General features: G+C 48.9%; 2 protein-coding genes across 4 annotated transcripts in view; one reads left to right on the forward strand and one right to left on the reverse strand.

The window, feature by feature from the left end:
• The first annotated feature begins 23,150 nt into the window (after window positions 1–23,150).
• DRD2 (dopamine receptor D2) lies at window positions 23,151–54,215 on the forward strand. Of its 3 annotated transcripts, none has more exons than XM_063178443.1 (8): window positions 23,151–23,659; window positions 42,602–42,930; window positions 46,052–46,161; window positions 46,560–46,696; window positions 47,308–47,498; window positions 48,554–48,640; window positions 49,264–49,603; window positions 50,566–54,215. In XM_063178443.1, the coding sequence occupies exons 2-8, from the start codon at window positions 42,658–42,660 to the stop codon at window positions 50,757–50,759; spliced, it is 1,332 nt and encodes a 443-aa protein (XP_063034513.1). In that variant the 5' UTR covers window positions 23,151–23,659; window positions 42,602–42,657; the 3' UTR covers window positions 50,760–54,215. The 3 variants fall into 3 exon arrangements, with proteins under 3 accessions (XP_063034513.1, XP_063034514.1, XP_063034515.1); XM_063178444.1 differs by having other exon boundaries at window positions 49,414–49,603; XM_063178445.1 differs by lacking the exon at window positions 48,554–48,640 and having other exon boundaries at window positions 49,414–49,603.
• Window positions 54,216–62,032: 7,817 nt separating this feature from the next.
• The window catches only part of ANKK1 (ankyrin repeat and kinase domain containing 1), an 11,586-nt gene continuing 3,194 nt past the window's right edge, over window positions 62,033–70,424 (reverse strand). Inside the window, exons 4-8 of the mRNA XM_063178335.1 lie at window positions 69,568–69,617; window positions 69,329–69,484; window positions 68,393–68,511; window positions 67,466–67,511; window positions 62,033–67,116 (exon numbers count right to left, since the gene is read on the reverse strand). Coding sequence (XP_063034405.1) covers window positions 65,777–67,116; window positions 67,466–67,511; window positions 68,393–68,511; window positions 69,329–69,484; window positions 69,568–69,617 — 1,711 coding nt within the window. The 3' untranslated portion in view covers window positions 62,033–65,776. The remainder of the gene's footprint in view (window positions 67,117–67,465; window positions 67,512–68,392; window positions 68,512–69,328; window positions 69,485–69,567; window positions 69,618–70,424) is intronic.

A 70,424-nucleotide genomic window follows, 5' to 3' on the forward strand; every position in this document is an offset into this window, starting at 1 on the left:
GAGCTCCCTCCCACAGCCTCATTATGGATCCTAATTAAATAATTGCACATTTGCATTCTCTGTAATTACAGCCACTGCTGATGTAAATAAATACGCCGCCTGCAATTACAAAGGTATGAAAAGCTATTGGAAAATATGGATTTGGTTAAAGAGAAAATTACATCAGGGAGCTCCCCCTGGTCCCCTTCACACCCTGACACCTCCTTTGGCACCAGGAGCCCCCTTCCCACCTGGAATTCTCTGTATTTCCCCAGGCTACACCTTTAATGCATCTTGGCAGAGAAATAACTCCCCTTGTGCCAGCATTCACCAGCAGTGCTGCAAGGCACAACATTTGGGAGTAAAGGGCCAAACCAGCCTTTCCTTATTTATTTGCCCCACCTTCCTTATTTATTTCCTCCCATAAATTCACTCTGGGGAGTTCCTCAGCACTTTAAAGCAGCAGTCTCGAAATCTCCCTGAAGGATCACTTAAACCTCAAAAAAAGAAAATCCACATTTCTCTTTCTGTTTCATTTCTGCAGCACTTTGGGAATCACAGCCTTTCCTGGGCACGCAGCTTCCTGCAGCTCCGAATGCTCAGGTTTGCAAAGCAGCCCGTGCCGACTGGAAAAGGGGAGAAAATAAACAAAAGGGATTTAATTTGGGAAGTGCCTGAATGGGAGAACAACGATCCCGAGCCCTGGGGTTGTGTCAGCAGAGTTTTTGTGCGGTGCTGAGAAGGTGCTTGGCTTGACAGAGCTGCCATGTGTGACTCAAAAATACAACAATTTTAGGAGGTCCTGACAACCCAAAATCTTTTATTTTCTTTTCCTTTTCTTTTCTTTTCTTTTCTTTTCTTTTCTTTTCTTTTCTTTTCTTTTCCTTTTCTTTTCCTTTTCTTTTCCTTTCCCCTTTCCTTTCCTTTCCTTTCCTTTCCTTTCCTTTCCTTTCCTTTCCTTTCCTTTCCTTTCCTTTCCTTTCCTTTCCTTTCCTTTCCTTTCCTTTCCTTTCCCCTTTCCTTTCCTTTCCTTTCCTTTCCCTCTCAGCACAGCTGTAAAGCCCACAGGACACCACGCTGACACACGCACAGCGCACGGGCTGCAGTTTCTCGCTCATTAATTCAGTTTTTCCAGCATCTGGAGCCGCGCAGGGCTCAGGGCAGTGACTCAGCCCTGTGAATCCTCGTTTAACGCCGATGGAGCCGCGGGCAGCGCTGCCTGGCCAGCCCAGAGCGGGGAATTTTGGCTGCTGCGAGCCCCCCATGTCACTATGAAACACAAATAACACAATGTGGACACGCAGATCTCCCAAGGTAAAACGAGAAAATTTTAATTTCTGACTCCAACATTTATAGATTTCCAAAAGTGACAGTGGACTGGAGGGTGACAGTGCCGCCTCTCCAATGACACTGGACAAACCAACAGCCCATCAAATTTCTCCTCCTCCATAAAAGGTCACAGGATTTTTTACAAAGTAGGAAATATATATATATGTATTTATAATATATATTATTTTATATATTTATATATTAATTTATTTGTATATAAATATATATAATGAATATGTAATATATTATATATATTATAAAATAATAAATCAGCCTTCTGAAACATGGAGTCAAGATTCTCATCTCTTCCCTCACCCTGAGCACACCAGCACTGTGCAGAGCTCATTTACCCCGTTCACCCTGCACAGAAAGCAGAATTCCAACCCTTCCTGCAGCAGGGCGACGTTTTTAACCCACTGTGCCCCATGCCCTTGGAGAGCCCCTCAGGAACCACTTCTGCAAGGGATTTGTGTCCCAAAAAAAAGAAAAACAAGCCCAGCTCGCATCCCAAAGCAGCCTCCAGAGCTGCCTGCCAGCCTTTCCTCAGAGCAGCTTTATTGCTTCCTCATTTCAGAGGTGATGATCTAATGAGTCATTAAAGACAAACAAGAAACAGGAGAAAGCGTTTGACTTAGCACTTCTCCTTCCCAAAAAATCCTGCAACTGCAGAATTTTAAGCAGAGCGAGCCAGAGCAATTTTAATAATATTAAGCTCAAATTGACAGCGAAAGGGGTGAATACAAAAGAGTAACAAAAACCCAAATATATATAAACCATAAGGCTTTGTGAAAAGAAGATGATTAAGCTTTCAAAGTTATACATTGAAAATTGAGCAGTGCTGGGAGCGAGGGCTTGTTCTTCCCTCCCATGGCAGCACAGAACAAAGGCTGCAATAATCCAGATAAAGGGACCTGGAGCCTTCTGGTTTCCATGTCCAGCTCAGGTGTGTCCTGTGCCATCACAATTGTCACCTTCTTGTGCCAGGGAAACCAAGAATTGGTGCCCAGCAGTGAAGGCAGAGCCCAGCTCTGCGTGCCTTGGCTGCTCTCCCTCAGCCCCAGGAAGAAACTGCAGATTTGCACTGAAAATCAACAAAAGTAAACGAGCAGTTTTACTGTGCAAATTCACCTGAAGGTCCCTGCACACGTTCCCTGTGTAAATGTCATTGTTAATAATTGTAATTGTTAATTGTCGTTGTTAATGATTGTAATTGTTAATTGCTGTTAATCGTGGTTCTTGCAGCCCTGCAAAGCAGAGCCAGGCTGTCCCCGGGGCTGGATTCCCCAGCAGCAGCAGAGGCTGCAGAGCACGGGGGATGCTGAGGGGCAGGGCTGGACCAGCAGCCCCCAAAATCTACCTGGGGATGGAATTTTGCTCCTCAGCTCTGCCCTGAGGCTCACTTTGCCAAGCCGGACAGAGAAAAGCATCTCCACACCCAGAAGAGCCTTTTGGCCCCCGATTTCATTTCCAGAGCATCTCCATACCCAAAAGAGCCTTTTGGGCTCCTGATTGCATCTCCAGAGCATCTCCACACCCAGAAGAGCCTTTTGGCCCCTGGTTTAGGACAAACCCCAGCATTTCCCAGGACAAGCCCAGGAGCTGCTGGCAGCACTCCCTGCCCAGCCCCCGAGCTCTTTGTGGAATGGCTCTATTGATCCCAGCGGGTCATTACTGGTTAATGATGGCGTTCCTGCTAATTGCAGCTCCTGTGCTTCTCTCCAGGTGAGGTTTGATGAATCGTCACCTCCTGTTTGACAGCCTAACAGGTTTGCAGTTATTTTGTTTGTTTGTTTATTAAAGGATGGTGGAGGGAGTAAAAGCGCAGAGTGAGGCTGTGGTGTCCCTGTCCCCTCCTCAAAAGTGTCACCTGTCCCTTTGTGACCGCACTGGGGTGACACTGCCCAGGGTGGCAAAAGAGCAACTGGGATTTGGCAAATGAACGGTAACTAATTGAGGACATGACTCCAGCAGGGCTGATTTTTCACTGTCACACAAACAACAGCAACAGCAACAACAATAACAGGCCAATATTGCCAGATACCAGGGGGATTAAACATCAAATTAATACTTAGCAAGGTTAGGATTAAACAGAAATAACAGCTTTATGATTAGAGCCTGAAACTGCCGCTGATAATGACTGATTATGCTCCTGCAGAGGAAGAATTACAAGTACTTAAGGACAAATAACCCTCCCGAAGTCGCTGGCAGCCTAAAGCTGAGAAGCAGAGCCATAAATCGTGTGTGTAATGGGGCTGGAGCTCTGCGGACAGAGCAGGGAGGTGAGGGAGGATGGCAGTGGTTTCCAGGAGATAAAACACTTGCTTGTCTCCATGTCACCGCCACCAAAGTGCCGGGGAGGAGTTAAACTGAGCAAAAAAGGATGAAAAAAAAAAAAATCTTCTCAAGTCCTCTCTCTGCGTGGGATTTGGAGCCCTTGTGGCAGAGCCCTCGTTTGTGTGAAATGATTTTATGTGGAGCTTGGCAGCGTCTGGCTGCAGTTTCCAGCCCATTAGGTTGGTGCTCCTGGAGCTCCTCTGGGCTCCTTTCCGCGGGCTGGGCTCCCCTGGGCTTGTTCCTGCCAGCCTGGGCACGGCAGCCAGGCAGGGACAGCACATCTGTGCCCTTGGGCAAAGCTGGGGATGGGGAGAGACAATCCTGGGATGCCAGGGCAGTAACTGTGGTGCTAAAGCAATAACTGGGGTGCCAGGGCAGTAATTGTGGTACCATGGCAATAACTGGGATGCCAGGGCAGTGACTGTGGTGCCAAGGCAGTAACTGTGGTGCCAGGGCAATGACTGTGGTGCCAGGGCAATAACTGTGGTGCCAGGGCAATAACTATGGTGCCAGGGAAGTGACTGTGGTTCCAAGGCAGTAACTGTGGTACCAAGGCAATAACCGTGGTGCCAGAGCAATAACCATGGTGCCAGGGCAGTAACCAAGGCAATAACTGGGATGCCAGGGCAGTAACTGTGGTACCAAAACAATAACTGTGGTGCCAGGGCAGTGACTGTGGTGCCAGGGCCAGCAGAGAAGCTCCGTGCCAGGCTGGTGAGGAGGAACAGCTCTTTCTCCGCTCGCTGGTGGCTCCCAGCTCTGGATTTTCCAGCTTTCCTGCAGACACGTTTCCTTTCCCCTGCCTGCCTCTCCCTGCCTGATTTACTGCCCCCACGACAGTCTGGCCATGCAGCTTGGCTCGTCTGGCTCCAGCTGGCTGCTGTCCCTTGGAGAGCCTCCCTCAGCCCTGTCCCTGTCCCCACATCCTGCCCAGCCCCTCCTGAGCCTGATCCTGACCCTTCTGCTGCTCCCTGCTCTGGGGAAGGAGGGCACAGGAGCTGCCATGGATGGGCTCTGTGTGCTCCAAAACTCCCTGAGCCTGGCACAAGCCCAGCCTGAAAAAAAAATATGGGTTATTGTCCATGATTCCGTCAGGGACACAATAATGGGTTAGTCCCATGAATCCGTCTGGGCACTGGGTTTGGGCAGGGACACCATAATGGGTTATTTTTTGTGAATCCATTGGGGACACAAGAATGGGTTATTCTCCATGAATACTTCAGAGCACTGGGTTTGGGCAGGGACACAGTAATGGATTATCCTTGGTGAATCCATCAGGGACTGGGTTTGGGCAATGACACAACCGTGGGTTATTCTTGGTGAGTCCATCAGGGACTGGTTTTGGGCAATGACACAACCGTGGGTTATTCTTGGTGAGTCCATCAGGGACTGGGTTTGGGCAATGACACAATCGTGGGTTATTCTTGGTGAATCCATCAGGGACTGGGTTTGGGCAATGACACAACCGTGGGTTATTTTTGGGTTTGCTTTGCTGGGGCCACCAAAGGCAATGAAAAGGAATTTATAGGAAATATAGACTGGGCTGCAGTCAGCTGGGCTAATGAGGTTACACAAGTGCCTGGGGATGGGCTGGTGCTGCCAGTGCCACGGCATGAGGGGACTGGAATTATCTGAGCCCGCAGGGCCCAGTGTCTCCCCATGCAGATTCGATTTCTTTGATCTTTGTCAGCAGTGAGGATCGATTTTATTAAAAACGATGCAGAGCAAAAGCCCTTTTTCTCATTTACTGCAGCTGCATCCCACCAGGCTGTGTGAAAAAAACTCCCTGCTCCCTGGAAAGTGCCCTGCTGGAACTTTGATTTAGGTATTTTACCAGTTTGGGCTGGATTAGCCAGAAACCCACGCAGGACGGTTTTCTTTCCCCACTCCTGGATTAGCCTGGATAATCTGAATGTTTTCATGCTAAGAAACAAAATGACCAAGACAAACATCCCTCCATAAGCCTGAGAGCTGAGCTCTGCTGTTTAATTACTGTGCAGATGTAAATGGTCTTTTTTCTTTATTTAATGACCCCTGTGTGCCGAGCAGAGCAAGGACAGCGCCCGTGCTTTGAGGAGAGGAGCTGCCAGCAATCCCTCCCCTGCCTGCAGCCAGCATCCCCATGCAGCTGGGTGAAGAGTTCTCCCTCCTGCCTACACAGCCAGGTAAACGTGGGCTGGCAATTAGAGTCCGGATTTCAAACTCTGAGCGAGTTTGCCTTTGATTGCCGTGCGTCAGTCGCAGAGCACATCATGTTTATTCATGATCTGCCTCCCAGCCTCGGAGCTGCTGCTCCCTCCTCACCCTGGGGAGCTCCTGGGACCCCTTTGGGCAGCTGGAGCAGCCAGGCTGGGCTGGCACAGCACAGAGCCCTGCATGGATATTTGCAATTACTTTCCAATACCCATCACCTGTGTTAGACAGTGAGCTTCTACTCTACACCAATCCCAAAGTGCCACCATCACAGCAGAAGATGGAGGCCAAGAAGAAGAAGGACAAAGGCTGGACATGCCCAGATCCCTCCATTCTGCCCCCTGAACCCCCATTCTAAAACCCCAAAAAATCTATTTTTCACCTTGTGATAAATTCACCATCATTCTACCTAATTTGTCTGGTTGGACACACCCAGATCCCTCCATCTTGCCCTCTGAACCCCCATACCAAAAACCCCAAAATCTACTTTTCCAACCCGTGATAACTTCACTATCATTCTGCCTAAACTGTCGTGGCTTGCTGATCTTCATAGAAGGTTGGTAACTTGCTCCATGGGTCATAATCCAACCCAAATGCCCACACAGGGGCATTCTGGGCTCTGTGCCAGGGTCTCTGAGCCCCCCGGCAGGGTCTGGACTGCCCAGCACAGCCAGAGGGATGTCCTGGGTTCCCACACCCATGGAAGGGGTGCAGCTGGAAATATTCATGTGCTTCCACCCCAAACCTCCCTGCGGTTCCATATTTCACACAGCACCTTCTCTGTGCCCCTCCTGCCCGGGCTGTGGGGTGCAGCTCCTGCTCTCCACCCCACTGCCCTTTGTTCTCCCCCAAAAGGGGAACATTTCCAACAGTGCCCAGCCAGAGGTGCTCCAAAGCCCAGCCCAGCACTCCTGGACATTGGGCCTTGGTTATAAACCTGGACATTTGGCCTTGGCTATAAACATGTGGTGGAACAGAAACCTGCACAATTGAACAGCCCTGGGCTCCCTTTCCCAGGCAATTTCCTTTCACAACTGCTGGTGGAAATTACCCAGTTCAGCCACGGGAAATCAGAGCCTGGACTGATCACAGCTTGGTCTTTCATTCATTTTTATACATTTGGCTTCATTTCCTGGCTGGTTTGCCATGTATGTGTTTGCTCCAAGGCCTGGGCACCCCAGTTTTGGCATTTTCCACACCTTGCCTTGCACTGGGAATTTTTGCTGCTGTTTGCACGTGGGGATGAAAATCCAGACACTAAACAGCACCCAACAACAACCAGCACAGAGGCCAGGGTGGAGCACTGGGTGGGATCCATGGATTTCTCCAATATTCCTTTAGAGATGGTGTAAAACAAAAATTGAAACCAGTTTGTGTGAAGGTCTGCGACAAGGCCTGAGTGCCACAGGCTGGGCTGGGCCTCACTCACTGCTCTGGGAATATTGGAAATGGAACTGGGAATAAATGGAAATGGAAATATTTCAAGTGGCTGGGAACCTTCTCCACCTCAAGAGGTGGAACAGCATCCTGCAAGCTTTGCTAAGAGTTTTCAGAGATCCCTCATTTTATACAAATCTGAATTGTCAGAACATTTCTGAGCCATGGGAGTCAATAGCAGCGGGTTTAATTCTGGTCTTGGTGCAGCCACAGAATCTGTCCCTTGGGAGGGATGAAGGAGCACCTGGGGAGAATTTTTCCCCTAATCAAACCTTAGTCCTGATTCTCATTTGTGAAATATTTGGTAGTTTTTTGTGTGAGTCTGATGCAGTCCTTTACACCTGTACATCACCCTCAAGCAATGCCCAGCAGAAAATCCACATTCTGCTCCATTCACCTGCTGTTTTGGAGAGCCAGAGGAACAAAAGATATATTTTATTTATTTATTTTTTTTTTCCTGCAGGCTAGAATCCTAATGTTTATTCTCCCAAGATCCACAGAGCCCATAATAAGGAGATATCACCTCTTTTCCTCAAAAAATGAGGAAGGGATTTCTCACTGGGGAGGTTCCTGAGCTGTCTGGCAGCACCTGGAGAGATTTAGGAAGTTTTATTTTGTTGTGACACAGAGAACCCCGATCCTGGTCTGGGAGGATCCTGAGAGCACAGCCCAAGGTGAAGCAGTGGACTGAGACTCCACCTGGGCAGTGCCAGAAAAGTCCTCTGAAAACCTCCCATGCCTTATTTTAATAACACACAAAAAAGTTATAATTTCTGTCATTTGAATTTCAAATCCAACAGAAAGATCTACCTGATGCTGCTATTTTAAAATGCAATTCTTTCTTCTCTTTTCTTTTCAACTCCTTTGCAGAACCAAACATCATGTTTCATCTCCAAGCACTGAGATTAAAAAAAGCCAAAACAATTAGTGGGGAGCTGATGAAGGTGACAGGGTCATAATTAGTGCTGTTCCTCTCCAGCATGTGTTTATCATGCTAACAGAACAAGTCACTCACAGTGCCAGAGTCATGAGCTGCAGGAGCACACATGCCTTGTGCAGCTCTCACTCTGCAGGGGGAAAAAAGGCCCAAATTTAATGTTTTAAATCCGGTTGGAGAGGTAAATAAACAGGGATGCTTTGGATGCTGCTGGTGGCTGAGTTAAAGTGGCATTGCACAGCTCCCAAATTCTCTCTGTTTGGTGTTTTGGGGGTGGTCCCTGGTGATAATTCTGGGATATTCCAAAAGGAAATGGGTTTGTGGCAGCAGCAGAGACCCTGCAGCATCCTGCACAGAGAATCCACCAGGGTTTGGGTTTGGTGAGCACAGAGAGCAGGAGGAGGCAAATCCCTCATCAGCCCCACACCAAACTGGGGGAAATCCGGGTCATTAAATAAAGAACCCCTTGCAAATCCCTCCTTTCCACCCTCCCCACCCAAACGCTGCGTGCTCCTCGCAGGGTTTTGCAGGGAATTGAAAAATTCAAATTTAATAAATTCAAATCAAACAAATTCAAATGGAATAAATTCAAATCGAATAAATTAATTCAAATTGAATAAATTCAAATGGAATAAAGTCTCCCTAAAACAATTTTGTCTTCCTGAATCCGCAGCTGAAAATGAGCAGCAATCACCCGGGGAGGACGTCCCTGTGAGAGTCCCTTGCTAATTAGTTCTTAAGTGATTAGTTCCCTTCCCATCCTGCCCTAAATCTCTGCATTTCCCCCCCTGGTGTTGGAAAGTCAACAGTTGGAGAAAAAGAAACAGTTGGGAACTCTTATTGAGGACAGGCAAACAAATGTCCAGGAGGAGCAGAGCCAGTGGGAAAAGGGAATTGTGGCAGACGTGGAATGAGCTTTACATGGAATGTAAGGTTTCCCTCTAAAACTGGATTAAAAACTGGATGATTTTGGATGATTTTGGCTCTGAAATGGGATTAAAAACTGGACGATTTTGGATGATTTTGAAGAGATAGTGACACCTCTGCCTCAAGACCCACCAGCCCTGCACTGAGAGGCCAAGGGAAAGCTCTCCCTGCTTCACCCATCCTGCACTTCAGTGCCACATCCCCCTGGCAAACCCCAGAGCCACCCCAAAACTGCATTTCCATGGCTAAATCCCCCCTTTGGCTGGGAGGATTTGTTTGTGTTTCTGCATCTGTTTGGCAGAAATCTGCAGGAGAACGCCCTGAGCCACCAGAAATGGCTTTGAATCAGCCCAGCTCCATCTGCCCCGCTGCAGGATGGCTCCACACCATGGAAATGATAATTAACACAGGTCCATGATAATTAACACAGGTCCATGACTGCCTTAATGAGTAGGTGGCTGTCACTGCTGCCCCTGTGAATGAAAGGTGCTGGTCTGAAAGGAGCCCTGATCCGAGAGGAAAACGATTAATTGAGCTCATTGACACCCGCCTCCCAAACCCACTTTGCATTGGGGATTTCTTGCTGTGATACTTGGGCAAATTTTAGTGCAAGAAAAGAGGGAATAGGGTTCCCAAATCCAGGGAACCCAGCATTTGCATTGCTCAGACTTACGGGGATTTCTTGATGCCATATGTGGATAAATTTTAGCGCAAGAAATGTGGGAATTGGGCATTTTATCTGCCACCAAATTATGGCAGAGCTGGGGCAACCTCAGCTCCTCTTTGCCTGGTGTTTGTATGGGGCTGTTTGGAGCAGGAGCAGAGGATGCTCCAGGTTCTTGGAGCAGGAGCAGGGGATGCTCCAGGTTGTTGGAACAGGAGAAGAGGATGCTCCAGGTTATTGGAGCAGGAGCAAAGGATGCTCCAGGTTGTTGGAGCAGGAGAAGAGGATGCTCCACTCGAGGCAGGACACGGTGCTGGACATTCCAGAGCTGCTCCCAGCCAGGAACAGGCAGATCTTGCTGGATGTGCTGCCCACAGAGCCTCGTTTGCCAGAGCTCTTCTGTTCCTGTCACCTGCCACGCTCTGGAAATGCCATTGGGATGGGATCAATACTGGGATCAATACTGGGATGGATGGGGCTGGGGTGACAGGACAAAGCAGGGATGGGGTTTGGGTAACCAGGCAGCAGAAGAGGTGACAGGCAGGGAAAACACCTGGATGGATCCCACAAAAGCATCTCCTGCTCCCCGAATTCCAGCCCAGCAGCCAGACAAGAGCCCTGCCAAGCCCCACAACTCTGCTCCTAAAGCCAGAGCTTTCCTGTGTGTTGGTTCAATAAACAGCAGCCTGTTATCATATTTATTTGCTGATTGAATCTAAATTACAAGCGAGCTGCGAGCTGCAGAATGGCTCTGTGGAATTAGCAGCTCAATCCTGCTCCCTTTTAATAAGGATTCTGATTGCAGCAGTGATACATCCTGCAGGCTCCACGGGTAAGCCTGAAATGAATTCAAAATAAAAGGGAAAAAGCGAGAGTGGAGATAATCTCCAAGTGTTAATTTGCCTTTTAAGCCCGATTTGCCAGCTCCTGGAACAGCCCTTGGCTGGCAGTGGAGGAGGCAGCGAGCTGGAACGCTTTTGAGGAGATGTTTTATCCCTAAATCAGCTGGGTTTAAAGGTTTAGCTGGGCAAAACTCGGGGAAAAGCCAGGCCTGGGGGCTGCCAGAGCCCTGAATCAGCTGCTGTCCCCTGGGCAGAGCTGCTCATCAGCCATGCAGAGCTGACCTTTCCTGTTTTATTGCTGAGCTGCTCCTCGGGGAGGGCGCAGGCAGCAGGTGAGCTCTGGGCAAACACAGGTGAGGCTCCTCCTGAACTTTGCACAGCTTCCCACGGGAGAGCTGAGCCAGGGATGAGCATCCCGGCCCTGTAACCCCTTCAGGGGTGTCCTGGCGAGAGGAAAATGCTGCAAATCCAACCCCATTTTCCCCCTTTTCCCCGTGGTTCTTGGGGACAGAGATGTCCTCTGAAAAGTCTCCTTCAAACAGAGATCCATGATACGTGGCTTTTCGCTCCTCGAGGATGAAACAGGCAGGAAAAAAAGCACAATTTAGTGGAAATTTGTGGAAAAAAAATTGTGGAGTTTGCTTTGAATTTCCCACCCTCAGATCCCGAGCACAGAATTTTCCCCAGGCTACCCCAGCACAGCAAAATGCCCCGTGGATAAAAAGCCATCCCAACCCCAAGGAGAGGAGCTAACAGGAGGGAAGGAAGTGCCAAGTTCACCTCCCTGCATTGTGACAATCCAAAGATGTCATTTCCATGACAGTTTTCCTCCCTAATTAGAAGCGTAATTAAAAATTACACTTGGGGAAAAAAGAAAAAGAGGAAAAAAGAGCAGTTTGTGCTTTCCCACCCCACACATTTAAGGGAACAATATCCTTTGAGGATTGGTCTGAAAGCAGGATTGAGTCCTTTGGAAACAGAGTGAGCTGAACCCTTGGGAATTCACCTCTCACTGTGCCCACGCCAGTTTGGGATGGAAGGCAGTCGAATAACATTTGCTCAGTGTCAAACCCTGCCCTTGTTTGCCTTTTTCCTCCTTTTCTTGCCCAGAACTCCCCAGGGCACAGGGAAATTTCCTCTCAGAGCACAGCCCTCATTAGACACTCAAAACCTCAACGGTGAGGGTGCAAAGTGCAGGGAATGAGGCAATTTCTGCTGCTCTTTGGCAGTTTGGGAGCACCAGGACGCTGAGCCTGGTGGGGTTGGTGTCAGTGGGAAATGCAGGGAGGTTTTGGGCAGAAACATGTGCAGGGCACCTGAAATGGAGCTGAAATCAAAAATCAGCACTGCAGGTAAATATCTAAAGTGGAGGAATTTGAATTTTCAAACCCAGCCTTCCTTCTCTCCATCCTGCATAAAACCATAATGATGGAAGCCCCCTGATGAGCTGCTTCAGAATCTTTATTGATTTCTGCCTCCTGTGTGATGGTTTTACTGACAAACACCCGAACCAAGGACTGGAAAACTCAGACTTGAGGCAATGAAAGAGCCCATGAGCGCTCACCCTTCCTCGGGAGCAGCCCCGTTTCTGTGATGACAGGCAGAGCTGCAGAACACTCAGCTAATTACACGGTGAGGGTAATTATTGGTATAAAACCGACGTTAGAGGCAGATGAAAAGTGCTGGTGTCGTTTTTAAGGCACTGAGTTACAGGGCTCAGAAATGTCAAGTCAAAATTTCGGTTTGAAACACAATTCCCAGCCTTTTTTTTTTTTTTATTTTTGCATGTGTGGTTTTTGATCTAATGGCAAGCTGGAAGCCTGCACTCAGAGAAATCTCATTTCCAGAGGGAAGCTCTCAGGTTTTATGGATCCTGTTCCTTCTTCACAAGGGCACATCCAAACCACCCCTGCTCTGGGTGTTTTTTTGGAATTATTTGGGAGTTAAGGGAGTTTTTTTTGGAATGATTTTGTTCAAAGGGGAAACCATTCTGTTTGTGCAGCCTGGGCCAGTGCAAGGTGTTCCTGCTTGTGGTAAATTGGAGTAAGATGATTTCTAAGGTCATCCCCAACCAAAATCATGCTGGGATTCCCCATTTTTATGGAATCCTGCCTGTCCCAGCTCCTGTTCAGGCACACAGGTGGGTCAGGGCTGCCTGTGCCCCCAGCAGGCTGACAAAAAGAATTCCCCATATTAGCGTAAATTACACTTAATTAGTAAAAGACAGTAAACTTTTGCTATAGGCAAAGAGACACAAGATGGCTGCAACCACACACACCAGGGCCATCTGCTGAGAGCCAGCCCCGCTCTAAAGACTCCATGCCTTGATTATGCAAATCAGGGCGATTATTCCGTCCTCAAGACTGCGGCAAGATAATTAGCCAGCAATAAATCACCCCAACTCCAGCGGCTGCAAATGAATTTTCGGCTTTATGGCCATCATTGCAATTGGATGGCGGTGGTGAAGTGAGCAGGAGAGAGGACATCAGGCCCCAGAGATCCCTCCTGCTGCTGGGGAGGGGAGCTGGAACGGTTTGGCTTTGCTCAGCCTGCCAGGAGGCTGCAGAGGGTTCACTGGCAGGAAAAAAAAAAAAATTGTAATATATAAAAGATATTATATATAATATTTACAAATAAAAATAAAATAGAAAAGTATATATAATATAAAAAAGATATATTATAATAAATAAATAAATAAATAAATAAATAAATAAATAAATAAATACATTTTCTATTTATTTTCAGCTTCTCTACAAATACAATTTTCACCTGCCCACTAGGCTGGGTTCTGCTGGGTCAGGCTCTACAAATATATATAATATATATTAAAATATCTATAATATATAAAAAATATATATAATATATATAAAATATGTGAAATATATATTTTTAATATATATATTTTAATATATATTTTTTTAATATATATGTTTTTTGGCTTCTCTATAAATACCATTTTCACCTGCCCACCACGCTGGGTTCTGCTGGGTCAGGCTCTCACAAGGTCTGAAGTGAGGAGTGAATAGCAGGGGTTCAGCAAGTCCTGAGCCTGATTTTGTTCAAATTATCAGCATTTGAGAGAAAAAGCTCAACCTGTCACCTAGACCTGGTTTGTGGTGACTCTTACCTGGCTGGAGCTCTCCAAGTTCCTGAGCATGAGAAAATAAACTCAGGTAAAATCTTAAAATCAAGCAGAGCACAGCTCCTACAATGAGCTCTACAAACAGAGGGAAAATCTCCACGGCACGTTTTACCATCAAAGTTAAGAATTGTCATTTTTGGCTGAGTTTTCTTTGGAAAAAGCCACATTCCAAGGGAGAAGGAGCCCAGCCTGGAATTCCCTCCACTCCTCTTTCCTTGTGTCACTGGTGCTCCAACAAACCAGACAGCATTTCCTCCGAGGTTAATTCAATTTATGTTCCAACAGAACCAATTATATGGATTTACGACAGACATTTTAGGTGATAAAGGATGAGATCAATTACAAACACGTTTACAAAGGAGGGAGATGCCTGATGGTTTGGGAAATTTAGAGATATTGAAAGTATTTGACGTCTATATTAACTCAAAGCCCTAAATGGGCTGGGCTTGTTTACATTGCTGCAGTCTTATTACAGGGTGAATTTTACCAGCTGTCTTGCTGAGCAGTCATTTAGCCTTAAACTATAGTTAAAACTGTCATGGTTTTAAGCAAATTATCTTGCGTAAAGTAATTATTTCCCCAAGTGCAAAGAGGATCCAGGTAGCTCGTGAATCTCATTGCTGAGCAGGAGCTGGGGAAGCGCCCTGGGTGTGAGAGCCTGGCTTGGGGAAGGGTTTGGTGCTCCAGAAAGGGCTGAGCCAGCTGGGCTCGGGTGCAGAGCAGGCAGGGAGGGAACAGCTCCTGCTGAAGCAGCTGCTCCCTGAAGCTTGGCCAGCGAGAGAGAATTGAGGGATGTGGGACTCAGGCAGCTCTGCAAAATGCAGCTTATTATAAAATGCAGTTTATTACAAAATGCAGTTTATTGCAAAATGCAGTTTATTAAACCAAAAGGTTACAGCAGTCCAGGGTGACAGAGCTGTGCCTACAGCTCCAGCTGCAGGCAGGCCTGGAGACCCTTGGTCCTTGGTTTAGGTTACATTAAATATATATATATATATATACACACACACACACACACACATATACACATATATATACATATATATGTGTGTGTGTGTGTGTATATATGTATATATATATATATGTATATGTATATATACATACACACATGCACACACACACATATATATATATATAGAGGTTTCATTGGGAATTCACCTCTCACTGTGCCCACTCCAGTTTGGGAAGGAGAAACATTAGGTTACATTATATATATACACATATATATATATATATTATATATATAAAATATATATTATATATAATATATATAATATATATAATATATATTATTATTTTTATATATTATATATTATTTATTATTATTTTACATATATTATTTATTATTCTACATAATTATAATATATAAATATAATATATATAATATATATTCTATATTAGGTTAAATTATATATATATACACACATATATGTATGCATTATATGCATTATATACTATACTTTTCGTTACACTGCATTATATACTTTGCTGAGCATTTTAATACAGTAGAACCAGTCTATACCTTAACTTTTATCTATAGCCTGGGATGAGCTGGGATGTGCTGGGATGTGCTGGGATGAGCTGAGATACACTGGGATGGGCTGGGATGGGCTGGGATGGGCTGGGATGTGCTGGGATGTGCTGGGATACACTGGGATGAGCTGGGATGTGCTGGGATGTGCTGGGATGAGCTGGGATACACTGGATGAGCTGGGATGTGCTGGATGTGCTGAGTTATTTTCTGTGATTTTTCCCAGCTCTGTCTGGCAGCCTCTCTCTCCCAGCAGCCTGTGACCCGTGGGTGGCTGTCCCTGGGGTTTTCTCTCCTCCCCATCTCTCCTGCCTCATGAGCAGCCACCTTTTATTATTATATATATATTGTGTATATGTAATAATATACAGAGCCACTTTTCCCCGGCTCTGAGCCTCCCCAGCTCCCGAATTCCCCCCAGCTCCCACTCCCAGCAGCTGTTTGGAGTTTCCCTCCCACTCTGGGGATGTGTGTGTGTGTGGCACCAGCAAGGGCCCATCTGTTCCCCTCCTCTCTGCTCTCTTCCCATCTCACAGTGAAAAAGGAGAATTCCAGCCCAGGGTGGTCCCTGGGGTTTGGGGTTTGTGCTGCCCAAAATTCCAGCAATTAAATCCCCATCAGCACAGCAGGGCACAGTGTCCTGGCCTGTCCATCCCCTGTCCAGAGTGGCCATACAGCAGCTCAGAATGATGTCACTTAGGGGTTTTGAATGCTGTTAAAATGCCTTATTTCCCCCAGCAAGCCAGGCAGGTTATTTAATGCAGATCCTCCTGAAATCCCAGCACGACAGAGGCGAAATTCCCGGAGGGTTCTGGATCCCAGAAAGGGCAGGAGTCAGCTCTGGGCTGGGCGTTTGGCTGTGAGATGTGACAAGAGTGGCTTTGATCATCCATCAAAGCGTTGTCACCTCCCCCTGGGCCCCGGGGAGGAAAAACTGCAGCTGGGGCATTGATCAGCACCAGAGATCTGTCAGCAGCAGCCTCAGGAACAAACAGAAAATGAAATGTACCTGCACGAGGTGACATTGCCACCTCCCCTGGGAGCGGGACAAACCCTGCAGTGCTGTGGGGGCTCTGTCCCGCTGAAATTTCCCTTTCCCTCCGAGCCTGAAGCACCCTGAAGTCAGTGGGGGGCTGCTGCATCACCGAGCAATCACAATTAACTCTAATTACACGTCTTCACTGGCTGCCGAGCTCTGTGAGAATAACGAGGAGGCAAAAAAAGAAAAACACCTCGGAAAAGGCAGAGGAGAGGCTCTTGCAATGCAGGTGAGTTCTGCCAAGCTGATTGCCAACACTCAGCGCTCCCAAGGGCCTTTGTTAGCAGAGAGAAGGCACCAGACAAAGAGATGGAGAGAACAGGAAAACTCATCCCCTTCTACCTTTTAAAGTTAGGACCCAAAACTTGGGACAATCAGGCATTTTGGGGCTATCAGAGCCTGACATTTCTGTGCTTCCCTGGTGAGACACAGCTCTGACAGCACCTGAGCCACCCCACGGGTGCTGGAACAGCGAGGAGCTGAATTTTCTTGGGTTGAATCAGAATTAATAACCTGGGCCCAGCCAGGTGCTTTGAAATCCTCCTCCTCTTGTGCTTATCTGCCCTGCAAAATATTGAATGTGGGCAGAAACAAAGGGCCTGCCACGGAATCCCTTTCAGCAGCACATCCTTTATCCCTGTGCACAAGGAGGAAATGAAGGGAGGATTTCAGGTTCCAAAAAGCTGCTCTGGGAGGCGGGTGTGTGCTGTGCCACCCTGGCGTGCCCACCCTGACCCTTCAGCACGGATAAACCATCACTGACTCTGCTCTGAGCCTGGCTTTGCCCTCCAGAGGGCTCAGCCATGGCTTGGGAGCACCAGCACAGCAAGTCTTGGTTTATTTGAATGTGCACTGATGGCATTTCCCCAGTCAGATCCTGTGGGGGTTGCACAGGCCAGTTCAGAGCATAAAAACAACCCTGAGAAATGGCAATTGATTGAAGAATATCAAATACGTGTCAACCCCACGCCCATGACAATCCAACGCTCTGCCCTAACTTTGGGCTAAGACAGAGAAAAAGCCAAAGTGTGCCCAATGCTCCCCACAAAATCAGTGGCGTGGGCAGGTCAGATCCATTTTCCAGCCCTCTCTGTCAGATTAGAATTTCTGGTGATTGCTTTTGGGAAAAAAAATTTAAATATTTCGAGCCCACTATTGACATTATTGATTGATGGCAGTAAGAGCATCTCCTGGCCCATCCTGAGGAATGTGCGAGGACAGGAGAATTCATTTCCTTCCCTCAGATCTCAATAGCCAGCCTGGCTCCTGCAGAGATCTCACACCCAGCACTATTGATTTCCTGCACTCGAAATGAACTGGGTCAGGCAGTGCCAGGGCTGGGTGGACACACTGGGCTGGAGCTCAAACACACTGGGAATGACTGGGAATATACTGGGAATGCACTGGGAATGCACTGGGAATGCACTGGGAATACACTGGGAATGCACTGGGAATGTACTGGGAATGTACTGGGAATGTACTGGGAATGCACTGGGAATGCACTGGGAATGACTGGGAATATACTGGGAATATACTGGGAATGCACTGGGAATGCACTGGGAATGTACTGGGAATGTACTGGGAATATACTGGGAATACACTGGGAATGCACTGGGAATGCACTGGGAATGTACTGGGAATGTACTGGGAATATACTGGGAATACACTGGGAATGCACTGGGAATGTACTGGGAATGCACTGGGAATGACTGGGAATGTATTGGGAGTGCACTGGGAATGTACTGGGAATGACCGGGAATGACTGGGAATGTACTGGGAATGTACTGGGAGTGCACTGGGAATGCACTGGGAACACACTGGGAATGCACTGGGAGTGTACTGAGAGTGTACTGGGAAAGCACTGGGAATGCACTGGGAATGTACTGGGAATGCACTGGGAATGTACTGGAAATATACTGGGAATGCACTGGGAATGTACTGGGAATGTACTGGGAATATACTGGGAATGCACTGGGAATGTACTGGAAATATACTGGGAATGCACTGGGAATGTACTGGGAATGCACTGGGAATGTACTGGGAATATACTGGGAATGCACTGGGAATGACTGGGAACGCACTGGGAATGTACTGGGAATGCACTGGGAATGTACTGGGAATGTACTGGGAATGTACTGGGAATATACTGGGAATGTACTGGGAATATACTGGGAATACACTGGGAATGTACTGGGAACACACTGGGAATGTACTGGGAATGCACTGGGAATGTACTGGGAATATACTGGGAATGCACTGGGAATGTACTGGGAACACACTGGGAATGTACTGGGAATGACTGGGAATGCACTGGGAATGTATTGGGAATGTATTGGGAGTGTACTGGGAATGTACTGGGAATGACTGGGAATGTACTGGGAACACACCGGGAATGCACTGGGAATGCACTTGGAATATACTGGGAATGACTGGGAATGCGCTGGGAATATACTGGGAATATGCTGGGAATGACTGGGAATGTACTGGGAATGTACTGGGAATATACTGGGAGTATACTGGGAATGCACTGGGAATGTACTGGGAATGTACTGGGAATATACTGGGAGTGTACTGGGAACGCACTGGGAATATACTGGGAACACACTGGGAATGCCTTCATTAACAGCACAGCTCGTTTGGTGGGACACTTCCTCGAACACATCTGTGCCCAGAGCCTGCATTCCCCAGGGCTGCATTTCCCATCTGCCATGAGCAGCCGGCCTGTGCCAGCCCTGGGCGCTTCCCTTGGCATCGCAGAGGGCAGAGAACCATCCCACAGGGAGAATCATGCCCCAGTTCTGCCCCAAATTCCCCGAGCCCGTTCTGCTGAGCCAGGCAAAGGCTCTGAGTGCGCACAGGGGGCTGGGAGTGCTGCTTGTTTTGGCAGAGGAGACGAGAAAACCGCAGAGCATTCGAGTTCAGAAGGCTCATTATGACTAATCTGCCTTCCTGAGCTGCAGGTCTTTTATTCCAGAGTCAGATATAGGCCTGCCCTGCGAGGGAACATCTGCAAGGGATGCTAATTTGGAGATCTGTGGGAAAGGGGGCACAGGCTGCAGCCAGATGAGTCTGCAGCGGGGCTGGGAGGGAGCTCAGGATGGGGAGAGGAGCTCTGCCAGCTCCCAGAGGGGTCTGCACCAAAATCCTGCACCAAAATCCAGCTCCAGAATCCTGCACCAGAATCCAGCATCCTGCTCCAGCATCCAGCTCCAGAATCCAGCATCCAGCCTGGCTCTGGGGCTGCTGGAGAGGCAGGCTGGGCTCTAAGTGGGGAAATGGGACCTGCATTTCCTCCCCTGAGCAGGATTTAGCAGTTCAGATGTTACATTTGCTGCTGGAGAGGCAGGCTGGGCTCTAAGTGGGGAAATGGGACCTGCATTTCCTCCCCTGAGCAGGATTTAGCTGTTCAGATGTTACATTTGCTGCTGGAGAGGCAGGCTGGGCTCTGTCTGGGGAAATGGGACCTGCATTTCCACCCCTGAGCGGGATTTACCATTTCAGGTGTTGAATTTGGGTGCCACAGAGAAAGGCTGAGCAGCCTGGGCTGGCGGTGGCATTTTCCTCACTCTCCTCCTCAGCTGCACAGCACTGAGCCCTGATTTTGGGAGCACGAGGAACTGGTGCTCTGGAGCACCTCCCATGAGATAACATCACCCTGCAGGGAAACAGGGGGAGTTCTGCACCATTCTGGGCTAGTTTTTGTGGTTTTCTGGGTTTTTTCACTTTCTGTGATAGCTGAGCAGCATTCAGGGGTGTGTGTGATGCTCTTGTACCAGTGAATCAGTGTTAAAGGGTTTGGGTGAGTCTGGTTTCTGCAGGAGGAGGAACTGAGTGCAAACTGAACTGGTTTGCTCTGGAAATCTTCCCCGTTTTTGTATTTGTCGAATGTTGGTGCCAGAAAGAGACAGGCCTGACACAGAAAGCAGCAAAGTTGAGATAAACCTGCAGGGAAATCCATTCTGCAGTCCAGGACTGGCCCTTACAAACCTCTGCCTTACTCCAGAGGTGCCAGAAGCGTTTCCTCCTCAGCATTTGTGGCCAACTGCTCCTCTCAGCAGAGAAGTCAGATCACCATCAGGACCTCAGAGCTCTCTCCAAAGCTTTCCACAGCAGCAGCCTGTGACAGAGCAGCAGAAGAATGAATTATCTCATGGTCAGGGGCTGAAATCCCCCTGGCATTCCCCTTTTTCTGTGGCCTGGAGCAGCGCAGAGGCACCTGATACCCTCCCAGTCCCTGTGCTGCTCCGAGCCTGCTGCTGCAGGAGACAAAAATGAACAAATGGTCAGAAAATACAGAACATTCGGGATATTCACCAATGTTTGCCCCAGGAGCAGCACTCCACAAACCAGAAAAGCCCCGAAAAGAAAAGATTTTGCTCCTTATGAGAAGGATGGGCTCGTGGGTTTGGAGTTTCATTTTGTTTGGGCTTTGGTTTGCTTGTTATTGAGCTTGAGTTTCCGCCGTGATTCATCTGACTCCAGGGCATTTATTGAAATCCTTGGTACGGAATGCAATGGGAAATGAATCTCACTTTAAACTTCCTAAGGACATCTCCATCACCTGATTAAAGCCTCCTGCAGCTTTTTCCAGCCCTTCCCATTCCAGACTCAGAGACAAGGAGCATTTCTGGCAGGGGCAGGTGTGATTTGTGGCACATCTCCCATCAGACCAGCCATTATTTTAATCCATCCTTTTCCAGGGGAAAAAATAAATTATTCTTTTCTTTAGTAGGGCTGAAAAAAAACCCCACACAGAGATGAGTTTTACAAGCAGTTAAATGCTGTAAATCAACAGGCTGAGGCAGATGGCAAAGAGTCAGTGAGATTCAGAGCTCGTCCATTAAACACCTCGCCCAATTCTCAGTTATTAAATTGCTCTTTCCTGACTCAGATTGGAGTTGATTTCCTTATGGATGGCTGGATGGAAAATATTCTTGTGATCCAACTGGAAGCCCAAGGAGTCAAGGAGAGGACAGGTCCTTCTTGGCTTCAGAGAAAGCATAAACATCTCAAAGAAATCTTGTCCATCCATTAAATAAATATCTTTATTTGGAGGCAAGCAAAGCGTGTGAGAGCTTTTGCTGTCCTGCTCCCCAGAAGAAATAATTGTTCTGTGCTGAGCTCATCTGGCTGCCTTGGCATTGCAATACTCACATAAATCCGATAAAAAGGAAATTATTGCAGCAACACTTGGAAAGTTCAGGAGAATTCAGTCTGACTTTAGCACTGAAGATGACTCAGGAAGTCAAGAGTGAGCACATAGCAACTCAGGAGTGCAACATCCCAGGAGATTTAGGGTCCCACCACTCAGAGAGGTGAAAGCAGCATTTGAGATCCACTCATTTGGAGAAAACCCCACAGAAACAGAATTTCCTTAAAGCCTCACCACGGAGATGGGTTTCACTCTGTTCTCTCTGTCTAGGGCCGTTTGGGGATATGAAAAATACATTCAGAAAAGGTTTTGAGCCATTACAGGAGAAATAAAGAGGAGATTTCTCAGGAAACCCTTCAGATGAGGGACTGCCAATGCTCTGGAATGAGCTGGTGTCATTATTAAACTATGAGAAGATATGAAAATATTGCAAGTGCGGCCACCCTTTCAGGAAACGGTTTCTCTTGGTGTTTGAATGGCAGAGAGATCCCTTTGCCAGCACAGGGGGTGTTCAGACAAGGAGCACAGCTGAGAATTCCAGCGGGGTTTTAGGGGTGGGAAGGCTGCGGTGCCCCGGTCCTGTTCCCTTACAGCGGGGCTGTACGAGCTGCCCACAGCGGCAATAACAGCTCCAGGCGGGTTTTACACAGAAACCCCTGCTTTCCGTGCTGGGGGGCCACTCTGAGCTTTCCCTGCTGTGCCGGGTGGACACTCTGAGGTTTCCTTGTCCTTCTAGGGGCCCGTTCCATGCTTTCCTTTCCGTGCTGGGGGGCCCATTCCGTGCTTTCCCTGCCGTGCCGCAGCTGTGCACACGAGGGGACAGCGCAAACCTTGGTGCTCAGAAGGTGCCAGAGCTCCAGGAGCACCAGAGCATCCCGGGCCGAGCATCCCTGAGCGAGCAGAGAGTCCCTGGCAGAGCGTCCCCAGCCGAGCATCTCTGAGGGAACATCCCCGGCTGAGAATCCCTGACCAAACATCCCGGATCGAGCATCCCCGGCCGAACATCCCTGGCAGAGCATCCCTGACTGAACATTCCTAACCCAGCATCCGTGACCGAGCATCCCTGGGCGAGCATCCCTGCCCGAGCATCCCTGGCAGAGCATCCCTGACTGAACATTCCTAACCCAGCATCCCTGCCCGAGCATCCCTGGGCCAGCATCCCTGGGCGAGCATCCCTGGCCTTCCCTGCCATCCCTGCCCGAGCATCCCTGACCAAACAGAGCATCCCTGCCCGAGCATCCCTGGGCCAGCATCCCTGACCGAGCATCCCTGGCCTTCCCTGCCATCCCTGCCCGAGCACTCCCGGCGCTCACCCGGGAGCTCAGCGCGGGGCAGGGCAGCGCTCAGGGAAGGGCCGCTCCCCCGAGGGGTTCCTGGGGGTGGGACCCCACCTCGCTCCTCTCTCCGGGGCTGCGCTGGGGGCGGCCGAGCCCCTCCAGCCCCCCCGGTCCCGGCCCCGCGCTCCGCCCGGCGCTGTCCCGGTGCCGGGGCCGCATCCCCGCGGCTGGAGCCGCCCATCCCCATCGGCCGGGCTGAGTCCGTGGGATTCGGGGGAGGAAACTTCGCCCCCTCCCCTCCCTCCCCTCCCTCCCCTCCCTCCCCGCGGCAGCGGCAGCGGCAGCGGCGGGCGAGGCAGAGCGGGAGCGCTGCGGGAATTCGCATCCCGCGGCCGGAGAAGGGAGCCCGAGTGGAAACAGGTTGTTGGCATCTGCCCGCGGGAGGAAGGGGCGCCTCTGCCCGGCCGCTAGCCGAGCCTGGGCTCCGGGAGATGGAGCCGGAGCTGCTGCCTCGCCAGCCGGCCGTGTGCTGAAGGGGATGGACAGCGAATTGCTGCGGGGGAGCCCGGCCCCGGGGAGCTGAGGCTGTTCCCGAGGGGCTCAGGAGCTTCCCAGAGAGCTGAGACGCTTCCCAGAGAGCTGAGACGCTTCCCGAGCTCCCCAAGTTCCAGCAGAGCCCAGCTCCCAGGGGTCGGGCAGGTGATTGCCTTTCTTTCTGCTCCTCTGCTTTTTTTTTGCGTGAATGCTGGACAGCGAGAAGTCTGCCTGAAAGCCTGGGAGAGCTTGGGAAAAGCCACGGTGGAGAGTTGTGGTGGTTTGGATTTATTTGGCACAAAGTACTCGCGCCTCTGCTCGAGGGATTCGTATGGCTTGAAGGTAAGGGATTGGTGTTGTGCTTTTCTTCCAGAAACAGGGATGTGGTGAATATCCTGGTGAGGGAACACAGACAGCAGTGGCTGCTGTGATCACCACTGCCTAGAGATGTAAATAAAGACAGGAGAAAAGGGAAAATATTTGTCATTACACCAAAAGGATCCATTAAGCCGTTCCTTTCCGCGAGACAAGAGGCGAGAGCGGCTTTTCAAACTGAAATTCAGGCTGTCTCATTTCTCCATCTAAACCTCTCACTGAAAAGCAACAAACAATTGTTATTGTATGCTAAAGAGGCATTTGGAGTTGCTGAGAAGCTCGGCTCGTTTTTAGAAGTTTGATGTTTAACGCTGCTCTCAGGCAGACACAATGGAGAGAGTGACAGGGAGAAGGGGAGGAGGAGGATGTGTGCAGAGGATAGAATGTGGGTACACTCCAGCTCCCCAAGGAACAAGAGTGTTCAGTCTAATTATTTGAGGGAAAACACTCTTTTCTCCTCTTACCACACTCATTCTTTTACATCTGGTGAGGCAAAGCTGGCATCCTGTCAGACTTCGTGCTCAGCACCAGTCCTGATGCAGAGCAATCCTCCCCAGTGGAGAACAGGGGATCTGTCACCCTTTCCTGAGAACCCCTGGAAGGAAATCTCTCAGAAATTCTTCTCTGAATGCTGCAGGCAGATTTTGTGTTTACAATCACCTTTGTCTCGACCTTCATTCATTTTTCCATTCCCCCCAGTTCCAAGTTCCATCCAGCCTTTTGAAAGCAGTGCAAAGTGCGGCTTTGGGGCAGGGAACCAAAGCCCAGGCTGGCGCTGGGTCCCGCTCAGCCCAGGGGTATTTTTGGTCCAAGCTGTTGTCTGTGGGTTGTTTCTACCCCGGATCACACTTCCCCACTCTGCACTTCTCAAGTCTCTCTCCCATGCCGGCTTTGCCACATGCCAGGCGTGGAGCTGCACAGCTCCCAGCATGTGTGCGGAGCATGAATCACTGCTGCTCGAGTTGTTGGAGCTCCGAGTTGGAAAGGAAAACAGCCTGGTTTGTTTTATAAATACCCAGGTTACAGCAGGGCTGGTCAGATAGGTTACACATGCTGAGCAGCGTGGGCTGGCTCTCCTACGTGCTCAGGCTTTCCTGGCATTATTGCTCTTTACACACACAGTGGTATTAAAAACTCAAAGCCCTGGTTTTTATCTCTTTTGAAGTGATTGCTTGTAGTAATCTAGGAAAAAACTCTTGGCAATATTTCTGACTCCATCAAGTAAAGACTGCTGTAGTTCTTGTTATCCCCCCTTAACTTCTATTCCATGCTGCAGAAATTCTGTTACGTTCAGGGCTCCCTTCCTTACTTCTGAACAGAGTTTGTAAAAGAGTTTTCTACTGATTTATGAACCCCTGTGTAAAATCTGCTGCGCTTTCCACATTTCCACCTAACTTCCATGTGCACACACGCACACTGTGTATGGAAATGAGCTTCCCTGCCACACTAGAGCAGAAAATGTGCAAGCTTCAGGCTTTAGAGAGCAGCCTGTGACCCCACAAAAGCAGGGGAGCAGTCAGTGTGGGTGTGTTTGAGAGCTCCTTCCCTGTGAGATTGTGCCCCTGTGTCACTGCCACCCTGCAGGAAAGGCTTGGCCAGGGTCTGGGTGGGATCAGCGGCCCCACAGTGTCCCCCGTGCCCATCCTGACACTGCTCCCCACCCCAAATCACCCTGAGCTGAGGGGGATCCCCCCCTGAGCCTGCCTGGCCGTGGGGATTGGGTGATTTGTGCCCACAGAGGGGTCAGCAGAGGCACAGGTGTCCCCTCTGTGCCCCTGTGCCAGGCACGAGGGCACGGGGTGCCCTTGGTGTGCTCAGGAGCCACACACCTGCCTGGCAGGGACACAGCTGTGCCCTCCTGGCACCTCAGGGATGGGGCTGGCATTGTCCCCCGGATGTCCCCTGCCCACGGATGTACCTGGCTGCTCAGGCACGGCCACACTTCACATTCACAGGGGGATGAATAAACCCACTGAGCCGCCTGGGGAAAGGTAATCAGGGAATCACCTGAATAAAACCCTCTGCTGGGCATCCTCCTGCTTTTGGAGCTCCTTTCCTTTATCCCCAATTTCTCTGTTGCCTCGGCTGTGCCAGGGTCTGCAGCCACTCAGAGGCTGATAAATGCACACAAAAGTACAAATATTGGATCCTGCTCGCTGCCCCAGGCTGCAGGGACCAGGCAGGATTCGCAGCAGAGACCTCCTGGCACCTCATGGATGTGCCTGGCATTGTCCCCTGCCCTGCCCAGGCTGTTCCAGGCTGTAGGCACCAGGCAGGGTTCCCAGCAGGGACAAACGTGCTGGGAGGTGCAGCTGCAGCAGCAGGAAAAGCTCACAGAGCAGCTCGGAGCAGGCAGGGCTGTGCCAGAGCTGTTCCCCCTCTGTGGCACAGGCCTGGCACAGAAAGGGCCATTCCCTGCGTGTTCTCCTCCTCAAACCAAACCCATCCTTTGCTCCAAAGCAGCAAATCCCCACCCTCCCTGCTCTGGGTGCTTCAGCTCTGGAGCTGCAGGTGAAGCTGGTGGAACCAGGGATATCCTGAACTGGAGGGACCCACAAGGTTCATTCTGTGACAATCACCAGACACAAATTCCCTAAAACAGCAGCCAAAAAAACCCCTTTGAAAAAACATTTCTCTTCAAGGTTTTGTAGCTCTCCAGTTATGAAGAGGATGGGTTTGGCTCACACCCCTCACAATCCTTTCAGGATAACTCGATTTCAATTTCACCCTCTGCGCACAAATTCCCTGTGAGCGCGGAGGAAATCTGGCTCTGAGCTTTGGATTTCCCTCGTGCCCAGAGCTGACATTCCCTGCCAGGAGGTGCAGGACAGAGAACCCCGAGCTGGGAACCCTGGCACTGAGGCAGAACGTTCCCGAGTGCTGGGGACCCTGGGGAATCGCAGTTCCAGGGGAAAGGAGTCCACAGATTGTTAATGAATGCACAGCAAACAGTTGGGTGATGGGGGAGTGTTTGCAGAAACATCACAAACATTTCTCCATTCTCACACTCCTGCCCAGGCAAAGGCAGAATTGGATAAATAAAAAGATCCCAGACTGGTGGAACTTCGGCCTCCCTGGGGTATTTTTCTAAGAGAAAATTCAGTGGGCTGAAGGTTAAAATGTATTGAGGTTTGGAATACAGGTTTGGAAAGCTTTGTCTGGGATCAAACTTTGCTGTTTTTCACAAATAAAAACTTCCAGCAGCTCCTGAGGAGCAGGGCCCCAGAGCAGTGAGAGCCAGGCTGCTGCCAGCGAGATCCTTTGGGGAAGGGGGAGGCAATTGTTTAAGTCCTGTCAGATGCATCATCCCCTGTGCTGTTACAAAACCAACCTATATTCAATCTGGAGTGATTGCTAATAACCATTAACTCCTCTCCCAATTGTTCTGCTTCAATCATGTTTTCTCTCGCTGTCCTTCACCTGGGTATTTTTAGCCTTGTAAATTTTTTTTAATTTTTTTTTTGGAGATGTGACTGTGTGTTCAGTTGCTGCTTCTCTGTACATCCCTCCCAATTATCCCGGTGGGTATTTTTCTCTCAACCCCCCAGAATGGGTTTATTTCTGGTTTACTCTTCCCTGTTGGTTTCCATGTGGTTATGTGGGAGGCTGCACTTTCTTTATCAAAGCAGAGAGCCATGATTAGTCCATTCAGAAAATGTAAATGCAGCTTTATGTGTTCTGGAGCGCTGGGGAGAGGGAGAGGCTGCAAGGAGCAATAAAAGCTGCGATGACAGAGCCCTGCAGGGAGCTCAGGCATGGCCACACTTCACACTTCACAGGGGCATAAATAAACCCACTGAGCTGCCTGGGGAAAGGCAATCACGGAGTCACCTGAATAAAAACCCCGAATAAATCCCAAATCTCTCTGTAGCCTCAGCTGTTCCGGTGTGCCAGGGTCTGCAGGCGTTCAGGGGCTGATAAATGCACACAAAAATACAAATATTGGATCCTGCTTGCTGCTCCAGGCAAGGTTCACATCAGGGACACAGCTCTGCCCTCCTGGCACCTCCTGGATGGGGCTGGCATTGTCCCCCGGATGTCCCCTGCCCATGGATGTACCTGGCTGCTCAGGCATGGCCACACTTCACATTTCACACTTCACAGGGGGATAAATAAACCCACTGGGGAAAGGTAATCACGGAGTCACCTGAATAAAACCCTCTGCTGGGCATCCTCCTGCTTTTGGAGTGCCTTTCCTTTATCCCAAATCTCTCTGTGGCCTCGTCTGTGCCATGGTCTGCAGGCGCTCAGGGGCTGATAAATGCACACAAAAATACAAATATTGGATCCAGCTCGCTGCCCCGAGTGCTGGGGCTGGGGATGGATCAGCACAATCAGCGCCATTGAGAGCGCTCTGTGCAATGTGCAGCTCCAGAGAGAGAAATGAACCCTTGAGCAGCAGCTCAGGTTGTTCAATCAGCTCCCCTGAATGCTGCAGCTGACACACTCCAGCAGAGAACTCTGAGCTATTACCTAAAATCCGGCACCTTGCAAATTACTTGTCTAAACCCCCTCCTATTTTGACATCTCAGGCAATGCGGAGCTCCAGCAAATTAAGATTCTCTGCAACGAGCACTCTCTGACCCCCAGCCCCTTTGTATCTGCTTGTTTCAAGCTTCTGCATGGTTGTATGACAGCTGAGGAAAATGTGATTATCTCTGGGATTGCTGGAGTCTGGAATTAGGTGTCCAGCACTTGATCTGTTTCCTCCTTTCAGTCCCAGCCCTGTCTCCATCCCTGGAGCCCGCCCCAGAGAGGGGCCAGGACACCTCCAGCCTCCCTGAGACGTCCCCACACAGATCTGGGAGGTGAATCTCAGTCACCCGGCTTTGAAAAGCCACAATTATAAAGAACTTGCTAATTTAAAAAGCCCTTAAAAATAGAAACACCCCCCCACATTCACATCCATATTGTTGAACAGGAAGAATCACTCATGTCCCAGTACATGAATCATTCATCATCCCCATGAGGTTATGGAAGCTCTAAAAATGTGTTTGTGAGTACTAAAATGGGGATTATAATAAATACTACAGGAATACATCAGCCCACCATGTCCAGGCATGTGCAAAGCTCCTTATTTGCACTTTGATGGTAAAACTGTAAGAATTAGGGGGAGTCTAACAAGGGAGTCAAAAAGTCAAGCCCAGAATTTCCATGTGAGTGGAGTCCCACACATTGGTTTGTTTTTATTTGTAAAGCAGGCTGTGATCCATGCCCGGGGCCTGTGCTGTAAAACAGGAGCTAATTAAAGCAGGACAGTTATTATTATAAAGCACTGCCATTATTACTATTATTGTTGTTATTATTATTATTTTGAAATGGCACATCAGGTACCAGTGAGATCCAGGCTGCTGCTTATCTTTCCTCTCTAGAACACCAGACTGGAAGAGGAGCCTTTCCCTCAAATTCAGCAATGGGATGCAGAGCAGGATTTGATATTTCCAAGGATAGCACTGAGGGAACAGGTCAGGGATTTATTGGGTTTATTTATTTCTTCACTGAAGTCAAGAGCTGAGGTGAATTCCAGTTCATTTGGTCACAGAGCTCCCACCCACAGGGATTTCCACCCAGGAATTACTGCAGGGCTCCCTCCTGTCCTTATAGGACCCAAAATAATGATGTAGACACTCAAATTTCTAAGGTAAAAAAGAGAGTGTTTAATTTCTGATTCCAAGATTTATAGATTTCCAAAAGTGACAGTGGATTGGAGGGTGACAGTGCCACCTCTCCAATGACACTGCACAAACCAGCAGCCCATCAAATTTCTCTTCTTCCAGAAAGGAATGCAAAATAATCAGTTATTTACAGTAAGAATGTAAACATCAGAAGGCTTAGAAAAAGTTACCATGCCCTGGTGTGGTGTGTTTGAGGGTCCCCAGGACAGGATGAGAATGTTGACTCCATGTTTCAGAAGGCTGATTTGTTATTTTATGGTATATATTATATTTTAAAAAATGCTATACTAAAACTATACTAAAGAAAGAGAAAGGAGACATCAGAAAGCTGGAAAGGAATGAAAAATAAAATCTTGTGACTGACCAGAGAGTCTGACACGGCTGGACCATGATTGGCCATTAATTAAAAACAAATCACATAGAACCATTCAAAGATGCACCTGTTGGTGAGCAACCTCCAGACCACACTCCAAGCAATCAGATAATTATTGTTTACATTGCTGAGACATATTGTTTATGTTTCTGAGGCCTCTCAGCTTCTCAGGAGAAAAAACCTGGTGAAAGGATTTTCATAAAATATCATGGTGACACCCTGGTCCCCAGCCACCCTCTCTGGAGCCCAGCCTGCATTTCTGTGAGATGTTCCACTAACGAAAGCAGAAATCCATGTGCAGGAACCCAATTCTGTGGGAGGATGTTTGTCTACATGTGATGTCTGGTGCTCTGCACTTGCCTTTGTCATCCTTTCCGAGCGTTATTTTTATTTATCTCAAGATTTATAATTTTTTTTCCTCTCTCGGCGTGAAGAAAGAATCAATTAGGAAACCACAAGCCTAACAGAAAATGACAAGGATGGATGATAACAATAACAATAGCACTAACATAATACCATCAATAATAAATAAAACAAACCAATAATAATAATAATGATGATGATGATGATGATGATGACGATGTTGTCCAATTTCTTTGGGTCTACACTTTGCAATTTAATTTTTACCATTGAATTTCTGATTCAGGAGGCCTCACAATCACAACCATCAGAATTTAGCTTAAGAGGCATTGTTTGTAGAGAGAATAACACATGTTAGAAAAAATTAATGAAAAAAAATAACAGGCAGAGCAACTACTAAAGAGGGAGTTCAATAACTTGCACGTGTCCATCATGCTTGTAGTGTTCCCATAAAATTTTTATATTCAATGGGTCAGGTGGGACAAGACAGTGACCATTATGAGTGGGAATGATTGCTGGTGCCATGGAAAAAACAGTCACAGGCGCCTGAGCACGTAAAAGAGAATATTTATTTTAGTATGACCAAGAGCAGTGTCTGCAGGAGGCTTTCCTTGGTTTCACACTTAGCAAGTTGGGCACCTGCCTTCAGATCTGATTTTAGTCCCTGCAGCCTGTGATTTTTATTGCTGATGAATTAAACAGTTGTGGGTTTAGTCCTGCCTGAATTTGCACAATAACTCGCACCCAGCACCTTAATTAAAAACATTACAGCTCCTTGTAATTCTTCATCTGAAAGGAAATCTGCTCCCTGCCAAGCAGGGGAAAATATTCATGGCTTTGTGGAGCCCTGCTAATGACTTTGTGGATTAAAGGGAAATGGAAATCATGTGCAATTCACTGTCCCAGGCACTGGATTTAGGAACTGGGTTCGTAATGGATGGAGTGTGCACTTCCCAGCAGGCTGGAAACTTTGCTGACTGTGTAAAAGTCAAATAAAATTGAGGAGAGCAGCAGCTGAGCATGTGCAGTGATCCCAGGGACACAGAAATTCCTGCAATCAGCCAAAAAACGCAGCACTGAAAGTTCACATTTTTCCCCTTCCTGGGGATTTGTCAGTGATGCTCCCAATGAGTTTTGTGGAATATGGGAAGAAAATATTTGTCTTTTCAAAGTGGTTTTTTGGGTATGATCAGCCCAAAACCATGAAGGGATGCTCTGTAAGGGGGTTGGAGACATCTGGAAAGTCCAATCTGTTCTTGGTTGGCTCCACTGCAGCACCTCCAGGTGTTTGCCTGAATTTTAGTGAGGTTTTAATGGGAGAAGTTCAGTTTGGTGGCTCCTGCTGGTGGAAACAAAAGAAAACCTTAAAACACTTTTGTAACAGGCAAAAGGCAAAATAGCCACGATTTAAACTGGAAAATAGCCATGATTTCACCTTAAAATAGCCACAATTTCACCTTAAACTAGCCATGATTTCACCTTGAAAATAGTAATGATTTCATCTGAAAATAGCCACGATTTTACCTTGAAAATAGTCACAATTTCACCTGGAAAACAGGTGGTACCACACCTGATGGAAGCAAAATCCTTCCACTACCAGAATTCACTAAATATGAGAGAATTTGAAATGTTGTGTGGGACCCCTCTGCTCTTGGGAAGCTTGATTGATCAGTAAAACAATTCCAAAGGCCAGGAAGGGAAAAATATTCCCCAAAAAGCACAGAAACACCTCAGGGTGCCCGGCTGAGCATCTTTCTTAGGGAAAATGAACACCCTGCCCGGGAGCGATGATTTTCCCAAAAATGTGAGTTTTGTGGCAAAACAGGGAGCGGCAGAGAAGAGAGTTGGTGGCTCCGTGGGTGGGACAAGCCCGAGCAGAGGGGGGACACGATGATGCAGCAGCACCAGGGCGGCGACACGGAGCAGGGAGGGATGAAAAATTGCAGCTATCAGAGGGAATGAACATTTCTGCGCGCCTGGGGAAGGTCAGAGCAAGGAGGGCAGGCAAACACTGGTGCTGGAGAGGCCCCAGGGCAGAGCAGGAGCTCCCCAGGAGAACAGAACAGAACAGAACAGAACAGATGCTGCTTCCCAGAGCTGCTGATCCAGCACAATTCCTGCATGGCTCAGTGCCCGCAGCCGCTGGGAAAGGACAGATCCAGGAGGAGAGGTGGATTCTCCTTGTGAGAAACGCCAGTCAGGTGGTTTAAAATGTTAAAGGTTTAATGGTAATAAAATGGTTATAAAAATAGCAATATAACTAGAGTAATAAAATATAGTAATATAGTATAAAATAGTAATATAATTAGAGTAATAATAATTTGGACAATTAGGATTAGGAAAATACAAGACAATAAAAGCAAAGAGTTACAGACAGTCTGGGTACCTTTTCTGGGCAAAATAAGCTCAAAAAAGGACTAACGATAACAGAGGATTAACCCTTAAAAGCAACAGCCTGTTGCATATTCATACAGCTCATCCATGATGCATAAATTCCATTCAAACCCAGGATTCTGGCTGGGCAGTTTCAGCTTCTGCCTCTGAATCCTGACTTCAAGACTGAGTGAGGCAGGAAGAAGTTAATTTCTTCTGATAATGGAGCAATAAATTCTCTTTCTCTGAAAGATTCAGGTGTCCTGTGGCTGCTATCTCAGTGAGAGTGCCTCATTCCTCTCTTTAAAAAAGTATCTTACATAGCACAGTTTCTATTCTAACATTATAACCTAAAACTATATATAAACTAAAACTTATAACCTAATAATATCTAATAACCTTATAACCTTAACTTTTAACCTAACATTATAACCTACAACTATATTTAACACACTACTTAAGAAAATTAGCACAGCATCACTTTCTAACACAACATATATAATATTCATTTTAATATTATATAGTATATATATATATATATATATACATATAATATTCATTTAATATTTGCAAAAAGCCAATCAAAAAATACACATTTTTCACATCCTCCTCTCCTTTTGCCTGCAAAGACGGCAGAGGTGGGTGCTCAGGATTTGAATAGCTGAGCTGATGTAGCCCAGGGATGAAATGATTAAGGATCATTAGGATTTGAAATTTGAGGAGAACTGGATGGGGGAATTGTCAGAGCCTTCCCTCTGAGATGGGAGCTGGCTCTGCTCCTTGGCCACGAGGGACAGCAATAATTAATTGTGTTTTCTCGGGGTTTTAAATGCAGGGAATGGCACTTGGAGCAAGGGCTGTGCTGATTGACACATCCCCATCAAAGCTGCTCCACGGGACTGGGGGCAAATCTTAGTCAGGGATGGTTTGGGGCAAACTCCCAGAAATCTGAGGAGAACAGGGAGGAGGGGAAGGGGAACCAAAGAGCTCTGGAACTCGCTGCTTTTGGCAAACATTTCTGCAAACAAGCTCAGGGGGAGGAGTGGCAATGCAAAGAGCAGATGTTCAACGAGTGCTCCCTGACATAAGTGGAGGGCAAATATTTGATGGCTTCAATCTGAATTATTATTATTTACTTTTAATAAAGTGTGGCTGAAGGACTTGAGAGCTCACAGTATCCCTGTGCCAGGTGCTGCACGAACAGGGGAAGCCTGGGAAGCAAAAAGGGTTTGTTCAGGCAAGGAATTAACACAACCTATTTCTGCAATTAAATTGTTTTACACTTCAAATGCCAAGTACCAAAGTGTGAACATCAGACAGACAAAAACAAATAAAGAAAATAAACCCCTTAAATATTTGCAAGGTTTTATCCAGTATTTTGTTCAAATTTCAGCCACTTCTGTACATAACTAAGGGGGGTGGGAAGTGAAGAGATTCAACTTTTCCAATTGCTCAAAATTAATACAATTGGCTGTGATTAAGAGTTATTTGCAGACATTGGTGGATGATCTCAAACACAGCACAGATTCTAAAGGAACACAGATCCCCAGCATTCATGAAGCTGGGAATTTATTAGATTAGTCAGAGGCTCAGATCTCGTCAGAGAGATTTTAGGCATTAGGATACAGATAAAGGAATTATGAGCAGAAAAAAGAGCTTTTGTGGAGAACAGGATGTTGGGTCTATAGCAATGCAATGTTTAATAAGAACCAGTATCTTCAGGCTGAAGAGCTGCCTCTGACAGGGACCATCCCTGTGTGAGAGCACAGGGGAGGAATCAATCCTTCCCTTTATCCACTGAAAATCGAGATGTGCTCAGCGTTTCTGGTTGTGTGTCCAAAGCTGAAAGCACAGAGTGAGAAATGGTTCTTAAAAAGCCTTTTCTGCCCATCCTCTCCACCCAGCTGAGAAGGGCTCAAGTGGGCTGTGTCTGGAGCAGCTCCAGCTTGAAAAATTCATCTGCCAAATGTTGCAGAGATCAAAGCTTGCCCTGCACCCACAGATTCTGAAGGAACAGCAGGAACCCAGGGCTCTGCTCAGCCTGGCGGGCAGGACCAAAGCTCTCCTGAATTCCAGGTGGGCAGGGGCAGTGCTGGGCTTTTCTGGGAGCAGATTCTTGCTGGAGGGAGCTATTTATACCCCAAAGTGGTCCTAAAAGGATTATTCATGACAAAAACCCCAAACCAATCCACTACGACCTCTCCTTGTTGAAGTTTAACATGTTGGGGTGAGAAAATGTTAGAATTGGAGGATTTCTGATAAAACCATATTTGGCTGCAAGTCTTCAATGAAGGCAAAGCTTTAATCTTTAATTTTAAATATTCCTCTGAAAACGGAACCTGTTTTTTATTAGCAGAAGGACAGGTTGAGGGAAGTTACAGGAGCATTCCTCCCCCTCTAGGGAAGATATGCCTGAATTCTTCCCTTCTGTGAGGGCTTGCTAAGAAACCCGGGAGGATGAGATTTTCAGAGGGCCTGGAAGCAGCAGGCAGCGAGTCCCCAGAGAAATTCAGCCTCAGGACATCCTTCTGCAGGGCTCCAGCCTGATGTGTGCCTGGATTCAGCTGGGAGGGCAGAGCACAGTCCTGGGGAAGGTTCTGCTCCATCACAGGCATGAAGGACAAATGCTCTGGGATGAAACTTCTTCCCTTTCCTTCCTGCAACAGAAATTCAGGCAAAAATTCCATGAGGAAAGAGGGATGCTTGAAAGAGCAGCACCACAAATGGAGAACTGGAAAATCTGCCTTGAAACCAGGGCTCAGCCTGGAAATTCTGGAGCCACCAGGAGCTGGGATTGTCCTGCCACCCTCTCCAGAGGCAGGAAACCCTCGCTGTGCTCCAGAGGAGGCTCCTGAGGGTCTCTGCTGCCTGGGAGGGGGTGAATCACAGCCCGGAGCCAGTGCAGGGAGCTCTGAGCAATGTGATTGTGATTATCAGCGCTGGGAACAGAGAACACCGCGGTGGCATCAGCGAGAACAGCTCGGGTGGGTGACTCAGAGGCCGCGGTGGCAGCGGGGTGGTGTCACCCACAGGGCCCTCTCAGAGCCCTGGTGTCACCCACAGAGCCCTCTCAGAGCCCTGGTGTCACCCACAGGGCCCTCTCAGAGCCCTGGTGTCACCCACAGAACCCTCTCAGAGCCCTGGTGTCACCCACAGAGCCCTCTCAGAGCCCTGGTGTCACCCCAGGGCCCTCTCAGAGCTTTGGTGTCACCTACAGAGCCCTCTCAAAGCCCTGGTGTCACCCCAGGGCCCTCTCAGAGCTCTGCTGAGCACCAGGAAAGGCTGGGACCAGGTGCTCAGGGAGGCTGTGAGCACCTTCCAGCAGGAGCACCCAGTTAGGGATTATTATGTGTAGTACTTTCTAGCAAAAGCACCCAATTAAGTATTATCTGTGGTATTTTCGGGGTCCCTCGTGGCAGGAAGGAAATGATGAATCTGACTCCATTTATTTAGAATGATGAATCTTCCTCCATTTAGAAGGCTCATTTATTATGATATGATATGATATGATATGATATATGATATTGTATTGTATTACATTACAGTGTATATTATATTATATTATATTATATTATATTATATTATATTATATTATATTATATTATATTATATTATATTATATTATATTATATTATATCACATTATATCACATTATATCACATTATATCACATTATATCACATTATATCACATTATATCACATTATATCAGATCATATCATATCAATCATATCATATATCATATCGTATTAAAGAATGCTATACTAAATTGTACTAAAGAATAGAGAAAGGATACAGAAGAAGGCTAAAAGACAATAATGAAAAACTCCTGAGTCAATTGTTTTGATTTAATCACCATCATTGGTCATTAAATCAGAACAATTCACCTGTTGGATAAATAATCTCCAAACCACATTCCAAAGCAGCAAAACACAGGAGAAGCAAATGAGATAATTATTGTTTACCTTTTTCTCAGCTTCCCAGGAGTAGAATCCTGGGCAAAGAGAGTTTTTCAGAAAATGTGATGGTGACAATTACACAGAACTAGGAATGTTTGTGAATCAGAAGTGAGCAATAGCTGCAATTAATACACCCTTGATATCTTGGATAGCAGAGGATCAGGGGAACGGGGAGCCAGGAGAGAGGCAGAGGAGGAAGATTTTCCAGAGGATTTTGGAAGGAGCTGATGGCAGAACTGTTGGCTTGATCGATATGAAGGCTGCAGTGCTGAAATTAGAATTCAGCCCCCTGAAAGCCCAGCCTGGGCAGGAGTTTTGTAGGAACAGATCTCCAAGGGTTCATAAGACCTGGCTCAAGGAGATCCCTGTATAAGATTTTGTCTCTAATTCTGCCCCTGTGTGTGCAGAGGTGCCCAGACCCCTGCTCGTGCATTGTGCTGGTTCCTGCAGAGCAGAGAGGGCAGGGCAGGGTGGGAAGCAGAGCTGTGCCTCCCCCAGCCGTGCTCAGGAGCACTCAGGTGTAATTACTGCCGGGCCTCAGTCACGGCTGTCACCTCCCCTGTCACCTCCCTGCTGCATTTGCATCAGCCACAGAGAGCCCGGGGGAGCTGTGGTTATTTAAAGCCACCAGGACTGTGCTGGGCGACTTCTGTGCAGCTGCTCCTGAGGAGCCCAGGGCAGGGCATTTTCAGCAGCATCAGCAGAGCTCTCAGGTCAAGGCAGGATTTACAATGTTTTCCTCATTCCTGACCTCTCCTCCTCAGAGCCTGCAGACCTGTCCCCTGAGCAGAAATGAGTAGGAAAAGGTTCTCACTCAGTGCCAGCTGCTCCACACCTTCTCTGCTCTCCAGGGAACCACGACCAGGAGTCCACAGCAATTCTGGGCTGGCATGCAAAATAAAAAACAGAGAAACTGCTCTGGAAGAGGCTTTTTTCCCCCCTCCACAAACAGAGAAACAAAGCAGCTCCTGAAACACATTTCACCCTTCCCTTTTCTTCCACTTTCTCCGTGCCCCAAAGAAATGCTGCTTTTTCCTTTGACTGGAATATTTTTGTGGCATTCTCAGCGAACACCTTGAGGACAGAAAGGAATGTCAGTTTGACAGTTTCCCATGGCCCATTGATTCCAGAATTCCAGAGCAAAGTGACAACACCCAGGGAGGCAGCGTTCTGTGCAAATCCCACTCAGACATTGATTTCTGCGCCAAGCCTTTGGAGAGGCTCTGCCAGGGAGGGATGGGCACCTCTGGGCAGCAGCAATGAGCAGGAAATTTCAGTCTGGCAGCACCTGCAGGCCAAAGGCCTTGGGGACAGCAGGTGGGAGCTGATCTGAGTGGGACATGGCCCTCAGGGATGCTCTCAGTGCTGGCTTTGCCTGCTTTTTCCCTCTTGGGTGCACAATTGTGCCCAAAATTGGGTCTGGAGTCCAGAGGAAAGCTGGGCGCTGAAATCTCACCCTGAACTCCTGATTTCATCTTAAATGGGTCATGTCTGAGGCAAAACCTTGGGGGCTCCATGCAGGAGCAAAGGCTGGCTGCAGTTTTGGTGGGGAAGCCCCAAACTTTAACCAGGATCAGGCCTGGCAGGGTTTTATTCCTCGAAGGGTTTGCAAGCAGGGTGAAAACCAGAAGGAGAGTTGCAGTTTCTGAGAGGAAGAAGGTTCCAGAAGCTGCCAGAGAGATGAAGGGGTTTGCTGGGCCGTGAACATCCCACATTCACTCTCTTGTGCTCTTCCTCCAACCCTGATTAGAGATCCATCACGAGGAGCCACGGGGAGATATTGGCACAGCAAATGAGCATTTTTCAGTTTGATCTCTGGAAAAGCGGGGGGAGCTGCCAGCAGAGGAGGGCACAGCCTGGCTCTGCACTGCAGCCCTTCTCCTTGTCCCTGTGAGTTCTGCAGATTCCCCCCTGCTCCAACACAAACACACAGGACTCTGGATTTCTTAAGCAGAAAAGCTGAATCATTATCATATATCTTATATTTTTATGGGGATATCAGAAGGCACTGTGTTAAATCAAATTGACTAATGATTTTTTTTGCTACTTAATTTATTGGTTAGAAAATGTCTGTTTGTGTACATGTCAAGACTTTCTCTTTACTTAGGTGTTTACATTTTTATTTTGCAGATTCTTATGTGACAGAATTTTGTTTTTAGAGGTGTGAATTGTTTCCTTACTAGAATAGACTGTCGTGTTAACTGATTTTTATTTTCATTATTCTTTTACACAGTAACTTACCAGCTAGCTGCTAGGTCAGCCAGAGTAGCAGGGCTTAAACTGTATTTTAAAAATAACGGTATGACTGTAATTCAAAACTGTGTTTAAAAAATTATAAATAATAATTATAAATAATATAATAAAATAATTATTATAATTATATATTAAAAAAGTCTTTTAGAAGGCTTTTTTTGGTAAGGTGTTAGTGAGATGTCCCACCCTCCAGCTGCTGGGGAACTGCTTGCAGGGAGGTTTTTCTGGAGCAGGAGGGTGATGAGGAGGATGAGGATGATGAGGATGAGCAGCAGGGTGCTGCTGCACTGCTGCTATCAAACAAACACGAGGCTGCAACCTTGCATTCCCTGTCCTGCCCTTGACCCTGCAGCTAATCCATGGCTGGATCAGCTCAGCCACCCTGGAAATCTCTGGGGTGGGAATTACAGTGGCTTTGCTGCCCTTAATTCTCGGGGGAATTTGTTCCTTTTTGGGCTCTTTCTCCCCCAAACCAAGGCTCTGGTTTATCTCTGTACAGGAACTTCACCCAGGCCAGAGCCAGGTGCTGTTTGTGCCTTTTCCCCAGGAAAATGCAGCTTTTGGGCAGAGCAGGAAAAAGCCTCCCTCTCCCACCCAGCTCTTTAAGTGCTTCTTTCTTTATTTCTTCTTTCTTTCCTCTTTCTGAGGAACTGTCAGCACTGAAATCAAAATTGCTCCTCAAAGCAGGACTGAGACTCACAAACCTCCCTAATGGCCACCAAGAATGCTGCCAGCTCTGGGCTGGGGAAAAGAGGGTTCTTTTTAGCACTAAAAACTCCACTGGAAGTTCTTTTTAGTTCTAAAAACTCAAACTTTCCAAAGCTGGGAATTAACAGAGTTGTCCATCTGACTGTAGTTTGTACCACGAGGATGTGTGCTGAATACAGCCTTTAATCGTGTCATCACACAATTTTAATTTAAACAGTTTTAATTTCTAGGTTTTAATTTCTAGGTTTTGGTGTTTAAGTTTCCCTACTTCATGCAAAATATTTGGAACTTTTCTTCTTTTTCATTTTCCAAAATTAAAACTTCTTTTATTTTAACAGAAACACCAAATCTTTTCCTTTGTACAATATTCAAACATTAACTTTCCCCATGATGCATAGAAAGGCAAAAATTATTACTGTGAAAATAGTTCTATTTAAAGAAAAAAAAAAACCCTCTGGAGAAAGATAGAGAAGGAAATGAAAGGAAATGTTGATTGCTTTACCCAGGGATTTTTACACACTCCCTGAGCACCATTGAGGGAACTCCTGATGAATGGACATGAGATGAGCTATAAATGCCTCCTCCAATCCAGCAGGGAGCTGGAGCAGCCTGGGAAGGGCTGGGATCGCTGAGCCCATCTCCATCTGTGGCCTTTCCTTTCCAAAGCCAATTCCCTTCCTGCGCTCAGAGCAAAACCAGCCCCGGCCCAAGGGGCTGCTCCTGCCCCTCTCCAACCCCTTCACACCTCAAACACACTTCTCCATGCCCCTGCTTTTTTTAAAAGCATTTCTTTTTTGGTCCCACCCTGCATTTTCTGCATGGTTCTGCCTCCTCGAGATAGTTTTGCATTATGAAAGGGCAACGGGAGAGGAGAAAAAACTGTTGCCGTATTTAGCATTGATTTTTCCCCTTCACTCTGAGTCACAGAAGCTAACATTTAATTAATTTCTGACACTTTGACAGCTCCTAAGAAGACATTTGTAGAGCTATCAAGTGCTGCTGATAGCACTGTCAGACAGACACTTTTTGAATTATCAGCTATTAAGGACCCATATGCAACAAATTTCCAAGGATTATTATCCAAATTGTTCTCTGAATGAGAAAAGCACACAAAAGCTCAGTGAAACATAAAGAAACCATTGTTCCCAGGTGAATTTGATATTTGCAAATGTTTTGCTATTTTGATCACTTACGTGGTTTAATAAATCAAAGTCACTTTGTCTTTTTAATAAGGAAATTAAGTGGCCTTGGTTTGGGGTGTCTGAGAGCAGGGCCAGACCTCCCAGTGTGGTCTTGGTGGAGATAAAGCTTGGGAAACGTGGAATATTTGATCAAACATGGAATATTTGATCCTTCCCTCAAATGGAATATTTGTCCTTCCATTAAACATGGAATATTTGGTCCTTTTCTCAAACATGGAATTTTTGATCCTTCCATTAAAGATGGAATATTTGACCTTTCCCTCAAACATGGAATATTTGACCCTTCCATCAAATGGTATATTTGTCCTTTCCCTCAAAGATGGAATATTTGATCCTTCCACCAAACATGGAATATTTGATCCTTCCATTAAACATGAATATTTAATCCTTTCATTAAACATGGAATATTTGATCCTCCCACCAAACATGGAATATTTGACCCTTCCATCAAATGGAATATTTGATCCTTTCATTAAACATTGAATATTTGATCCTCCCACCAAACATGGAATATTTGACCCTTCCATCAAATGGAATATTTGATCCTTCAATTAAACATGGAATATTTGGTCCTTCCCTCAAATTGAATATTTGACCTTTCTCTCAAACATGGAATATTTGATTCTTCCATTAAACATGGGATATTTGGTCCTTCCATCAAACATGGAATTTTTGATCCTTCCATTAAAAGAGGAATATTTGGTCCTTTGGAATTTAGGGGTTTTCCTTCCTCATTGTTTCTTTCATCTCTCAATGTCCAATTTCATTTCTCAGCAAACACTAAAGTTTATTTGTAAAAGCAAATATCTTTCCATTCATCAATCAGTGGAATTCTTCCCATTGTTTCTTTTCTCTCCCAGTGGTGGTTTTATCCACCAGCAGCCCCACAGCTGGTTTGGAAACACAAATCTGCTGTTTCTCTCACCAGGAAAGCAAAGTTCCCAGTTCCAGGAGATGCTGAGGGCTGTGGGGTGGCAGCAGTGCTGTCCCCACCGTGTCCCCCCTCACTGTCACCTCTCTGGGGCAATGGCAGAGGCAGCACAGCCCAGCCCTGCCTTCAAAAGCTGCTGCTGTCAACTTCCATCATTGTCACTATTCCGGGTTTAAAATTTATTTATTTCACTGCTGGAGGAAAAAAAATATATAAGGAAAAATGAAAAAAAATGAAAGGAATACAGCCCAAAGCCCCACGAAGCACATGGAAAATAAACAAAGTGGGTCAAGGCACTTGTGCCCTGAACTGTGCACACCTCACAGGGAGCAGGGGATGGCAGGGACAGAACATCAGAACAGCCCAGGCACCCTGAGCCAGCTGGAACACAGAGGAACTGCCACAGAAACCTGGGCTGAGCTGGAAATAAAACCAACTGCTGCAATCCCTGCCTGGGTCAGGAAATAAAAACCAACTGCTGCAATCCCTGCCTGGGTCAGGAAATAAAAACCAACTGCTGCAATCCCCGCCTGGGTCAGGAAATAAAAACCAACTGCTGCAATCCCCACCTGGGTCAGGAAATAAAAACCAACTGCTGCAATCCCTGCCTGGGTCAGCAGCTCTGCATCCATCCCATTTCCAGCCAAACATTTCACCAGGGCAGGGAGAACAGGCTCCAGGGAATTCACAGAATCACTGGGTTGGGAGAGACCTCAAAGATCATCAAATCCAACCCAGCCCCAGCACCTCAGCTAAGCCCTGGCACCCAGTGCCACATCCAGGCTTTGTAAACACACCCAGGGATGGTGACTGCACCACTTCCCCAGTCCCCAGGAATTCCCAAATTTCTCCCAAATTCACAGAATTCAGAGAATCACTGGGTTGGAAGAGACCTTCAAGACCATTGAGTCCAACCCATCCCCAACATCTCAGCTAAACCCTGGCACCCAGTGCCGCATCCAGACTTTGTTAAACACATCGGGGTTGGTGACTGCACCACCTCCTCGGGCAGACCATGAGCAAGGCAGCAGAAACCTGATTTATTTTTTCCATTTTCATTTCCCATGCTGACCCAAGGGCCTGTGCAACACCTGTGTGGCAGGGTGGAGCTGGCAGCTGGCACGGGGGCCCCCATGGATCCCCTCAACCTCTCGTGGTACGACGGGGACAGGAACTGGAGCAGGGCCCTGAACGCCTCGGAGGCGGCGCACAGGCCGCACTACAACTACTACGCCGTGCTGCTGGCCCTCCTCATCTTCATCATCGTCTTTGGCAACGTCCTGGTGTGCATGGCAGTGTCCAGGGAGAGGGCCCTGCAGACCACCACCAACTACCTGATCGTCAGCCTGGCCGTGGCTGACCTGCTGGTGGCCACGCTCTGCATGCCCTGGGTGGTCTACATGGAGGTAAGGGCTCGGAGCTGGCCTGAGGGAGGGTGGGGAGGGTGTAGCAGCCTGGAAATTGGCCTCCTGAATTCCCCACAAGCGATTTTCATGCCCTAAATACAGGGGTTTTGTTCCCTGAAGTGCAGGTTTTTTCGTTCCCAAAATTGCATTTTTCCCATTCCTGAAATTGTAGCTTTCTCATTCCCGAAACTGCATTTTTTCCCATTCCTGAAACTGTAGCTTTCTCATCCCCCAAAACTGCCTTTTTTATCCAGGAGAAGGATGGGAGAGCAGGTAGCTTGAAACCCCACTGCTGCTCAGAGCACTAAATCACAACCCAATTGCACCAGAAATTTGGGGTCAAGCGGGAAAGGACCCCAATTTTGTGTTCAAAACTCCACCATGGGTATCACGCTGAAATCACAGGGAATTTGTGGAGGTGGAAGGGACCCACAAGGATCATTGAATCCAGCAATCAGAAAAAAAATAAAAATGAAAAGCAATCAAGGCCCTGTTTCTGAAGGGCTGCAGGAAGGCAATTGTGGAAGTGGAAGCAGGATGGGAAACCACAGTTTTATGTCACAATATAGGGGGAAAAAAATCACTTTTCACGGCACAAACCATGCTGAGTTTCCAGGCACTCACCCATGGGAGGGATGATAACACAGGGAGGAGAGCAGGGGAAGGAACCATCATCAGTGAGCCCAGTGAGTCCTGATGCAAAGCAAAACAAAGGCAGTGATGTGGCACGGGCTGTGGGAGAGCACAGTGCTAATTATCCCCGAGTTAATGATTGTTTTCGTGGCATTGGATAACTCAGAGCCGCTGCTGAAGCTCATTAAATGGCCACGGGCTGGGGGAGGCAGGCTCTGCCTCTGGGGCTCCATCTCCTTCTGTTCTGCTCCTTCTATTCCACCAGTCTGAAGCAGAGGTTGAGGCTGGGAGAAGATCCTACTCCCTCAGCTCCAGCCAGAAGAACCTCTCAGACCCTTTTAAATTTTAAGGCAGAAGAATAAACCACAATGATGCAAAATTCTCTCCCTTTTCTGGGCTCACGTGCAGGGTTGGTCAGGAGCCACAGCTACCTTCATCTTCCATTTGGGACAGTTTCCTCCAGGTTTTGTGTCACAAGCTTGGCCTAAAAATCAAACTCAAAATTAACACTTGAGAAAACCCCAGCCTTGGTGCAAACAGATCTTTTACCCCCAAACTTTGGAGGTTTCTCCAGCACAAATGAAAACACCAAGAGAAAGAACTGTGCAGTTCCCAGCTTCCCCCAAACCATGCCCTCAGGAAATCGATTCCACAGAGGTTTGGATCTGGCTGGAAACCTTTGCCTTTGGGCAAATTCTCCTCAAAGTTCCTGATGTAACTGTCTCTTAAGTGCTTTTTTAATCACTGAGTATTCATCTGTCACTCAGGCTTCAATGCAGTCATTCTCCCTTCTTTATGCTGCCTATGGTTATGTATATCAGAGCAGAAATAACTGAAGAATAGATATCTTATTCATTCTATTTTCAAATGCAGTAGGGCTCTATTTTTGTTAGAGGGAAATATACTTTTTTTTCATCACATGTCAAACACAGCAGTCCGAATAATTGCTATTAAACTTAATTGGCAAAGTTCAGCTTCGACAGCAAGAGAAGTGAGGAGAAAAAAGGCTACTGGTGCCTGGAAGTGTTATCATTAGTTCTTTGTCTTTAGCACTTTGTGTGTAGTGTTAAAGGCTTTTCACTCTGAATTAAACTCATTTTCTTCACCAAAAATAAAAGAGATAAAGGTTAGGAATGCCTACCCCGATTTTTTAAACTAAGAAATGAAGGGAAGCTCTTGCTTGTCTGACCTTTGCTGGGTGTAATTGGAAAAGCTGTCTGGGAAAAAGCTGTGAGTAAAATCAGAGGTGCTTGGGAATAAAAATTAATGTGTTTCCCTCCTCATTCTGCCTTGAAATCCTTCAGGGAGCTGTTTAAGCTCCTTTATCTTCCCTGGTGAGCCCAGGTTTGTGCTGGGGCTGCCCAAACCCACAGAGAGCGGCAGGGTGGAACCACAGCAGCTGCAGGGATTGCTCTCCAGCCCCAGGGATTGCTCTCCAGCCCCAGGGATTGCTCTCCAGCCCCAGGAATTGCTCACTAACCCCAAGGAATTGCTCTCCAGCCCCAGGGATTGCTCACTAACCCCAGGGATTGCTCACTAACCCCAGGGATTGCTCTCCAGCCCCAGGGATTGCTCTCCAGCCCCAGGGATTGCTCTCCAGCCCCAGGGATTGCTCTCCAGCCCCAGAGATTGCTCACTAACCCCAGGGATTGCTCTCCAGCCCCAGGGATTGCTCTCCAGCCCCAGGGATTGCTCTCCAGCCCCAGGAATTGCTCACTAAACCCAGGGATTGCTCTCCAGCCCCAGGGATTGCTCTCCAGCCCCAGGGATTGCTCTCCAGTCCCAGAGATTGCTCTCCAGTCCCAGAGATTGCTCTCCAGCCCCAGGGATTGCTCTCCAGCCCCAGGGATTGCTCTCCAGTCCCAGAGATTGCTCTCCAGTCCCAGAGATTGCTCACTAACCCCAGGGATTGCTCTCCAGCCCCAGGGATTGCTCTCCAGCCCCAGAGATTGCTCACTAACCCCAGGGATTGCTCTCCAGCCCCAGGGATTGCTCTCCAGCCCCAGAAATTGCTCACTAACCACAGGGATTGCTCTCCAGCCCCAGGGATTGCTCTCCAGTCCCAGAGATTGCTCTCCAGCCCCAGGAATTGCTCACTAACCACAGGGATTGCTCTCCAGCCCCAGGGATTGCTCACTAACCCCAGGGATTGCTCTCCAGCCCCAGAGATTGCTCTCCAGCCCCAGGGATTGCTCTCCAGCCCCAGGGATTGCTCACTAACCCCAGGGATTGCTCTCCAGCCCCAGGGATTGCTCACTAACCCCAGGGATTGCTCTCCAGCCCCAGGGATTGCTCACTAACCCCAGGGATTGCTCTCCAGCCCCAGGGATTGCTCTCCAGCCCCAGGGATTGCTCTCCAGCCCCAGAGATTGCTCTCCAGCCCCAGGGATTTCTCTCCAGCCCCAGGGATTGCTCTCCAGCCCCAGGAATTGCTCTCCAGCCCCAGGGTTTGCCCAAGGATTGCTCACCACCCATCCTCTCTCCGCAGGTGGTTGGGGAGTGGCGGTTCAGCCGCATCCACTGCGATATCTTTGTCACCCTGGATGTCATGATGTGCACTGCCAGCATCCTCAACCTCTGTGCCATCAGCATTGACAGGTGAGGGCTCTGTGCCAAACCCAGGCTGTGCCAAACCCAGGGTGGCCAGTCCCAGCACTTCTGTGGGACTCAGAGGCTGGAAAACAGTGGGAGTTTTTTGAAGAGCATCTTAGAGGATCCCAATGAGCTGTGAGCAGGGGGTTCTGTCAGGAGGCACAGAAACTCTGCTCCTGGGGGTGCACATGGAATTGCTCTGTGCTCCATGGCTCTGGCCCTGCTCTTTGTACTCTGGGATGGTGCAGCAGGCGTTGGTGGGACGGTGGGAGGAGAACACCAGGAGCTGACCCAGCCTCACCCTCCTGGCGTGGCTGCAGCCCCCTGGCACACGTGCCCCGTGCTTGGTGGGCAGTGGCAGCCCCGGCAGGGTGACAGCAGCCTGGGGGATGTGTCCCCTGCAGGTACACGGCCGTGGCCATGCCCATGCTCTACAACACCCGCTACAGCTCCAAGCGCAGGGTCACCGTCATGATCGCCGTGGTCTGGGTGCTCTCCTTTGCCATCTCCTGCCCGCTCCTCTTCGGCCTCAACAACACAGGTGAGGGCTCTGGCACCTGCAGCTGCCTCCTGCTGCTCTCCTAGACAGGCAGGAATAAAGGTGGGATCAGGTCTGAGGTGTACTGAAGTGTTCTCTCCCTCTGCCACCCCTCACTATTTGCACGCTGATTCTGGGTCTGTTTCATCTCCAGCTGTTCCAGAGCAGGGTTTCAGTCTCACCAGAACTGAGGTGATATAGAAGTTCACACAACACCAATCTGTGTTGACCTTAACATTTGTCCACTAGAAATTCAAAATCCTCCTTCTATTAAAACACACAGAAAGGAAAGCCATGGGACAGAACCTTCCCTGAGGCAGCAGAGAAAAGGTCTGGCAGTCCAGGCAGCAGTTTCCTGGGAATATTGGTCGGATCCAGCATGGGATCTGCAGTGCTGAGTGGGGGGAAAAGGGGAAGACCACGAGGTCACAGGACACAAATCATGCGAACAGTGCAAATTGCTAAAACACCCAGTGCAAACAACTAAACAACTATTTAGTGCAATACCACACTTAGCTGCAAGGCAAGGAGCAGCCAGGACTTTCGGGGCGATGTGACCCCCTCCAGCACGAGGGCCGCCAGGGACACCAACCCTGAGAGGTTTTCTCTTGCAGATGAGAAGGAGTGCATCATTGGCAACCCCGCCTTCGTGGTGTACTCCTCCATCGTGTCCTTCTACGTGCCCTTCATGGTGACGCTGCTGGTGTACGTGCAGATCTACATCGTGCTGCGGCGGCGCAGGAAGCGCGTCAGCACCAAGCGCAGCAGCCACGTGCTGGACTCGGACACGCAGGCCCCCCTGAAGGTAGCCAGCCTCCACAGCCTCCCCCTGCCCTGCTCCCCCTGCCCCACGCCGCCCTGCCGGGGCAGAGCTCCCACAGCTGGGTGCTGGGGTCACTCTGGGCTCCCAGCTGCACTCCCCGGGCTCCCGGCTCGCTGGCTGCGGCTCCTCGGGCTGCCCTGGATTTCGGGGATGATCCAGCAGCAGATCTGCACCAGGAGCTGCTGCGGTGACCCCCAGCATTGCCGTGGGCTGGGCTGGGGTAGCCAAGAACAGAGGCTGCACTGCTGTGTGAGTCAGTCCTGCAGGATCACAGACGCGAGGAATGGTTTGGGTCAGGAGGGACACTAAAGCCCATGGGCAGGGACACCTTCCACCATCCCAGGTTGCTCCAAACCCCATCCAACCTGGCCTTGGGCACTGCCAGGGATCCAGGGGCAGCCACAGCTGCTCTGGGCACCCTGTGCCAGGGTCTGCCCACCCTCACAGGGAGGAATTTCTCCCTGATACCCAATCTAAACCCATCTCCCTTCAGTTTAAGGCCATTTCCTCGTGCCCCACCACTCCAAGCCCCTCTCCAGCTCTCCTGAACCCTCTTTAGGGGGTGTCAGGTGTCCCCAGAGCTCGGTGGCAGCGCCTGGGCTGCACAGCTCCTCTCTGGGAGGCACAGCTCTGCAGCACCAGCCTGTCCCTGCAGGAGCTGTGTGTGAGGGAGCCCAGCTGGGCGGGCTGGCTGTGAAGCCACTTGTCAAAGCAGGGCTCTGGCAGCACACACAGCACAGCCCGGGGGATGCTCCAGCTCCACACCCTGCTGCCTGCAGGGGAGGCAGCCAGACAGGGACACACAGACACAGCAGAGCTCCGTGGCCTCCTTGCTCTGGTGCACAGCACAGGGGTGGCAGCCTCCATCCCTGCTCCTCCTCGGCATTCTCCATCCACCTCTCCATCCTGCTCGGCTCCTGAGCCGCGCTGCTGAACTCCTGACTCATCCCTTTGTGTTCCCACGTGCCTCCCTTACCAGCTTCCCTTCCCAACCCCTCTCTGCCTATGTAACCTCTGAGCTGGTGCTTGCCCCTTAGGACAAATGCACTCATCCAGAAGACGTCAAGCTCTGCACAGTTATTGTGAAGTCCAATGGGAGCTTCCAAGTTAATAAGCGCAAAGTGGTGAGTGTTAAAGAGAAGTGGGAGCTTTCCAGAGCTTTCAGCCTTCCCCTTCTCCCTCAGGACACGAGGTTCATTTATGTAGGGTGGGAGAAAACTAAACCTAAGAGCAAAGGTTACCATTCAATCTCAAAATTTAAATAGTCTTCCCATTCCTTGGAGTGAAGCAGGGGGTTTAAGCTCACAGAGCTCACAAAGCCAGATTAAGCTCACCGAAAGATCAGCTCTAAAAGCCACGGCATTTGAACATTTTTATGCTTTTGATTTCCTTCTCCTCTCTGTTATTTAAATCTTGGACTGCATTGGCTTTGTTGGGTTTTGGTTGCCGATTCCATTTTTATTTATTTTCACTCTGAAAACCTGAACAAAATCTGTAAAGAGTGGAGACAGCGTCTCCCCCATTTCTGAGCCTCTTTGTGCCAAAAAGGAGAATCCTCCAGTGCAGCTCTGTCCATCCCATCTGCCCAGAACACCCCAACACAGCACAGCCCTTCCTCCAGGCAGGGAGGGAGAAGAGGGACTGACTGTTCTCCAGCATCATCCAGCTTCACTCTGTAAGGAATGCTCGTTGCTCCTCTCTGTGTATTTACCTGTCATTATGTTGTGGACATTTGATTCTTGTCCAGGAGGCAGAGAGTCACATAGAAGAGATGGAAATGGAGATGGTGTCCAGTACCAGTCCCCCTGAGAAAACGGCCCTCAAACCCACAGCACCAAGTAACCACCAGTTGATTGTGCCAGTTGCTTCTAATCGGGGCAACAACTCTACCCTGCAGGCACCCCTGAGCAGCCCTGGGAAGGTGGAGAAGAATGGCCATGCCAAAGAATCCCACCACACAGCCAAGGTCTTCGAGATCCACTCCCTGCCCAACGGCAAGACGAGGAACTTGCTCAAGGCCGTCATCAGGAGGAAAATGTCCCAGCAGAAGGAGAAGAAAGCCACGCAGATGCTGGCCATCGTGCTCGGTGAGAGCGTGCCCTGCCTGCCCTGGGCTCCCTGCAGAAACCCCTGTCCTGTGCAGGCTGATTTTCCAACCCCCCAAAGAACTCATTTCCCTTCACACATCAGGAGAAGATGGCAGGAAAGTGTGCTGGTGTTCATAGGGTGTGAGGATGAGGGAAGAGATGAGAATAATGACTCCATGTTTCAGAAGGCTTGATTTATTATTTTATTATTTTATTATTATATTTATTATTATATTTATTTATTGTTTTATTGATTTATTATTATTAATTATTTTATTATATATATTATATTAAAAATATACTAAAAGAATAGAAGAAAGGATTTCGTCAGAAGGCTGGCTAAGAATACAAAAAGAAGGAATGATAACAAAGGTTTGTGACTAACCAGAGAGTCCAAGCCAGCTGACTGTAACTGGCCATTAATTAGAAACAACCACATGAGACCAATCCCAGATGCACCTGTTGCGTCCCACAGCAGCAGATAACCATTGTTTACATTTTGTTCCTGAGGCCTCCCAGCTTCTCAGGAGAAAAAAACCCTAAGGAAAGGATTTTCCATAAAAGATGTCTGTGGCAGGCAAAGGGCTGCCCACGGGTGCACAGTGCACTAAGCTGGCACAGGGCTGCACCAAGGGTGCCCAAAGCTGCCCCACTCGGGGCCAGCTGAGCTCCCAAAACCAGGGAAGACTCCTGGGCTTTCTGAAATAAAAGGCAGCAGAGCTCAGCAGAGCTGGCACCTTGAAGGGCAGAGTTTCTGCTGTGTCTGAGCTCATTCCATGAGCAGAGGAGTTCCTTAGTGCCAGGGCAGAACGCAGAGCAGGACACTGAGCACACAAACACAAATCCCATTCCTCTGTGAAATAAATTCCCCTTCCACCAAAGAGAACCTCGCTGTTCCCCCAGCCCGAGAACCCGCCCAGCTTTCAGCCATCAAACTCCTCCTCTCTCCTTTTCCCCCCCAGGTGTTTTCATCATCTGCTGGCTCCCCTTCTTCATCACTCACATCCTGAACATGCACTGCGACTGCAACATCCCGCCGGCCATGTACAGCGCCTTCACGTGGCTCGGCTACGTCAACAGCGCTGTCAACCCCATTATCTACACCACCTTCAACATCGAGTTTCGCAAGGCTTTCATGAAGATCCTCCACTGCTAAAGCCACAAACAGCGCCCGCTTTTTTTTAGGAACGGAGGGGGAAGAGGGAGCGATGCCATCCGTGCCGGGGAGGGGGCTGGAGCTCTGGAGCTGGGCACCGCGCGGTGCCCGGGCACCTGGTGGGGTTGGAACGAGGTGGGAGGGTGTCTCACCTCCCTGGGTGACCTCTGGACCGGCCCCCAGGGCGCTTTTCAGAGCCAGCCTCGCGCTGTGCTGGAAGTGGAGGCGCAGGAACCGAGGAGCTCTCGCTCGGTTCTCGCCCGTGGCCACCGCCCGGCCTGGAGGGCACTGTGGACACGGGGTGGCCACGGGGCAGCAGGAGGTAGCGCTGGGTACAACTCTCACCAAAGACAAGGCCATGCTTCCCCCTGGCAGCAGGAGCCAGCCAGGGCCTCTGCGAGCTCCGTGCAATAGCTTTGCCTTCACCTCGAGCTGACCCACCCGGTGTTTAACTGCTGAAGCCTTCAGAAATCCCATAAAAACCAACCCAAGAACTTTCAGAGGTCCCCAGACGGGTCGAGAAGGTTCTGCCACCCCCAGACCCTGCAGCAGTGGGAGCCTATGAGCCACGGGTGGAAGGGAGAAGGGGGCATCAGTCTCACATCAAACCATCGGTGTAAATAGGAATGAATAGGATGGATTGTGGAGCCCCAAGCCAAAAAAAAAAAAAAATGGAGAGAGAGAAACTCAAGGAGTGGAACCTTGTCTTGCATGGTGTACATCCAACAGGACCCCCTCAGCTCCCATCAGCGGTTTCTGCCCACCAGCATCTCATCTCCAGGCTCTGCCCAGGTGACAGCAGGGCAGGGTGGCAGCGTGGTGAATGTACAGACACGAGGACACTGTGCCGGGGGGCACCCTGAGCACCCAGCCAGGCCAGGGCTGCTGCTTCTCACCTGAATCAGGGGCCCAAGGAGCGCCTCGGGTCTGATTTGCCTCTGTCTCTCCCCAGAGAGTGCAGAATAACATTGTGCCTAATTTAAATCAACAGTCAAGGAGATAAAACTGTGCATTTTGGAAAAAGCCAGAATAAAAACCCAAGAAAGCCCCTGCCTGGACCAGCTCCTGTGTCCAAGCTGGACTCTGGGAAGGTCTGGATGTTTCCAGCATCCCTTACTCTCTGCTATCTATTTTTCCATGGATTCTAGGAATGGAAACCCCACAAGAGCATCATTCCACCACGCTGAATCTGGCACTGCCAAAGCCACGCTCTACATGCTGTTTGTACTCAGTTCACATGATATTTTGCAATATCTCTGTAAATAAAACGCAGCAAGGTGAATAAAACAACGTGGAAATAGGTCTGGCTAGAAATCCCAGCAGGATGTGGAGCAGCAGAGGGTTGCAATAGCCATAACCAGGGGCAGACTCCCAGGGTGCAATTTCCTGCTGTTTTCTAAAGGAGTAAAATCACAATTGGGAAAGCAATAGAATCCCTTTTTTTCTCTATGCAGTTTGTGGAATATTCACTCAGTTCCTGCTTCAGATGAGGTGAAGCTCTGCCAAGGTTTCCTGTAATTCCCTGGATTTCCTGTGTTGCTAGCAGAGCACTCTCCTGTGCTGGCAGGATGAGTTCCAGCCCTGCTTCAGGAGGAGATTACACCAAGCAGCTCTAGCACATAATCCCAGCTGTTTTCTGAAATGGAAGCAGCAGTCCCACCTTAATCCCCAGGTTTCTGTTCCAAACCTGCCGTTCCTGGAATGGGCTGCAATCCAGGGCTTTGATTTTTCAGCCCACAGCCTTGTGTAACGTTTGAACCCGGCTCTTCAGAGCTAAAAACTGCAAAACTGGGAACTCCAACTCGAGGGATCTCAGGCACCCATGAGCTGCTCTTTCTTCCAAAAAGAGGTATAAACCAAACAAATTCAGTTTTAACCAAACAAATTCACTCAGTGATGAGAATCAACTCAGACTTGTACCCCAATATCCACAGCATGATGCAAAGGCAGGAGGTTTTGGGGCAGAAAAATAGCAACAAGTCTATTTTTAAATGTATTTACAAGCAGAAAGATCTGTTTGACTTAGGGAATTAACAGCTGAGGAGCTGAACAAAAATAGCAAATATGACATATATAGACCAAAAAAAGCTTTAAAGCATTTGGAAGTTGCCATAGGTGATGTTTGCCCTGTACTGAAGGCTGGTGTGAGCTCTCAGGATAAAAGGAATAATAACAGGATAAATGGAATAATAATATCCCTCAGGATGATGTGGATAATATCTTCACTTTGTGCCATAATTTTACTTTGTGTCCAGTTTTAAAATCCTCATCTCCAGTGCTGTGAACCTCGCTCCCATTTTTTTTTTTTTCTGAATCTAGAAGCAGAACCTTAGAGCTCAGCCCACCTGAAAAACTCGTCCAAAATGCCATGGGGGGAAGAAGGCTGCAGGAGAAGGCAGGGTCCTTCACGTGGAGCAAACCCCAGGTGTGATTCCCAGAGCTGCAGTATTGGCTGTGAGGAACCACCTGCAGCCTCCATCCCCAGGACACTTGAAACTGCTCCTTGCCACCGCTCCAGGCTGAACTGAGGGAGTGTGAAGGTCCCCAGTGCCCTTGGGAGGGTGGCAGTGCCAGGCCTGCCCAGCTCTGCAGCAGCTTTTCCTTCCCTAGAAAACTCCTGCACTTCCAGACAGCAAACAAAGCACTTTGACACCCAGGACTGAGCCTTCCCCGCTTGGAGACAGCACCAGAGTCATCCTCAGCTCTGGTGCCCAAGGAGTGAAGCAGTGCCAGGAGCAGGGCAGGGTGTGCTGGCACCGGGAGAGCACTGGGAGCTCCTCAGAGCCCAGCCCAAGGGATTTGGGAGCCTCTCCCCAGCTCTGAGCCTGCCAAACCCAGACCTCACTGTTCCTTTCACCCTGGAAAAATCAACCCCTGCTTCCCCAAGGACCCCTGCTGCTGATGGGGAGGGCACTGAGCCGGTTTGTAAAACCACCTTAACCAGAAGATTTCGATTCTTTGTTCCTCCAGACCTTCAGAGCCTTGCTCTAGCCCCTCTTTTGGGATTCATGATTTATAATTGAAGCTTTTGTTCTGCTTATTGAGTCTTCCTGGTCCTGCTTTCCCTCCCTGTGGTTCCCAGCTTGCTGAAGCCCTGGCTGGGGATCTCTGCGCCCCCAAACAGGTTTGAATTAAAAGCCAGTGAATTCTGCCTGCACTGTATTTGCTGCTTGCCTGCTTGCTCCCACTCCACAGAACTCTTTATCTTCCTGGCTGAAGAGTAAATGAACTCCAGTAGGTCCAACCAGCTTATCCAATCCTGCTGAAATAACAATAATAATTAAAAAAAAAAGGAAAACAGGAAAAATAAAGCCACTACCTCTTGTGGTGAACATCTCCAGTGCAAACACGGCTCCCCTGGGAGTCAGGAATGTATAAAATGCCCATCACAGGTAAATGTGACACCAACAATGTCTTCATGCAGCACTGTCATTAAAGAGAGACTTGCACAAGTCACCCTGATGTCGACCTGGTTGTTTTGTTCTGCTTTCCTCTGGGCTCAGGGAGCCCTGGTTCTGCTGCACAGCTCAAACACACAGAGCAAGAGCTGCCCTCACATGAGATTTGCCTTTTTTTCTGACTGGCTTTTCCTTTTCCCTCCCTTACCCCAGCGTTTCCTCGAGAATTCTGCTGTTTGTCTTGCCTGCAGCCACGAGAGTCAGACACGAGAGAGGAAAGCTGCAAAGGGCTCAGCCAGAAGGGAAATGGTCTGAAATGTCTCTGCTCTCCCAGGCAGGAGTGGGCTGGGGAGGGTGGGAGGAGGAAGGGGGGGAAGGCAGAGGTGCCCAGCTGGATTCATGCTGGAGGACTTCATTATTTTATTTTGGAATATTTTAATTTGTGTTTCTCAAGCTGCACAGTCAGGTTTGGTGTTTGTGCAGGTGGACCCTCAGCCAGGCTTAATCAGCACTTTTAAAATAAAGTGCATTTTCTTTATATCAAAGAAGAAGAAAAAATAATGCAAAGAAATTCCTTCCCACTGCTGGGAAAGAAAGCTGTCTGTCCATCTCCAAGAACTAACAAGCTGAAATTTCAGTTTAATGGCGTTTCAGATCCAAAGGTCTGAGCCAACACAGCATAATCCCTGCCCCGAAGCCCTCAGTTTCTGCAGAAACCAGAATCTCCAGAACTGCTGAGTTCAGATGAGGCTGAATTCCCCCGTTGGATGATTCACCTCAGTGTCACCGTGACAGAGGGAAAATGAGGAGCTCCAAGCCCCCTCCCCTCCCAAAGTGAGCAGAATAAATGATATTTTCAGATCAAACAGGACACACCAGGCTGTTTGCAGCCAGTCTGGCCCGAGCCTGGCAGGATCAAAGGCAGCTGCTCTGAGCTTCACCCTCACAGCCAAATTTCATTTCTGAGCCTGTGGACAAAAGCCACTCAGAGCACCCAAAAGAGATAAAAGGGATGCTCTGCCCATCTCCTGGGGCAGCTGAGTGAGTCCTGCTGCTCCAGGTGAGCCCTGACACATCCCTGACTGGGCTTTGTTCTGCACGAAAAAAAAAAAGAGCAAAACCAGTTACTCTTGTTAAATTAACTCCCTGTCTTTAATCAAAGCTTCTTTTAATAATTCCAACTGCTCCCCCAAGCCTTTCTGACGATACCAGCCCGTCTGCTTCATAAAGAGCTTTTGACTCACAAGTAACAACTTTCCTCACCAAAGAAAGAGTGATCACAGTGGACTGAACATAATCACGGCATCATGAATAATTAACAGGCCTAGAAATGCCTTTAAAGAGACTTCAGAAGCAAAGCAAAAAACCCTTTTAAAGGAGAGGAAAGCGCTGTGCCTCCCCAAGCTGCCATGCTGGGCTGGGGAAGGAGGAGAGGCTGATGAGAGGGAGTGAGTGAGCACATTTAGCCCGAGCAGCTCTGCCTCCCTGCTGCCATCCTGCCTGGCACGCAATCAGCTCAATGATGAGCGTGCCAGGGGCAGGGCACCCCCAGCCCGGCTGCAGCATCGCTGCCAGGCTCGGGGCAGGGAGGGGACAGCCCAGGATTGTCCTTGCACATGGTGAAAAGCGGTTTTTGTGGTTTTACCCGAGCCACTTTCTGCCAGGGCAGTTGGTGAAAAGCAATTTGGGGAAAAGCACATGGTGAAAAGCATTTTTTGTGTTTTACCCAAGCCCCTGCCTGCCAGGGGAGCTGGTGGCACACGGCAGGGGCACGAGGAGTGGCACAGCAGCAGAACAGGCACAGAGTGCAGGGGAAGCTGGGGAGAAGGGGCTCTGCAGGGAGATGGGGCTCAGCTGCACTGGGCAGGCTCAGCTCAGAACAGAGGGGGAAATCAGCCCCAGATAAAACAGATAAATCTGGGGAAATCAGCCCCAGATAAATCAGATAGATCTGAGGGAATTCAGCCCCAGATAAATCAGATAAATCTGAGGGAATTCAGCCCCAGATAAATCAGATAAATCAGATAAATCGGAGGGAAATCAGCCCCAGATAAATCAGATAGATCTGAGGAAATCAGCCCCAGATAAATCAGATAAATCGGAGGGAAATCAGCCCCAGATAAATCAGATAAATCTGTGGAAATCAGCCCCAGATAAATCAGATAAATCTGGGGGAAATCAGCCCCGGATAAATCAGATAAATCTGGGGAAATCAGCCCCAGATAAATCAGATAAATCTGAGGGAATTCAGCCCCAGATAAATCAGATAAATCAGATAAATCGGAGGGAAATCAGCCCCCAGAGCTCCTGGCTGGCAGGGGACACACTCCTCTCTGGCTGCTGCCTTTGGAGGCAGAGGAAGGCAGACTCTGCAGGAACAGGAGCCTTCATCCCCTCCTCTCCATCACCCCACACCCCATCCCAGAGAGTGCCACCCCCAGCTCCTCACCTGCAGCCTGGGAGCCTTGGGATGGGGAATTTGTCAGGATATGAAGGGGAATTTGTCAGGATATGAAGGGGAGTTTTTAAGGATATAAAAGGCGAGCAGTTCCTGAGCACAGCCTGCCCCATCAGCCTCTGCCCCTGACCCCAGGACAGAGCAGCAGGCACCACCCGGATCCTCCTTGCCTTGCTGATCTTGTGGGGCTTTAATGCTGGGAAAAGACAGACCAGCGGAATTCAGGGGTCCTCGTGGCTGTTCCTGCTTCCTGGGCTGTATCCAGCTGTTCATAAATCCTTCTGAGCTGTGTGCAGGGCTGCAAACCTCACCTGGCATAAAACCAGGTCATAACCTCAGCCCTTGTCACTGCATCAAATGTTTGCTGACAGCCATCGTTAATATTTACTGCGCAGTGCAGCCTCAGAGCTGATTGTTTTTATTCAGGCCGTGTGAAAAAAAGCAGGAAAAGCCCGAACTGACATCAGCCAGAAATGTAATCTCGTCTCCAAGTGCTAACAGCAAGACAGAGAATCTCTGAGCAGCTCCTGAGTTCAGAGAGCTCTGTCAAATCACCAGCTGGAAAATGTACAAAGCTTCAGAGGGAAACCCAGGAGCTGCAAATCTGATTGAACAAGACAGGTTATGAGCTGGGAGCTCGTCTGTGTGAAGAAATGGGCAGTCAGTGCCAGTCTAAACAAATATGTACAGCTCCTCCGAGCACCTCCCTCCCCCTGGGACAGCTCCTGGCGAGCACTGAAGTGACTTTGAGCTGGCACCGTTCTCTGAGTTTGCTGGGAAAAACCCAGCAGAGATGGGAAAGCAGCTGCTGTGGGTCCTGCAGAGGATGTGACACAGGGGGTGTGCTCACAGCAGGGCCAGCTCTGGGGTGACACCGGGTGTGTGATGAGGTCTGGGGTGACACCAGGGGTGTGATGAGGTCTGAGGTAACACCGGGTGTGTGATGAGCTCTGGGGTGACACCGGGTGTGTGACCAGTCTGGGGTGACACCGGGTGTGTGATGAGCTCTGGGGTGACAAGAAGTGTGTGATGAGGTCTGGGGTGACACCAGGTGTGTGATGAGGTCTGGGGTGACACCATGTGTGTGACCAGTCTGGGGTGACACTGGGTGTGTGATGAGGTCTAGGGTGACACCAGGTGTGTGATGAGCTCTGGGGTGACAAGAGGTGTGTGATGAGCTCTGGGGTGACACCGGGTGTGTGACCAGTCTGGGGTGACACCGGGTGTGTGACCAGTCTGGGGTAACACCGGGTGTGTGACGAGTCTGGGGTGACACCAGGTGTGTGATGAGCTCTGGGGTGACACCATGTGCTCTGCGGAGGGGTGAGCCCACCCTGGGTGGAATCCACAGCGTGAGATGATGCCATGGCACACAGCAATGACAATTCTGTGACATTAAAGAGCTGAGCTCCTGCCTCTGCCTCCCTCTGGGCCGTGGGCTGAGCTCCCTGCCAGGGAACCGCTGGGGGAATGATGGAAATGGGAGGGTTTGACCCAGAACTGAGCTGGGGATGGGGCCCAGAACCTGCTGAGGGGGCTGGGAGCAGAACATGGGGGTGAGAGATGAAATGGGAGATGTGGGACTCAGGCAGCTCTTCAAAATGCAGTTTATTACAAAATGCAGCTTATTACAAATGCAGTTTATTGTATTCGAGGTGTCACAGCAGTCCAGGGTTGTGGGTGATAGAGCTGTGCCTATACCCATCAGCTTTCTTTTGATTACAAATGCATTCTGTACTTTTCTTTTGGTCACAATGCATTATATACTTTTCTTTGCTGAGCATCTTGATGCAGCAGAACCAATCTATCCCTTAACTTTTACCTATAGCCTATCATAACTACTGTAATTTCCATAATCATGTTACTGTTCTCCAATCACTAATAGTTTGTACATTACAGTTTAAGCCAGAAGTTGTTTTTCAATTTTTTTGCAGTAGAAAATTCTTTTTTCGACCTGCCACATTTGCTGCCTTGTTTGCCTGTGCTATCTTTGTGTTTGGTAAAAACATCTTTTTGTTTGGGGTGGGTTTATCCTTTGCTCTAAGCCATAAAAACCCTTCTGACCAACACACCCTTTGCCTCCTTGGTTATCCAGTGAGACTGGCTCAGCAATTCTTTTCTTCTGTATCAAAACTTGCTTTCCTTTCTACTCCTCTTTCAGATCACAGAGTCACAGAATCACAGAATGATGAGGTTGGAAGAGACCTCAAAGACCATCAAGTCCAACCTGTGCCCTGACACCTCAACCAGACCATAGCACCAGGATTATACATTTGAAAAATCTTATTTATATATTTATACAAGATTTATACAAAAATCTTATTATACATTGAAAAATCTTCCTGCCAAGCACACACACATCTGTGCAACTTTCATCTTCTGACCTGGCCCTGCCCTGCCCCACTGCCAGGCCAGCAGCAGGGCTCAGCTCCTGGAGGCTGCAGCCAGAGCCAAAGCCACACCAAATGAACCTTGAGGATGCAGATTTATGTCTGAATTACCGGGGCTGGCAATTTCCTGCTGCAGTAATTGGGTTTGTGCCCGTTCCCAGCTGGTGGCAGGTGCTGCAGGTCGCATTCCTGCATGGTGTTTACATTGCAATGCCCACCTGGAGCTGGCTGGGAGGGCAGGGCTGGGCTCAGGTGGTGCCAGGTAACCTGGTTAGCTCTGCCTTTGTGTCTGAGCCCCCCAGCAAAGGGAACATTCGGCTCCCTGGCAGTTCTGGGTGTCTGGGAAGGAGCATGTCTGATTGCCTGTGTGATAAACAAGCCCTAAATCACTTCAAAGCTGAGGCCAGAATGGCTGGGGAAGATTGCAGACAGTGGAATTGCAGGGCCTGGAGTGTGATTCAGAGACACCAGGGAAAATCACAGTCAATTCTACCTCCTTCTTAATTACAAAAATAAAAAAACCCAAAGGGAAGTGCTCCATGAGTAGATTGAGACACTGCTTCACCCGGGATGGCAGAGCTGGGAGCAGGCATTTAAACCCCAAACCCTGGGGAAAGCTGTCCCCCACTGTGGGTGACATCCCAGGGGCTGCGCAGCTCACTGACAGCTTTAACCAAAAGCTTTTTCTGCAGCCAGACTCATCCTCCAGCTGTCCGAGCCTCCAAAATCCCCAAATCCATGCTTGTGTTTCAGGCACAATTTGAATTTCCCCCTCAGCCTACAAACCCAGGTGAATTTTCCAGGTGGATTCCAGGGCTGGGCACCAGGCCCTCCCTGCTGTCCTGACTGGGATGGAAAAAACTTTGGAAAATATGATCTGGAGACCTTTCCCAGCATCAGGGATTCTGTGGGGCCAAGGAGATGCAGCAGGAAGCCCCAGGAGCTGCTCCAGGCTCCCAAAATGTCTCAAAAGCAGCATTTTCCAAGCTCGTGGGATTTCAGATGAATTCCACCTTTTCTATGGTTTTCTCTCTCTCTCTTGTTGATTTTTCCCTGCCACTTTTTAATGTCTGAGTGGGCTCATGGTCCTGTGGCATTTTCCAGCATTCCCTGGAGCAGAACACGACCCTGCTCAGCCAAAAGGAGCAGCACATTGGGCAGCAAAGAGCCCAGCTCAGCTCTCCTGGGAGAAATCCTGCGAGAAATCCTTACAAAACAAAGACTTAAACCAAACAACGGCAGGGCAGCCTCAGCAAAACCTTTTGGAGGACTGCAGTCTTTTCCAAGGCGAGAAAATGAATTCCCTGAATGCCTTGTAAGGATTTTTTCTTTTTGCTTGGAGCAGATATGAAGGGTTTGCCCAAAGAATAGCAATAAAACCTTGCTGCTGATAAGGAGGCTGGTGCTGGAGAGCAGTGGAAATGCCATGGAACCAAGCCAGAAACGCCCCAAACCTCAATTCTGTCCAAGCTGAATTTTCTCTGTCTGTAACATTTCCCTTTTCTGTCTGAAGCAATGGCCTTGTAGCCCAGCAGCAAATAAAGGTTCATTTTAGCCTTTATTGCAGCTAATTAGTGCACCTCCTGATTGCTGACCTGGCCTAATGCTCCTCTCTGTAATTGCTCCAGATGGACTTGGAGTCTTTCATGGGATATTTGCTATCTAGCAAGGCTGCTGGGGATTTTTATTTATTTATTTTTGTTCAGAAGAAATTCCCTCCAGGATGGGGAGTTCTGTCGTGTTCTCTGCATTTTCTCCTGGATCATTTGGAGGTGATCTCTGTACCTGATTATTTTTCTAAAGGGAAATTCAGAGCAGGGATGCTCCAGGGGTGGTTTTATATTCCTCCCAGCATACTGCTGTGGGTAGCACCAATCCTTGCCACACAAAAAGCTCTGTGGACTCACAAATTCCATGGTTCCACGACCCCCCACACCCAGGCTGGGCAGCACATTTAGGGCTCTGCACCTCTGAGGGATATAAATATTTTCCTGGGCTTTGTTTGGGTACAAAAGATTTTTTTCCCAAGGCCACAGAGGGTGTGAGGAGCTCTGAATTGCCAAAATGAGAGCCTGAACTGTGATATCTCCTCCCCAAGCTGTCCCCACAGAGCTGAACTCCACCTCTCACTGCCAAGAACCTCAGGCTCTAAAAACAATCACTTTTGGGCTCTGGTTTGTGGGGATTTTTTGATTTTTTTTTCCCAAAGAAGAGAAGGAGGCCAGCAGCAAATTGCACAGGAGGAGAGTTCCCTGCTGTGCTCTGTGGCAGAGGAGAGGAAAGCAGCAGCTGATCAAAAGATGTTGAACTTGCTGGGGATGAGCTGCCTGCTAGGAGCAAACAGCAAGAGCTCCTTGATTCCCAGCCAGGCCCTTCCCCATTATTTTAATGGAAGTGCAGCTCACACCTGCACTGATGGAGCTTGCTGGGGAGCGGCTTTGGAGGGGATAACGTGGTTTTATTGCGAAGGGACAGGCTGGGGAAGATGGAACAGGAAAGCCTTATCAATATGATTGCCTGGCAAAAGATTTTGAGAATATGGAAACTACAAGTGAGATTGAAATGAAAGCAAGCTTTGAGATCCCTCAGTTACTGAACAACTGGAAAACAATGGTGTGGCTGCTGAAGGTGATCCCCTTTTGATGGAACAACACCCTCTGCTTGCAGACAGCTCCAAGGGTCAGAGCAGACTCTACAGCTCGGCAGAAGGGGCCCAAAGAGGAGTTTTTAGGGTTTAAAATGTGACCCAGGATGGTAATGTAATGATTCTTATACGCTGTATGGAAATGCTATAGGATTTGTATCTTGTACTAGATTGGTTAGTGGGAATCAGAATATTCAACACAGAAGATGATTTATTGTATTGGAACGGGAATGTCGCTCTCTCTTTACCTTTTTATGCTCTTACCTCTTCTACTCTCTTACCCTCTTACCCTCTCTCCCCTCTTTTCTCTCAGCCTGCTCTGAGCTGTGGCTGGCAGCTCCCAGCAGGGCCCTGCACCCAGGACCTTTGCAATAAACCCCAAATTCCAAAAGGTCCCTGCACCCTTTGCAATGAACCCCAAATTCCAAAAGGTCCCTGCACCCAGGCCCTTTGCAATGATCCCAAACTCCAAAAGGTCCCTGCACCCAGACCCTCTGCAATGAACCCCAAATTCCAAAAGGTCCCTGCACCCAGACCCTCTGCAATGAACCCCAAATTCCAAAAGGTCCCTGCACCCAGGCCCTCTGCAATGAACCCCAGACTCCAAGCCCTGCCTTCAGAGATCTCGCATCCCCTCCCTGGGGCTGGGAGGGCACGGGGCAGTGCTGGCTGGCCTGGGGAGGGAGCAGAGCAGAGGAATGCTGCCAGGCCAGGGAGAGGCTGAGCAGAGCCAGGCACGTCTCACACTGACGTCTGCCACAGCACAGAGCCTACAACCACCTCCTTGCAAGAGAAAGAAACACAGAGAATTCACTATTCCTTCTTACATTAAAATCACTGCCTCCTACATTCACATCACTGCTGTCAGAAACATCTTGATTTTCCACACCTAAGGGGCTATGGAAAAAAACAAGCATTTCTGCTAAAAATAAGGGTTTTTTTCCCCCCCACAAGCTGTATTTATTCAGATCTCTTTTCCTCTAAAACGCAGCATTATTTTAATTTTAATTTAATCCCATATCTGCATAATTGCAGCACTGCCAAACAAACAAATCACAGTCTCTGGGAAGCAGGAGCAATGCAAAACGTGGATTTAACCAAATTCAATTCCAAGCATTTTCCTGTGAGCATTCCCTCACAGAAGAGCCACACTTCTCACTGAAACGTCCACGTTTTCATCACAACAAGCATCTCCCCTTCAAAGGAATTTTACATCAGAGGATTGATATTACAGTCAGATCCAGCACTGAGAGAGCACTTAGGAAATCAGTGCCAGCCCCCCGTGAAACCATCCCCTGCTCTGCTGATTGATTTGCTCTGAGTTTCTTGGCGTGCTGCTCGTGGGGAACACGGGCTCCTGACAGTCCCATCCCTTTCCCAAAGGTGTCCAGGATGGAGGTGATGCAGAGGGAGTGCAGGCAGCCTGCCAGGAAAATGAACCCACAAACACCAGGGATTTGTGTGCAAAAAGGAGACAGAGGAGTCCTTTGGCTTCATTCCAATCAAGGGAGAGGCCATGGGGCATCCCCTGGGGTCTCTCCAATTTTTGGAGGGTGCAGCCTCATTTTTATCCCAATTTCCAGCCACATTTCCCTTCTCTCTTTCCCCATTCCTGAGGTACTTGAGGGGTTCAGACTCCCCAGAACACCTGATCCCAAAGATTCCCCTCTAATGTACAACCCTCCCTTTTAATTTTTAATTCTTATGGAATTTAGGGGTTTTTCTTCCCCTGTTTCTTTCATCTTTCAATGTCTAATTTTGTTTGTCAGAAAACTTGAAGTTTATTTGTAAAAGCAAATCTCTTTTTCCATTCATCAACTGGTGGAATCCTTCCCATTGTTTCTTTTCTCTCCCAGTGCTGGTTTTATCCACCAGCAGCCCCACAGCTGGTTTGGAAACACAAATCTGCTGTTTCTCTCAAGCACACCCAGGATTTACAGAGCTCGAGGTGACTCCAGCAGGGAGCAGGGCTGTAACAAGATCAGCTTGAAGGGACCTTAAATTTCCCCCCTCTGGTTTTCTGTCTTTACCACCCCACACCATGCTGGGATTCTGTGAGGGATTTGAAGAACAATTGGTTTGGAAATCTCCCTGTGGTTTGGAAATCTCCCTGTGGTTCAGGATGTCAGGAGCTGCTGCAGCCCAGGGATGGTCAGAGTCATTCCACAACTCCCTGCCAACATTAGAACACCACCCTGCTCACCAGGCAGCTCTGGGTACCCCAAAATCATAATTTTTGAGCCATAACAACATTTTTTTATTTCTTGGAATCTAAACAAGCTGTTTAGGAGGTTTCTGCCCTGCTGCTGCTGCCATGCCCTGCCTGGGCTGTGAACTTTGGGTAAGAACGTGAGATAATCAGCAGCAGATTTATCAGCAGGGACAAAAGACTGAAATGGAGTTGAAAAAGGCAAAAGAAAAAAAAAAGAAAGGGGAGGGGGGATGGAGATCTACGAATAATTTTAGAAATAAACTGCAAGTTGCACAGTCACAAAGCGGAGGCTGGAATGCACTTTTCCAGAGTTTGTAAAGACTCATTTAATTTCTATAGAAACTGAGCAGCAAACAGGTAATTTTCTCTGCAAATTGCTTCTATCACCTCTGGAATGCTCTGCAAGAGCAATGTATTTCCCTCATGTCTTCTTAATCCCCTGTTATTTTCATTATAAATTTAATTAAGCTCTTGTAGAGAACATTCCATGACATACGAGCTGAGTTTTGTTTTTCTGCTGGAGCGGGGACAGAAAGGAGCTGCTGAATTAAGTGGCAATTGGATTTCTTCTTTTCTGGGTAAATATTTCAAATGACACCAAGCAGGGGAGACATTTGCTGAATCAATAGAGCTGAAGCTGAGGGAAGGAGCTGCACAGGAACGTCTGAGCATCCCAAGAATTCCTTCGGCCAGGCCTTTCCTCCTTGGGGAAAATTAGGGAATATCAAGAGCAGGTAAATCAGGGAAATGCCAAGATTTTGCGGGGGGGGGGGGGGTTTGGTGGTTGCAATAAAAAAGTCAATTTTTTACACTCCCTGCAACCCAAAATGTCACCAGCATTTCATTTCATAACCTGCCCAGCTCCCCACTTCACCAACGGCAAATGTTAAAAATGAATCATTTCATTACAATTTATTTTAAATGATATCTAAAGGCTCTGGTGTCAAAGCATTGTGAAAAATTGGGTTTGAATGCAATACACATCAATACCTTAAGTTAATATAACATGAAAACTGCATGAGCAGAGGTTTGGCTTTTTAACCCCTCTTTTTAACCCATTTAATCTCACGTTATCAGGCAACAACAGCTCCCCTGCAGAGCTGGGGTTGTTTGTTTCTATTTCAGCCTCTTCCCAGCTCAAGGCCATGACAAGTCACCCTCCCAGCAGGCACGTTTGGGGACTCAGGAGTCACAGCAGGGCTGTCAGAGCTGCACACCAGGGCTCTCACTGTCACCAGCGAATCAAATCCACAAGAAGATGTTTTTCACAGGACTGATTGAGCTGGAACATCCTCCTGAAGGAAACCAGGAATTATTTCCCCCCAGAGACACGACTCAAGCCTTGACCTGCAAGCAGCCAGATCTCGTGTGTGATAATTCTGGAATTTCTGTTCCCTGTGCTGCATCAATTTCAATACTCTCTAGCAGTGATTTTTCCTCCCTGCCTTGTTTTATTTCATTCTTGTTACAGAAAGGAGATGTCAGGAAATCTGACACGTTGCTGTGCCAGCAGCAGGTGAGAATCTCACGATTCAATTCCCACCTGTGCCAGGGCCATTTTACACCAATTTTCTCTGTAGGAAAACATGGAATGAAAGCAATAAAAGCTGTGTGTGCTGTGCACAGCTTCAGCACTGCCTGCATGAACAGGGGGTGCATAAATCCCTGCTCAGGAAGGATTCGGTAGGAAAGCACTGCCTAGAGTATAACCAAGCCAAAATGTTCTACAAGCTTGGAAAAGACCTTGTCATCAAATGACTTCATTTTCTTTTACTCTCTGAGTGTTCACGCTTAAAAACGTCAATTTAAAAAGGGCAAATATTTTCCTGCAATCAGCAGGGGACAGGACAAGGTGTTTTGAGGCATCAAAGCCAATGTGGGAATGCTCAGGCTGCAGATTTTAGAGCTGGTGAATTTACAGATCTGTCCTTCCTGGGATGAGCCTGGGGATCTTCACCTCATTCAGAGGCCTGTTGCCAGCTTTGCTGCCCGAGGCCTCCTTGCCCTGCAGCAGGGTGATGATGCTCTCCCGCTGGTGCCTCACGGCCAGCTGCAGGGCCGTGCACCCCGTGATGTCCTCCACGTCCAGCAGGGCCCCCGCCTTCAGCAGCGTCTTGACGATGGCCATGTTGCCCTTGAGCACGGCCAGGTGCAGCGGGGTCCGGCCCACCTTGTTCCTGGCGTTGACGTCGGCGCGGCACTCCAGGAGGTTGATGACGCTGAGGAAGGAGCCCCTGAGCACGGCGAAGTGCAGGGGGGCCCAGCGGGACCTCTCGGCCGTGTTGGGGTCGGCCCCGCAGCGCAGCAGCTCGCTGACCACGGGCTCGTCCCCGTAGCGCGTGGCCAGGTGCAGCGGCGTCCAGTCCATGCCGCCCTTGGCGTCCAGCCGGGCGCGGCTGCCCTTCAGCAGCCGGATGATCTCGATGTGCCCCTTGAAGGAGGCCAGGTGCAGGGGGGTCCAGCCTTTGTCCGTCCTCAGCTCCACGTTGGCCCCGTACTTGATGAGTTTCTCGCAGATCAGGTACTTGCCCCTGGCCACGGCCAGGTGCAGGGCGCTGTAGTGGTTCTGGTCCAGGCTGTTGACGGAGATGCCGTTCTTCAGCAGGTACTGCACCACCCTGAACTTGCCCCTCTCCACGGCCACGTGCAGCGGCGTCCTGAGGTTCTTCTGCTTCCTCTCCAGGTCGGCCCCTTGGCTGGCCAGCAGCTTGACCAGGCCCACGTGCCCGAAGCCCGCGGCCACGTGCAGGGCGGTCTTGCCGTCCACCTCCTGCGCGTTGGGGTCGGCCTGGCGGGACAGCAGCACCCGCGCCACGTTCTCGAAGTTGTTCTGGGCCGCCAGGTGCAGCGGGGTCCACCCGTCGCGCTCCTGGGCGTCGGCGCGGGCCCGGTGGTCCAGCAGCAGCCGCGCCGTGCGGTCGTCGCCGTGCTGGGCCGCGAAGTGCAGCGGGCCCCAGCCGTCCTCGTCGGCCGCGTCCACGTCGGCGCCGTGCTGGATGAGGAGGGCGCAGATGTCGGGGAGCCGGCGCTGCACGGCCAGCAGCAGCGGGGTGCAGCCGCCGCCCGCCGCGACGTTGGCGCCGGCCCCGCGGCCCAGCAGCGAGCGCACCTTGGCCGCGTGGCCCTGCAGCACCTGCAGGTGCAGCGGGGTCAGGCCGTTCTCCTGCACCCTGCCCAGCTCCTCGGGGCACAGCTCCTCAGGGGTGCCAGCCTCCCCGTGTGGAGGTGGGACAGGAACCTCCTGGGGGTCCTTTCCTAAGGGCAGGGATGGAAAATGGGAGGAAAAGAGTGAAAAATTCCCAAGAAGGGAGGGAGAGCCTGTGGGTCTTTGTAGAGTGACATGGAATGAAGTCATTTGAGAGATAAGGAATGTAAAATAAGGCCAGACATGACCTGGGACATTTGGCCTCTCTCTCACAGCACCTATTTCCTTAATAGTACATTTTCTTTAACTTAAACTTTTCCTTAACTTAAACTTTTCCTTACTTAAAAATGTCCCCCACAAGGAAAACCTTATGAGCCACATCCCTCTACAACAAAACAAACAACTTTTATGTCTTCCCCGTCTTTCATTTTCAATTTCTAAAGCCAGTCCCCTACTTACCCCCACTCCTGGTGTCTCGGGGGAAGGTGAACTCCTCTTTGTCACCCTTGTTTGCAGAAAGGAGGAAAGGAAAAGGATAAAACAGAGTGTTTATTTGCATTCTGTAATGTTTGCACAAAGCCCTTTGCTGCTGCTCTGCAGTTTTGTGTTATCGTTTGAGAGTTTTTCATCCAATCCTGTTTTTGCACCCTAAACTCAGCTAAGCCAATCATGACACATCAGGAATGGGGGAGCCTGAAGATGATCTCTGGATATCCATGAGCTTTTCCTCCTTGTGCTCATTTGCTCCCAAACACATCCATATTCTGCTTCCTGACTGCATAGCAGCATCCAAAAATTATTTCCTTTGTTGTTTAGGGACCCCCAAGCCCGTACTTCTTCAGGTCTCTGGTTTCTTGCACAGCTTGGCAAAACCCTCTAAACACCAATAATTCCCAACTCCTATCTCTCCCTGTTTTCTAGGCATAATTACTCCAGTAGCTGGGATTACATTGTGACTCTCCAGAAGCCTGATTTTTTTCTTAGCCAGAGAAACATGAGGATTTAAAACTATTTTAAAAAAATTCTGTAAGAATTGTTCAAACTAGAACACCCTCAGATTTGTGCCGTGAACAGAACCCTATGATTCTGTGTTTGCTTGAGTTTCTTTTAGTGATTGAGGGCACCATGATAAACCCAATTCACCTGGGCAGGTCCAAAAAAGGGTTTTCCTGTTGGACTATTTACCATTTAGTGCATTTGTTAGTGAATTTGTTAATTAATTTGCAGGCATCTCATCCCCATAAATGAGTAACAGTCACAGCCTATGCAGACAGCCTGTGAAGGTGCTGAGGAGCACCTTAGGGAAGGGAAAGAGCCTCAAGGTCTGGTCAGAACAAGGAGCAGGCTCTGAGGAGTTTCCTGAGAGGCACAGGGGGGTTTGCTCACCTGCTGGCTCCTGGAGATGGCCGGTTTGTGGGACATCTTCCTGACCAGGCGCTCGTTCTCCGGGTCCTGCACCAGGCTCTGGATCAGAGCCAGCAGCACGTCGGTCTCCACAGGGATATCTGCCCGGGCAGAGCAGCTCAGCTCAGCTGTGCCCCAGCTCCAGAGCCACGTGGGAAGGGAGGGAGAAGGGATGAGGGGATGTGCGACAGCAAAAGGGCACCCAGCTGTTAAACCTCGGAGGTGGAACTGGGAAAATGGGACACAAACCCTGTCTGTCAACCCATGGATGACCCTTGGCTGATCCATGTCCGAACCCAGGAAATTCCTGTGGCTGCCCTGGAGGACTTGAGACCCTGGCAGGGGGCTCAGAGACCTTGGCATGGAGTCAGAGATACCTGTGCCTTTGATTTTAACCCATGGAAAGGATTACCAACTTTGTGTAAGGAGTTACAAGCCACAGGATTTGAATAGAATGATAGTGAATTTATCACCAGCTGAAAATGTAGAATTTTGGGGTTTTTAGAATGGGGGTTCAGGAGGCAAGATGGAGGAATCTGGGTGTGTCCTGTCTTTCTCCTTCTTAGCCTCCAGCTTCTGCTGTGATGGTGACACTTTTAGATTGGTTTAGAGTAGAGACAGACTGTCTAACACAAGTGATAGGTATTGGAAAGTAATTGTAAATAAAGTACAGGTAGTCTTTAGTATAAAAAGATAACACTGCCCTGAGGGCGGTCAGTGTTCAACAACCTGACCTGCTGGACAGATCTCAGCAGGTTGGAGAAAGAATGATAGAGATAACAGAAAATAAACAACCTTGACAACAAGAGCCAAGGAATTCTGCCTTCTTTGGTTTGGGGGCTGGGAAAAAGAGACTTTCTAACACCTCGGGGTCATCTCAACACTGGAAACCCCATCAGATCCACGCCCCAGTCCCACCTGCAAAGCTGGGCCTTTGCTTGGGGTCCTGGTCCCAGCACCTCTTCATCAGGTCCACCATCTGGTGGCACTCCCCGGGCCAGTCGTCCCTGACGAGCTCCAGCCCCGGCCTCTTCCCCGCCGCCACCTTCACGATGATGGCCATCATGTTGGCCCCTGGAGAAATCCAGCACCTCTGGGTGTTCTGCCTGGGAAAAGGGCTGGGACAGACATTCCACGGGTGCAGGGTTTGTGTTTACCTGTGTAAGGCTTTTTCTGCATGAGCACCTCCCAGATGACAATGCCGAAGCTGCGGGAGAGGAGAGACTGTGAGCACTTGGACATGAGATGCTCTTATTGCTCCTGCCTTCTGGGGAAATGGGGAGGTCAGGAAGGAGGTTCTTCAGGAGGGGAGGATTTCAGCTCCCAGAGCAGAAGGATTTCATCCCCCAGGCCAAAAGGATCAGGCCTTGTTGTTCTGCCTCACCCATCTCCCTTAGGAGTGTGGTCATCACCTTCCAAAGGGTCTGAGCAGGCACTGGGAGCCTTTCCTGGCAAAGTCAGGCTCTCAGTGCCTTTCTTCCACTTTATTCACATTGAGGTCTCGAGCTCTTGACTCCTGCAAGTTCCTCTGGCCCTGCAAATCCTCCTTTCCCTCTTGCCTTGGGTTACTCTGTGCTGCAAAGGCTGAGGAATTTCCAGACATGGACTTGGGGCTCATGTGAATGCGCTGCAAAGCTCCTCGCCCAAGAGGACAAAAGCCAAGCTGAAATCTCTGCTCTGCCTGTTCCTGACCAAAATGAAGCTGAACACTGGGGCAGATAAGCCAATATTGGAATTGTTTTAAAATCAGTCTCAGCAGGGACTGTGCTGAAAGAGCAGCACTGGCTGTTTGGGCTCTAATCTCACTCGTTTTTGGGAACAGGGTGTGATGGCACCTGGGGCAGAGGGTGCATTGGGATGATGATTATCCACAGAAAACCTCCTCCCTCTCAGTCTCACCACTGAGGCTGGGGCACCCCACTGTGTTCCCCACATTCTACAAGGCAGAAAAGCAGAACTGAAACAAACTGAGGCAGTGTCCAGCCCCCCTTGCTGGGTGTCACAGCCCGGGGAC

The sequence above is a fragment of the Melospiza melodia genome, chromosome 29 (genome assembly GCF_035770615.1).
Source record: "Melospiza melodia melodia isolate bMelMel2 chromosome 29, bMelMel2.pri, whole genome shotgun sequence".
Classification (NCBI taxonomy): domain Eukaryota; kingdom Metazoa; phylum Chordata; class Aves; order Passeriformes; family Passerellidae; genus Melospiza; species Melospiza melodia.

What these genes read in the sequence shown, in the direction of transcription:
- DRD2 (XM_063178443.1), top strand. Translation starts at nt 42,658, where the DNA reads ATGGATCCCCTCAACCTCTCGTGGTACGACGGGGACAGGAACTGGAGC. An exon ending in CTTCGGCCTCAACAACACAG is followed by an intron (nt 46,697 to 47,307) that starts GTGAGGGCTCTG and finishes TTTCTCTTGCAG; the next exon opens with ATGAGAAGGAGTGCATCATT. An exon ending in AAGTTAATAAGCGCAAAGTG is followed by an intron (nt 48,641 to 49,263) that starts GTGAGTGTTAAA and finishes ATTCTTGTCCAG; the next exon opens with GAGGCAGAGAGTCACATAGA.